Source organism: Oryza sativa, chromosome 3, assembly GCF_034140825.1.
Source record: "Oryza sativa Japonica Group chromosome 3, ASM3414082v1".
Taxonomy (NCBI): Eukaryota; Viridiplantae; Streptophyta; class Magnoliopsida; order Poales; family Poaceae; genus Oryza; species Oryza sativa.
The window spans coordinates 15440698-15505284 of NC_089037.1; the positions used below are offsets into that span (position 1 = coordinate 15440698).

Here is a 64587-nt window from a genome sequence, read left to right on the forward strand (position 1 = left end):
CAGCGTAAATTAATGGGACAGATCTAGAGATTACCTTTTGATGAACCACTCAGCTCGAAGTTTGAATCCTGGAGCTGAGCAATTCGGTCCCTTAATTCCTTCTCTGTCTTTTTGGCGAGCTCCTTGGCCTCGTGTAGCTGGTCCCTAACTACTTCAAGAGTTCCCAAATGAGGAACCAGCTTTTCTAAAGTTGCGGTCTTGGCCTCATTGCGAAGATGGATTCTCTGCATGATGGTTCATGGTTTAGTTTTGCTGAAGAGAAAACAAAGTCATCAAAGGCAGTCACCCGGAAGATTTACATTCACAATGCGAGTGGCTTCTCCAAGTGCCTTCTTCAGCTGGCACACTTCCTCATCTTCTTTTTGACGATTTATGACGATGCCGGCAGCTTGTGAGTTCTCGTCCCACCATTTGAGCAAGATAGGAGGACGAGAGTCATCAGCTGCCTTTATGCGAGGAATTTCTTCTTCGTCATCGCCTGGTGGTCCTGATGTATTTCCAAGATATTAGACGAATAAATTGAAGTTATTTAAATCGGCATCACTTGAGAAGATGAGTTACTTGAGGATGTTCCTAGCTGAGCGTGGGGTGATCCTTGTTCTTTATCTGGAGACCCAATTATCGAGTCGTTACCAGCCTCTGGTCCTTGAGAAGTTGTCGTCTGCGCTTCAACTTCGGGAGTTTCTTGATCTGGACCTACATCCGACTGGTTTCCAGTCGGGGGCTCTTGGGTTGTTGTAGTTTCAGTTGCTGCCGACTGGTTTCCAGTCGGAGGCTGGTCACTCGGGTTGGCCTTATCACCTGAAGTATGGGCGCCAGTCGGCTGGCTTTCGGCAGTCGGCTCAGAATCCTTGGATGAACTTGGTTCTGTCACAGTCGGATCAGGATCTTTTCCAGTTGGATCTATGTCGGATGGTTTCCTGCAAAGTGTTCTTTCAATATTCAGTATTATTTCCATGAGAGAAGCATGTCGAAGTGAAATGGTACCAAGAGGTTTATACCTGGAAGATGTTCTAATCTTTGGCCTTGGACGACTAGCCAGTTTTTTCCTGGGAGTGGTATGCTTTGGGAGTTTATTGGGCGAGCCTTCGTCCCCAGATTTGTTGCCGTCGTCGCCTTCGTTGTCATTAAGCACCAGCTTTCTCTTGCGAGAACCTGTCTGCCCAGTCGGATTGGAGGTTTGAGGTTGCGGATCTGATCTGATTGTCGGCCCTCCACCTCCCTGAACGGTGTGCTGGCGAGGAGACCGGCGCTGAGTGATTGGGGGGTCAGACTTCATCAATACATATTCCTGAATGAGATGCCTCCACGGTTAGTTAACTCAACATGAAGACAAGATTATGTTTTGGTCATGGGTTGAAGATTTCGGATACGTACCTGCGGAGGCGGATTGAATGCGTTATATGGCACAACTGGCAGCTGATGTGAGTAGCTGACGACAATAGCATTTGAGAAGATTTTACACATTCTCTCCTTCATGATTTTAAAATCCAGAGAATCTGGTTCTTCACGATTAGGATCATGCTTGCCGTCAAACTCGAATGCCGTACGGGATCTTTCTTTAATTGGTGCCAATCGGCATTTGATGAAGTGCCGAGTAATCTGCTCTCCTTGTAAGCCTTGTTCTTTGAGTTTTAGCATGCGATCCATCAGCTCCAAGGCTTGGGCTGCTTCATCCCCAATCGGAAGAGAGTTCCAGGTATCTTGGTACACCGGAGGAAGACAAGAGTACTCGGGAAGAGCAGGCTCAGGATTCTGAATATAAAACCAGTTTGCATGCCACCCTTTGTTTGAGGTCTTGAAGGGCATAGAGAAGTACTTCTGGCTCAGAGTCCCCCTCAGCTGAAATCCGGCCCCTCCGACTACACATGGCTTACTCTTGTTTGGTTGGGGCTTGAGAAAGAAGATTCAGCGAAACAGAGCGAAGTGGGGCTTAATTCCCAAGAAGGCTTCACAAACATGGACGAAATTGGCGATGTGAACTATGGAATTTGGGTTTAGGTGATGCAAGCTGATTCCATAGAAGCTTAATATCCCGCGGAAAAATTTTGAGGTCGGAAGAGCGAAGCCGCCATAGAAGAAATGGGAGAAGACCACAGCCTCGTGTGTATCGGGGGTTGGAAAAGCCTCACCGCACGCTGGCCGCCACCCGATGATTTCCTTGGCAGGGAGAACGCCGTGCGCCACCATCTCCTTCAGGTTCTCCTCCGTCACGTCGGATGGTGCCCATTGGCCTTCAAAGCTTTCCTTCTCTTCCGCCATTGATTTTTTCCGAATGCGCTGATTTGATTCGAGGGATGGCTAGGGAGAGGTGAGGAATTGAGGCGGTGGATCACGGGAAGGATTTTGATGAACTTTTCGAAGGTGGATTCGAGTGGAATGGTGAACCCTAGTTTGCCGGCGCAGCTCTGTACTGTAGCAGGGAGTGGGGAAAATGGCGAGAGTTCCGGCGGGGAAGATGAAGTGTCGCTTGGATCTCGGGATTTCTTGTTAAGGGTATCGGAGGTGCGAATGGGCTTAGGCCTGAACAGTACCTCAGCCCAGTACTTTTAACAGCGTGGCCCATTGTGCTCCTTAGGGACTTAGGCATTTTTTGCTTTGGCAATTTATGCGCACAATAGTGTTGCCCAATGCTGATAAAATCCTTTTTACGCGGTCATATAATTCTTTGGAATTATTGCAATGCAAATTAAAAGGTGCCCGACAGAAAGGTGTTATGCTGTTTTTGTAAGCTTTTTTAGGCTACAAAAGCTGTCTGGGTTAACTTGGAATGACTTGTTTTTACCATAGTCATTTCCTTGGTATGTTATATGCCTGTTTTCATTATGGTAAATAGTCATAGCCTAGGCTATTAGACTTATTCATTACCATAATTTTTATAATATTTGGTGGGTAATCTTTAGAGTTTTCTATTCGGATGCCTGTCAAGTGTGTTCATTCGTGAACCTTTTAGAGTGTTAACCACTCGGATTCCTTTTAATTATGGCTAAAAAGCAGTCGGCTAAGAATGCCTCTTTAGGCGCCGTGTATGCTTTTGTCATATGATGCACGATTGTGCTATTATTTTGTTCTCAACTATATGTTTAGTTTGTTAACTAATCATATAGTTGGGGGCTACACCTAATTAGGTGCATCTATTCGATGCACCATATTCTTTATCTTTTCGCCCTTTACATTCTTCGTCTTCGCTACTCGGCAGGCCTCGGCATGAAAAGTTTGAAGCACTCGGATTATTATCTTTGAGAAGGCTATGATGGTTGACTGCAAAGGTCTCGGGGGCTACTGTGGAGATTATGGATATCCCATATCTACACGGCGATGATATTTGGGCTGAATATAGGATACCGAATATAGATAGAATATCTTATTTGTATCTCGGGTTTGTTTCTCAACTTGTACATCAAGGAAATACCTTGAGACTTAGTCGGTTACGACTGTATTTTATCTGTATCTGCATATTCCGTTAGGGATATAGATTATCTTTTGTAACACGGACTCCTTCCCATATATAAGGGGGGTCCGGGTGCCTCTAGGGGTATGTGTTGATTTTCTCCAAATCATACAATCAATAAGATACTCGGCGGATTCATCCCCGGACAGGAGTAGGGTATTACTTCTTGAATAAGAAGGCCTGAACCTGTATAAATCTTTTGTCTCCAAACCCATTCACTTCTCCAGCTTGATAGCTACCCCCTTTTATTATTGCCGAAATCTAGTTTCGACACAACTCAAGCACTAAATCTAGTAGCATGAGGAGTAATTAGACAAAATAATGATAACAGTATGACGATTAGAGCGTGCACTACTAGCAAGTATACGATTGTTTCAATTTTGTTACATAAGTTAAAACAAAAGTTAGCGACCCATCAGTGCCGTTTTTCGAAAATTGTTGTTAAAAATCATTGAATCCTCCTACGCCAAGACTAAACTTGATTCAATGTTGATCTTATGATGAACAGAAGTGAATTCACTGGTGCACTGAGAAAATTTACCCCAATTAATACCTTTAAGATATTACTACAAGCTTAATTCTACGAATATTAAAGCAGTCAATTATTAGAAGCGTTTGTGGTTTGCGCTCATCTGCTCGTATCTTTACTCTTTAGATGTCCTAACTCTGTCAACTGCGGCCGATGTTACGCATGCCTAGATGGCCCACAAAAGAATGTTTCCGTGGTTTTACTTGCGGCTCTGCTTTCGGAGCTTAGTAGTAAGACCTACTTGTCGGTAATCAGTTCTCATAAGTTCATGAGAATCTGAAAATATTGAAACACTATCATAGTATGCACTATAACTTTTTCATAGTCTACATGAAAGAGCTTTTACTTATCGGAGAATTTGTAGTAGCTATAAGCTCTCTTAAATAGCCCCTTAGTTTTCTATACAGTGGTTGAGCTGTAACGTGTGTCTGTGTCAACTGCCAAGCACATAATATTTCAATCGATATAGTTGCCACTACAACACGACTTAGATTGTGTTTAGATTCAGGGGTGAAATTTTTTGGCGTGTTACATCGGATATACGGACACACATTTGAAACATTTGAAGTATTAAACGTAGTCTAATAATAAAACAAATTACAGAATCCGCATGTAAACTGCGAGACGAATTTATTAAGCCTAATTAATCCATCATTAATAAATATTTACTGTAGCACCACATTGTTAAATCATGGAGCAATTAGGTTTAAAAGATTCGTCTCGCAATTTATACGCAATTTATGTAATTAGTTTTTTTCGTTTATATTTATTACTCTATACATGTGTCCGAACATTCAATGTGACATGGTGAAAAATTTTTGGCTGGGGACTAAACAGGCCCTTAGTTGCTAGCTAGGGCGATTCTACAGAGTTCATATATAAAACGAGCATGGAAGTTCTATTGGTGAAAGTTCTTGGGTCATCGTTTGGAGGAGGCTACTTCTGTGTCGCCTCTAGGTGACCTGGGATGCGAAGGCCGCTGCCCCAGCCTCCACAGCGTGTCTCACCTACCTCGTCGCCGGTGGCAATGCCGCCACCTGCGGTGGTGGCCAGCAGCGGCGGCGCCTCCTCCCTCCCTCCCTTTTCCTCCCATCTCCTTTTCCCCTTCTTCCTTCCCTCCCCTTTTCTCCAGATCTGAGGCGATCCGGGAGGCGTCGGCCCCGAACCTGGCTCCCCCCATGTATAGCACCGGCAGCCACCTCCATCCCTTCCCGAGGCAGGCAACAGCTATGAAGGCAGCGAGGGGATGGTCGGATCTGGCCACCCAAGGTCCAAATCTGGCGTATCTTCAGCGAGGTATGGGCATCTCTCCAGCGCGAGAGGCTGGATCCCCTATTGCGGTGGTGGCGACGGCTGGCTGTGGTGGCGAAGGCACCGAGATGGATGACCGGATTTGGCCCCACAAGGTCTAGATCCGGCGCATCCACAAGGGGATCGGGCGAGACCGGCTCCCTTGTGGCGCCGACAGCGAAGAGGCTGCTCGGGGGAGCTTGGGCGGCCTGCGCGGGTGTCAAGGTCACTGGTAGGTTGAACTATTAGCTGGTAGCTGTCCAGCGGTTTCGACGGGCTTGCTCCGCAGCTCAGCGCGGGGACTCGTGCGGCACAGGTGGTGATACATGTCGTCTTTGGCAAGTAGTGTCGAAGCTTTGGCTGCTCTCTGCTCGGCCCACTTCTCTTTGTGGAGCTCCTCCCCGTGTGGAGCTCCATGCATGGTGGTGATGTGGTGGAAGGCGACCAGTGCAACGGACGGATGCCTCCGACGGCTTGGTATTCAAAGTTAGTTTGAGCAAAGATGGTCGAAAACAGATATTTATGACCAAGGTTCCCAATCCGCTACATTCATGCCCTCCCGCTACTCCCATCTCATTCCCATGATCACGTATGGCGGAAAAAAAATGATTACGCGAGAGGAGGAATAAACTTATTCCTGCTAGCTGATACTTTCAAATGGAACCTACTTTTTTTTCTTTGTATTAGGGAGTCAATTTTATCCAATCTCTTTGAGGGATAACTATTTTCACACGCCAAATTATGTTTAGGATTCCCATACAAATTTTCGGGATGGAATTTAACCAATATCTTGGTGATGCTGTTAGTTCTTTCATTTGCACCCCTTGTAAAACATGGTTGTAAAATATACAGACGTGACTCCTCGTCGAGCGCCCGATGCGAGCAGAGTTACGTGCAAAATTATTTTAAACTGATTTTTCTCTTAGATTACTTATCTAAATCATGATCCGATTGCACCATTAAATTTGTTGCAGTTAAATCTTCAAAACAAGACCACACATGGATATATTCCGATGAAAAAAAATTTAGCTTATTATTGAATTATTTTTAAATGTTCCACCAGATATATCGGAATTGTTTCACTAAGTAGATCGAAAATGTTTGACTCGTTTAAATCGGGTGTTGTTTTACCTTATATAAAAACAATGTTTCAGCAAATAGCGAAAAAATATTTCACTTCACTGCAACATTAGATCTATACAAATTGAAACATTGTGAGTACACTAGGTAAAACATTTTTCGATGGAACAAAAAATAAACCAAATTCCCTTAATAGGGGTGTCGACGGTGGATACCCGTAGACCGGATATAGAGGGTATTGGGGTACGCTGGTACAAGGATCTACGTAGTACGACATCAAACAAGCAGAAGACAAAGATTATACTGGTTCAGGTCCCTTGATAGGTAATAGCCCTAACCCAGTTGATATGGGATTATATGATGGAAACCACCGATTACAAAGGGAATAGCGGAACTCAATGATACCGACAAGACCGTAGTTGAGTTGGTTCGACTAGATCACCCGACGACTTGGCTTCTATAGGCTCCGACTTCGTAGGCTGAGATGGATGTGTTGGCAGTGAGATTCGATGCCTTAGGTCCTCTCAGGGGGTCCCTTTTATATCGCGGGTCAGCTGATCTCCAAGTAGAACTCGGAGATATTGGACCCCTCATGATACAGTGACGACCCAGTCTTGTCCGAGTAGGATTTCTCTCATGTGTAGATTCTGTTTCTATTACGTGATTGATTTCCTTAACATGTACAGGAAACATCCGTATACGCGCAGGTATACCGTATCGGTATACAATATATATTCAAGGGTAGAGGGTATACCTTATCTGTAACCCTGACAAGGGGGTTTCCAAAATATGTGAGTTTTTTTGTTGCAATGGAATGTTTCGTTCACTGCAACATTAGATCTATACATAGTGAAACATTGTGAGTACACTAGGTGAAACATTTTTGGTGGAACAAAAAAATAAACTAAATTCCCTTAATAGAGAGTTTCCAAAATATATGGGTTTTGTTGCAACGGCACGTTCCATAATGTCAAAATCCACTGCAACATTTGATCCGTACATAGTGAAATATCGCGAGTATACTAGCTGAAACATCGTAAAACTACTGGTTGAAACATCAAAAGAGATCCTATGCAACATTCAAAAAATATCAATAAAAAAGCTAAAATATTTTTTTGTCGAAACATAATTATATAATTATGTGTGGTCTTGTTGTAAAGATTTAATTGCAATAAATACAACGGTGTGATCGGATTATAAATTAGATAATTAGTTTAGAAAAAAAAAATTTAAATATATTTGAAGGAAAAGCGGCCAGAGGCGGGGGCGCCCGAGCGCCTGATTTTTTCTTCTGACGTCGTGCGCTCGGCGCGCAGCATTATCCAGATATACTCCAATCTACCATGTTTAAAGAAAGGAAAACGGGAAAACGTAGTGCTCAGTTCCTGATCACTAGAACCCGAGTCGCATTGTCGGAAACATGGTCGAATCCGTGTCCGAATGAATGATCCCAACATCATTCTCCATCACTAAAATCCGATCGATCGCGAACATTCTTTCCGAATTCCGACTGGGTGAAGTCACGGGGAACAGCTAGCGCCATTCCGACTCCGATAGCTTCTCCGCGTTCACGAACCCTACCTCCCTCCGCGCGCGGCCGCTTCATATATATAGGCCTCCACACCCTAGCGGGATCATATGCATTGGAGATCGATCGCTTGATTATTAGCTTTCCACTCACACGGTCGTCGGCGACCGATCGACTTGCTTCCTCCACCGTACGACGTACGTGCTCCTTCCCGGCCGGCCGGCAACAGCGACGGCGACGAGCACCACCGGCGCCGCTACGCCACTACGCCAGCAGCCAGCCATGGACGACGACGGCGGCGCGGGCCGCGACGGCATCCTAGCGTTCGCGCACCAGCTGGCCAGGCAAGCCGCGTTCCTACTTCAAGCCTCCAACGACCTACTCGCATCGCTTCTTCAGTCCACCTCGCGCGGCGGCGGCGGCGCCGACATCCTATCGTTCGCGAATCAGCTGGCCAGGCAAGCCGGCGCGTTCCTCCAAGACTCCAACGACATACTGGCATCGCTTCTGCAGTCCACCTCGCGCGGCGCTTCCGCTGGCGCCGCCGCCGCCTCGGACGAGGCGATCCAGGCGCTCAAGGACGTGGGCGGCGGCGACGTCGACGGCGGCGGGCAGAAGCTGGACTGCGCGATCTGCCTCAACCACGACGATCCGTCAGCGTCGGCGGCGGCGGGGTGGAAGGAGATGCCGTGCGGGCACCGGTTCCACGGCGGGTGCCTGGAGAAGTGGCTGCGCATGCACGGCACGTGCCCCATGTGCCGCCACCAGATGCCGGCGGCGGAGGTGGTGGAGGGGGCGGCTTCGGAGGTGACCACGTCGGAGCCGCTCCTGCTGATAGCGCGCGTACGCCGCTCCGGCGACGGCGGCAATGAAGAGGAGCATTACCATTACTATCTTTACGAAATACGAGTACAGTACTCCACCAATGTCGAAATTAACCCTTAATTAGTTTTCGGTTTTCCTTTTTGGCCGTTGTTTCTTCCGGGAAACTATTCTAATCCCTCGAGGGGATGTTATCTCGTTTGCTTAAAAACCATTTAAACGGTTATGAAAAATTATGGAAAAAATTGACAACATTCATACAACACATATATACAACTCCACAAAATCTTAAATCCAAACTCAACTCACACGTCGAGATATAAAAAAAGACAAAATTCACATATGAATAGTAGCGTACTGTTTATATCTAAATTTGTCTTTTTTGTTTCTCGATGTGTAGATCGAATTTGAACTTGAATTTTTTGGACTAGTAGGTATCATTATACTCTACATTGTCAATTTTTTTTTTGCATCGAATTTGAAAGAATAAGGTATACGAGGGGATATCCCTCAAGGGATTAAAATCCACTCCCGTTTCTTCAGCATGCCTTGACCATGAAATCTATTGTACCGTAATTAGTATGGCACGTCAAATGTAATCCTTTCATTTTTAAATATTTAGCACCGTTGATTTTTTTAAATATGTTTGACCATTTATCTTATTTAAAAAATAAGTAATTATTAATTCTTTTCCTATCATTTGATTTATTGTTAAATATATATATATGCATACATATAGTTTAAGTATTTCACAAAAGTTTTTAAATAAGATGAACGGTCAAACATATGCTAAAATATTAACGGTATCAAATATTTAGAAATGGAGGGAGTATATTGCTACTGTTGCCTTATAAGGAAATTTCCTATAATGAAATCTCATATGTATCGAATCTCTGTTGCTTGCTCGTTCGCTCTCGATCGTGAATTTTGATCAGGGCTAAAACAAACTACTACGTGACGTATATGAACGCCCAAACTGCTGCTCCCTCCGTTTCAAAATATTTGACACCGTTGACATTTTAGTACGTGTTTAACCATTCGTCTTATTCAAAAAATTTAAGTAATTATTTATTCTTTTTATATTATTTGATTCATTGTTAAATATACTTTCATGTACACATATAGTTTTACATATTTGACAAAATTTTTTAAATAAGACAAACGATCAAACATGTGCTAAAAAGTCAACGGTGTTGAACATTTCGAAACGGAGGGAGTATTTTGGCGCTTCTCCAAAGCATTTTTTTTTGAAGAAAAAAATAATATGCGATACTAAACATGGCTTAGGGGTGGAAGGAGGCGCTTCTATTTTTTTCAAGCGGAAAATATATTTCTAACCACCGGCCTGCCTGGCGCCTGCAAAATGGGGCAGGAGGAGCGAGATGGTTATCCGCCTACCAAGATAAATCTTCCCAAGCGGATGACATGATGCGCCATTTCCATATCTTTAAGGTTGAGGTTTCTCTCTAACTTTCCAACTTCTATTCCATTTTTTCTCTCGCACGCTTCCTAAACGGCGAAACGGTGTGTTTTTGCCACAGTTTTATATATGAAATTACTTTAAGAAATCGTATTAATCTATTTTTCCTTTTTTTCTAATACTTAATTAGTCACATGCTAATTAATAATATTATTTTTCATGCAGAAGTTCAGCCTAAATGTGTGTTACAGGACATGGGGTCGCACCAAAGCCTTTGTTAACTGACCCCACCACGTGGAATTCATCAGCAACTTAGTTAGGATCTCAACGCTAAAGCTACCAGCGTTGAGATGTTATATCGTCTTAACGCCAATATCGATAGCACTAACCCGACGGTTCATTTCTACAATTAATTTTTAATATGGATCAATTTAAAATAAGTTCTCTAAAAGTTTCAATTTGTTAGTGGTTGATGGCACACAAAACGTCTGCTTGTGACATGCGGCCCTTCCCTATGGGACCCACATGGTCAGATAGGTGCGGGGGGCAGGTATGTCACCACGCCCGCGCGCATACTCTGCTTACTTTTCGACTTCGGCTAGAACTAGCTCAGAGTAAGGATAATAGTATAGCTCACTTTCTACTATTAGCCTATTTTAAAACCAACATATATAATATATTAGCTATATGGTTAGCTATAATTTTTTTCTCCTCTCTCTATCTCTTGTATAAGAGCCAACACCCTTAATTTTTCACTACCTCTCTCCTCCATCTAAGCTTATGGTAGGCTTATAGCTCACTATTATACTTGCTCTTAGAGTAATTTTAATAGTATAGCCCACTACTAACTCCAATTCATCTAGCTAATCTAATAGTTAATTTATACAATAGTTACTTGCTATACTATTAATTGGAGTCCGTGCTGCAGCTGGCTACAGAGCCTGTTGTTCTTCTCTCTCATTTTTTATCTCATTAAAATATATTTATAATTGGCTAACAGTAACTGCTCTTAGCGTGATCAGCGCAGCGCCAGCCTAATCGGAAGTTCACCGGCGACCAGCCGATTGACTCCGACTCGGAAATCACGTCCCTCCACCCCCGTTTTATCAAACTACACGTATCCGGCGCGAACCATTGACCGCACACTGGTGATGCCGATTGTTGTGGGTGCACTGGTGACGTTGGCCCCGCCGGCGGCGACCTCACGGACTCGTCTTCCTCCTCCGACGCCGCAGGAGGCGCACGACGACGTGATCGGTGACGGCGGCACAGAGTGCACGATCTGCCTTGACCAGCCGGCGGCGAGCAGGTGGAAGGAGATCCCGGCGTGCGCGGCACCTGATCCGTTTGCAGCCACCGGGTGCCACCGGCGATGCGCGCCGCGCGCGATCACGACACTAGCACGTACAGTGAGCTCGACGCCGGCGCACAGTGCAGCTCGTCCCCCTTTGTGTTGCACATGACATATGTTCGTCCTTGTACACAGCGCACATGTGCTGCTCTCTTTTGCGAATTATTTGGCACGTTAATCATCATCTAAAATCACGTAAGCTTCATACCGATCACCTAAGTGTACTACTAGCATAATCTAAGATACATAATCGCTCACAAAAACCATGTAGGCTAATAATTATCTTGAATTCTTGATTTGATTACGACGAACGTCTTAATAATCTACTTCTTGGCGAGAGAGAACTTGTAGAGCATGTAGTGCTTGTACTCCTGGCCCTTGCGGTAGATCTCGGTGGGGAACTTGGCGTTGTGGACGGCGTCCGGGTAGTCCTGCGTCTCGAGGCAGAGTCCGCCGTGCTTCACGTAGCGCGCGCCGCCCTTGCCCTCGTCGCCCTTGAGGAAGTTGCCCGTGTAGAACTGCAGCCCGGGCTGGTCGGACCACAGCTCCAGCACGCGCCCCGAGGTGGGCTCGCTCACCACCGCCGCCTTGCGCACGCCCTGCCCGTCGGCCTCGCCGTCGAGCACGTAGTTGATGTCGTACCCGCCGCCGGGGACGTCGGCGATGCGCGCGCCGGGCGGCGCGGGGGCGCGGAAGTCGAACGGCGTGCCGGAGACGGGCGAGACGGCTCCCGTGGGGATGAGGCCGGCGCCGACGGGGGTGACCGCCGACGCGAAGATCTGGACGGAGTGGTCGAGGATGGTGCCGTTGCCGTGGCCGCGGAGGTTCCAGTAGGTGTGCTGGGCGAGGTTGACCGGCGTGGGCTTGCCGTCGTCGACGGGGCGGGCGTACATGGTGACGCTGAAGGAGTAGTCGCCGTCGATCTTGTAGGTGACGAGCACGTCGAGGGCGCCCGGGAAGCCCTGCTCGCCGTCGTAGCTCCGGTAGTAGAAGGTGATGTAGGGGAAGTGGCCGGTGGCCCTCTCCCGGACCGACCAGAACACCTGGTTGAACCCGCGGTGGCCGCCGTGGAGCGTGTTCTTGCCGTCGTTCTTGTACGTGTGGAACGCATGCCCCTTCACCGTGAACCTCCCGCCGGCGATCCGGTTCGCCACCCGCCCCACCAGCGCCCCGAAGTAGGTCGTGTCATTCTTCAAACCAAAAACATACGCATAAAACGTACGAAAAACAAAATTAGATCATCGATCGATATGCCATTTCATGTAGATTAATATAGTTTTCTTAATTTGCCATTTCATGTAGATTAATATAGTTTTCTTAATTTGCCATTTCATGTAGATTAATATAGTTTTCTTAATTTGCCATGGGATCTAGCTAGCTCACCACGTAAGATCCAATATCTTTGTAGCCAAGAACGACGTCATCAATGTGCCCTGCAAAACATATTCTGCATGATTAATCTCAAGAACTCGAGTGAACATGATGAGGGTTCGACATTTTGAACTGTTGGTTTCCGAAATTTCGTTTATTTCATATCCCTCCGATACGATATTATTTCGGCCGAAATTTTTAATTTTTTTAAGTTTTCGTGAATTTGATAATATTTCTTCATATTTGACTAAATTTTGTTTAAAATTTCGAAAATTTATCTTTATCAACACTTCCTGATATAAACACCGAAAACGAAAAATTAAACCCTTAACATGATACTGAGAAATTAACAAGACTGGATCAATTACCGTTCTTGTCGGGGAGGTTGACGGTGAGGATGGTGGCGCCCCAGTTGGTGACGACGACGGAGAACTCGCCCCGACGCAGCTCGTAGAAACCGATGGACTCCTTCCCTCCCCTCCTCGCCTCCGCCGGCGTGCCGCCGATCAGAGACGCCGCCGCCACCGCCGCCGCCACGGCCAACCATTGCCACGCCACGCTCCTGGCGCTCGTCGCCGCCATTACTGCCTAATCCCGACTACTAATACTACTAATCTTCCTCTAATCCGTGCAACTAATGCTGTGTAAATCTCGGTTGCCTATTTATAGGTGGAGGTCTCGAGAATGATGAGTTGATGACTATCGTTCTAGTCAACAGGATCTACTAGCGCGGGTTTCTCACCCACTGACATGTGGGGCCGTTGCGCCGTAAAGTTGCCACGTAGGCTTCCTGCTTACAGGATGAGCATCATGTTGTTCAGATTAGTTAACAGAACACCTTAACCGTAAGAGTTAAATCTAAACCACCTCATTTGACCGGTCAAAGCACCTGCCAAGTGCCAAGCCACACCTCCGTACCCGTTTGGCCCATTGGGCCATTGCACCGGAGGCCTGCACGCGGCGTTCCTGGGTACCCGGTAACCCAGCGGGGGACCGGAAAAGTTAACCCGAACCTGAATCTCTCTCGCGCCGTCGCTCGAGGGGGAAGGGAATCCCCGTGAACCGTGATGTATCCGCTGCCATCCAAGACATAGACTTTTCAAACAAAAATTAAAGTATTAAATATAGACTAGTAACGAAAAAAAATTATAGATTCTATCTGTAAACTGTGAGACGAACCTATTAAGCCTAATTAATCCGGCATTAGTAAATGTTTACTGTAGCACCACATTGTTAAATCATAGCGTACTTAAGCTCAAAAGATTCGTTTCGTAATTTACATGCAAACTATGCAATTGGTTTTTTTTCGTCCACATTTAATGCCATTTATATGTCAAACATTTGATGTGACGAAATTTTTAGAAGTTTAAAGGGAACTAAACACACAGCCTAAGGCTATGTTCTTAGGTTGGAACCCTCACCTCCCACATGGAAAACGGGTGATGGATTAATGCACGATTAATTAAGTATTAGCTAAAAGAACTTTAAAAATACGGGAATGCTTAGCGCCAGGCATCTGCTGTCGCCGGGGCCCACCACGCCGCCTGCTGTGCTGCCCACGTCTCTCCCACGCGCCTTCGTGCTGCCACGTGTCCCCACCACATATTCTGTTGCAACAAATCACCCATATATTTTGGTAACCCTCTATTAAGGAAATCCGTTTCATTTTTTTGTTCCACTAAAAATGTTTCACATAGTGCACTCATAATGTTTCACTATGTATAGATCTAATGTTGCAGTGAATTAAAACATTTTTTGCAATAAATCACTCACATATTATGGAAACCCTCTATCAAGAGAATTCGTTTCATTTATTGTTTTACCAAAAATATTTCACCTAGTATACATATAGGGTTGGTTTGGTTTGTGGCCTAAATAGGCCTTACCAAATTTTGTCAGTGCTAAATTTTGGTAAGTTTTGGCATGACTAATTTTGGTAAGGCAATGTTGTATTTGGATTGAAGACAAAATAGCCTAAGTTCACTATTGAAATGGCCTATTTTCTTAGGCATGCAAAAATTTGGCTTCAAACCAACTAGACACTAAACACTATTGAAAATGCCAAATATTGGTAAGCCTAATTTAGGTCTCAAACCAAACCAGCCTATAATGTTTCACTTTGTATGGATCAAATGTTGCAGTGACTTGAAACATTCTTTCGCTATTTGCTGAAACATTGTTTTATATAATGTGAAACATCATCCGATTTAAACGATTGAAATATTTTCGATCTACCTATTGAAACAATTCTGATATACTTGGTGGAACAGCGTGCAACATTTAAAAATAATTCAATAATAAGCTAATTTTTTTCATCGGAATATATCCATGTGTGGTCTTGTTTTAAAGATTTAATTGCAACGAATTTAATGGTGCAATCGGATCATAATTTGGATAAATAATTTAAGAGAAAAATAGTTTAAAATAGTTTTGAATGCATGCATGCTTGATGATGTCATGCAGACGTGGTTGTCTGATCTTTTGCAATAGATCGGACGTCCAATTTATATCGGCCTCCTTAAAAATGGGTTAGTATGATTTTTAAAGCAACTTTCCTATAGAAAAATTTTGCAAAAAATATATCGTTTAGCAGTTTGGGAAACGTGCGCAGAAAAAAAGAGGGAGGAGAGATTGGGAACTAGAAGAGCCGAACGTAGCCTAAGATATAAGATATAAGGTTGTCATTATCCCGATCCGTATCCTAGTACCTTATAATACTATGATACTACCAAGTCGAAATGATACCGATCCCACATAGTATCCTAATTTTCATAGTATCTCGATGCTACTATTCATTACCACACTATCTGCATAATCTTATGTAGTATCTCGATTCTATGATCCCTACGATATTACAAAATATTATTTAAAATAAGATGATTTAAAAATAATGTAAATAAATATGCTTAAGTTTATATAAAAATCGGTTAAATATATCAAAACCAATGTGGTTTCTCTTAATAAATGTATTTATTTGCATGGCTATATAGAATGGCTATATGTAATTAATTTAAATATTAATTAAACTTAAAAAAAGGAAAATCTCATAGTTTCCCGGTCATACGATACGATACTATTTTGAGCAAAACGATGCTACCTAGGATCCCGATCCTGACAAGCTTATTGCCATCCCAGGCTAAGCAATATCATGGTATAGACTTATAGAGGGAGTAGATCGTCTGGGGTCACGCTCTCAACGTCATAGGGAAGTCGCGCGTCACTCCTTCGTATGTTTCGTATTGCATGGTGCTGCTACTTCTTTTGTTCCACGTCGTAGCGAGGATAGCCCATTTACAATAGAGTGTAGCGGGAGACGAACAGAGATGCTGGTCGTCAAGTCAATCCGTCCACCAAAGAATAAAAGAAAAGAAAAACCAATGTGACATCCGCTGGCCAACCAGCACGAGTGTGGGAGGAGCATATCGCCGAGGAAGACTCCTTTGACACAGCCCTCCTCTCCATTCCTCGTCCATGCAAGAATATAATTGTTATCTCTCCTTAAGATATAAAAGGAGGAGTCTGATGACTTAGGATTAGACATTTGAAAGAAATGATCTGGAGCAGAACTCTAGTTTCTCTCGTTGTAAGAACTCTGTAACACATACATCGGGCTTGTTCGGCTGCAAGGTGCAGCCGCTACAACACAGTGATGCTGCCGCAGTTGCTTACTTGCTTACACGAAGCACTGTTTCTGCTGCGATGCAGCCAACATGAGTGCAGCCGAACAGGCCCATCCCACATAGTCTAAAACACAAGAGTACATAGGGTATTACGCTCCCGAGCGACCTAAATCTGTATACTTGGTTGTGTTTGGTGTTCATCGTACGAACGAAGCTTGATCTCAACTCGCCCCTTAGCCGAATCTCAAAGGGGAGGGGGGGGGGGAGTTCTTACTTCCCTGCTAGAGGAGATTCACTCTTCGACAATAGTGAACAGTGAACATTAGAATGTGATTCTTGCTACATTGGACATCTGGTGCCTTAGTATTTGTCTTAAAAAATTTTCTTCTAAAATAGCAAAAGAAAGCTAGATATATACATCATTGAGTACTATCGTGTCAAGATGTTTCGTAGTGCTTCAGCTCCAACTCTACCTCTCTTGAAGCTAGATCCCAGTCAAATAGTTTTAGCTCCACTTAAAAATGGCACGGAGTGATACTCTCACAAAATAAACTAAAGAAGCAAAACTAGGTTTAGATAGCTCTATAAATCCAGTACAAATCTAATTACTATAGTTAAATTTAAAACTTAGAGCCTTACCAAACGGACTCCAAGAACATAACTTCGACAGATTTCCCCAAAACAAAAGTGTTTCACCAGGATCTAGACAAAACAAAATTAACCATACACACAAAATATGCCCTTTTTTTTTTTTTGCCCAACTCTATCATACTTGTACTAAACTTGGGTTATTCTGTAGAACATGACTTCACTACTAAAATGCATATGAGAGAATACTTGATTCTCCGTTATTCCCTCGAGATAGATGTTTTGTTAGTTGTTCGCTGACCATCTCGTCGCTGTTAGAACTTAAAAAAATCAGCTCAAAGGTCTTCTTTCCGCCCTTCCCCCTTTCTCCGAGCAGCGAACGGCGGCGCACGGCAGCCATGGTGGAGCGCGAGGATGTTGGTGGGCCGATTTCACTGGCATGGGCCGAGCGCGAGCCTGTTCGTCGTCGGCCTTGCTCGCTCGATTGGAGCGGCCGCGAAACGAAGGGTAGCAGCAGCAGCGCCGTGCGATTCGGAACGGACGGACCAAGGAGCGACGCCCGACGTCCCTCTGACGTTGCGCTTCTGGGTGGGTTCAGTTCGGTTCTAGGGCTCCGATAGGAACGTTGCCATGGCGGCGGCGGCGGCGGGAGGCGATGGTGAGGCGGCGGTGATGCGGGCGGAGGTCGCCGCGCTCCGGCTCCGCGTACAGGTTCGCGGACCAGCGTTCGTTTTTTCCTTTTTCTCTTCTTGCGCGGCTGTTTCGGTGGATTTAGTGAAGTTGTTTCTTCTCTTTTTTTTTCTCTACTGGTGAATTATAATTGGGTGTGATTAGGAGTTGGAGAGGGAGAACCAGAGGCTGGGTAAGATTGCTTCGAGATGCACCTGCGGCAGCTCCAAGGTGAGATTTCTTTTATCCTTAGTACTGCCATTTTCATTCATCTAATCGGAGCCATTTCGAGCTGTCCTGAATGGTGATTGATAGTTTGACGATTCCATCTAGTCGTTGGTGCACCATTGCTTCCAAAAAAACTAGCTTGTTCTTTGTAGTTTAGTACATATATAGTGAGGTAACCTTGTAATAAGAGAGGATAACGGTAGCTAGAAATCCTTGTCCGGAGAACTGCACATTTTCGAGGTGAACTCATGCAAGAGTATTGCCTGTAATTCTTTTTTATCCTAACACATCGATTTTCTGGTCACGAAAAGATGATAGAATAGTAATGCTTTGGTTGCTGTCATGGATTGGATGGATCACACTTACTACCAGAAAGTTCCCTTTTCTATCTTCCCACTAGGATTATATTCCTGATTGTTCAAATACATGCTGAAGTTTGGTTTGAAATAAAAATTGATAAATCTAGATTACAGTACCCCAAAAGTGTCACTCAGCAAGTTTTATGGCATTAGTCAAGCATGACCCCACCATATGCTAACAAAAACCTGCATCTGTGGCTATACCTTTATAGCTAGATATCTTGGAGTTTTGATGATGTTATCATGTTGATATCATTTCTAGAAGAATGCTTATGTACTGCATCCCTCACCTGTTATCATTTGTCATGAGGTTCTTCTCTGTTAACATTTTTCCTGATTTTCTTCTGTAGGACGACAGTGCTGCTTCCTCTCCAGTAGTTAGTGAAAGTTTGTCCAGCAGTAAACAAGAACCACAGAAGAACGTAAAGTCACATGTAAGTGTAACTTCAGACCATAATGTCATATTTTAATTTGATCAGATGGTTCCACAATAACATCTACCATAATCACATAATGGAGTTTTGCTTTCTTATCTTATCTGAGTCATATGCATACAATCGAATTATAGTGCAATGGTATTGTGGAATACAATAGTTCATGCACATATGCAACTTAAGATACACTAAGTTTCTATAGGTAAGGATAGTCATTTGTTTACTAGAAGGAACTCTGTTTGTTGTCATTTTTGCATGTAAATATATTAGATGTGTATGTCTCCATTGAGATTAATGGAGCATATTTTTCACCTATACTAAAACATTAATTTTCTAAGAAAACTTCTGTCTAATATTACCTGTTTTTTTTCTTGTGTTTAGTGTAGAGGTTGCCAAGTGGGGGTTGTAAGTCACTGCCCAAAGCGATTAATTGCTCTGAAAATCATGTACTTTGGTCAGAGGTATGATTTTATTTCCAATACAAAAATCATGTGTTTCCTTCATCTGTGATGCTTTCTTGCTTAAACTCCGATACAATCCCAATATTGTGCTAGCTTCTATGTGATGAAGATAAGAAGATTGCATTAAAATCCTGCTACTATGTGATCAAATATAGGCGTACTATATGTGTATATGCAACAGCTTTAAGTTAGGAACCTCTTCACTGGTCACAGATCAAACTTTGAGTCAATAATATTAACACATGTTTCTTCTGCAAAATTGCAATATGTTCTCCTGGCACCTGCAAAATTGAGTCAATAATATCAAACTTTCCAATCCAAGAACTTCTGCTGGCACCTGCATCCGTTCTCTTTACTTTGTTAGTTCTTATTGCTCGTGGCCTCGTGCCTTGTCTCTTTTCTCATTTTTTTCTGCAAATATGCTTGTTCTCATGCAGATTTTATGGCTTTGCTTCAGAAGCCCACACAGAGCCTACAGTTGAGGTATATTTTTTTTCCTACGAACTACATATCAGCTTATTTTTGTTTCTCTAAGGGCGTCTAAGGTTTTCCATTAATACTCCTACCTTTTCTGTTCCAGTCTGAGATATTTAAAGCACTTGAAAGGGCGAAGCTTCTGGTTGGAAGTAGGAAAGAATCATGTTATTCTAGGTGTGGAAGAACTGATAAGGGGGTTTCTGCTACTGGACAGGTACTTGAATGTGTATGGTTTGTTCAATGCTAGATGATTATATTATGTTTTCTTCTTGTATATAATATAAGCTTATATTACTCATAGTAGTCTCAGATGTGATCACGAATTATTTTTGTTTCTGGTTTTATTTTTAAGAAGCACTCTTCTGGTCTTTCTCATCAGAAAGTCATATTTTTCATGTGCTACTTTCTTGCTACTGACTAGTGATTAATACAATTATGTACTGTGATTAATACAAGTTCACTTTTCTCTGTCATGGAAAATACCGCATAAAAAAGTTCATAACCCAAAATCCCTTTTTATACATAACCATCAACCTTTTACATTCCACAATGCAACGGTTGACCTCAAATTTTAAATAATAGCCTGTAATGGAAGAAAGAAATCTATGTAGAAGTATCTTCACAACCAATCAGTATGTCATTTTGATGTGCTCGATGTTAAATTTCTGAAGACATACGTCAAAGATATTTAAGTGCTACTGCTTGCATGCAATAGGTACACTATTTTTTAGGAATCTAGATAGTAATTTTGTATTGCAATAGTGTTTGATGATTTTTGCATGGTGCAGAAATGAGTGCAATATGGAAAATGTGAGATATGTCTATGCACTAAATAAAATTTGTTTCCTCATCCTGCACCTGCAACATGCAGGTAATTTCCTTATTTCTGCGATCCAACATAAAAGATGCCAAATTGGATGTACTAGACAACAAATCTGGTATGTTTCTGCCTTCTATTCTTTGCAGCTCTCTAGCAGTGAAAACAGCATGTAATTCAGATTTAATTTGCTGCTTAACTATACTGTGACCCTGCTAGTGGGAAATTTCCCTGACCTTCTCCCAACAAGAGCATGTCTTGTGTTGTTTTCCTATTTCTACCTGTCATTTCATTTCAAATGTCAAACATCTTGGATCCTGCCTATGCTTGCAGTGGTTTCGGCAAACTAAGAGTTGTGCTTTGTTTTCAGAAATTGATTATGTAAAAGTATTGAATAGAATCCTTCCACACGATATACGTGTAATTGGCTGGTGTCCCGTTGCAGGAGATTTTCTTGCAAGGTTAGTTTCAGCTCTATGTATACTTTGTTTTTGTTGGAAATATTAAAGGCACTCTCACTCAAGTCTCATCCCATTGATAAATATAAGTTCTAAGAAAAGAGATTGCGTGTTTATTTGTTGATTTATTCCCTTCTTTTGAAGATAAAGCATTTAATTTTTTCTTCTATTCTACTGTATCATCTTGCACTTTATGTTCCTATGTCTGATAGAATCTTATCTTCCCTTACTGCTATTTTGTAGATTCTCTTGTTTGGGCAGGGAATATAAGTACCTGTTTTGGAAGGGCGACTTGAATATATCGGTAAATATGCCATTCCTTGATTTCTATAATTGTTAACTTGTCCATGTTGAGTTCTTGACAAGCTGACTTCAAACTGTCAACAGGAAATGCAGAAGGCTGCATTAAAATTCATTGGCGAACATGACTACAGGAATTTCTGTAAGATGGATGCAGCAAACGTGAGTAACTACAGGCGACATATTACAGATTTTAATATTTCAGCCTATGACCAAAGGTTAAATTTGCATTTTAATCAAAACTCTTTTATCCATAAATGTGTGAGATGCTTGCCATACCTGAATTAAATCATGGAAGTGCTTTATATCTTCAAGGTCTAACTATGATGAGCTGTGGGCCATCACAATCAAGGGGAGTGCCTTCCTGTGGCATCAAGTTCGCTGCATGGTAGCTGTGCTATTTCTTATTGGTCAAGGTCTTGAGACACCATGTGTAAGTAAAATCGCTCCTAAGCTTTTTTTTTTCTCTTAATAGGTTATTGTATGGTATATTGGTATATGCCGTTAAAGTTGGCACAGACTTTCCCTTTGGGCCTTAGGTATGTAAGCTACATATCTTTAGGCCCATATAGGTTCCTATACTTGCATTGCATGGATGATTTCACTTGGCACTGATTGGTGCAATTTTAGGTCTCTTATTATCTTAGCCAATGCAAGTTCATGGATGCACATTGAGTTAACGAGTTCATGGCCAACCGCCAAATTGGAATACACATGCAAGTTTAAAGACCTGATGTAAAAGTATTCTTTATTACTTGGCTGGAATTTTTAGGGTTAATCCCCTTTAGATATTTCTTATTGCTTAACCCATAATACAATATAGGCTACCTTTATATACTGAGGTGTGTCTAGATAGGGGAAACGGAAACAAACTAGTAACCTGATACTACTAGGACTCTGTTGGACTCTTATAACAGAACTAGGAAACTCTAATAGAGAGCTTATTTGGATTCTCCAAATGCTACAGCACTTGCCAATCCGACTTATCTCTATTATGACACTGCTGATATACTATACCATAACATCCAGCCACAACAACAAAGAAATCTTTCAGACTTGCACACGTTTTTTTTCTTTCGATTATTACATTTGCTGTTTTTCCTTTTCTTTTTATTTTTGCAACAGATAGTTGATTCATTATTGGATATTACCAAAACTCCTAGAAAACCTCAATACAAGATGGCATCAGAGATTCCATTGATTCTGCGATCCTGTCTGTTTGATGAGGTCAACTTTATGTGTTCATCAGGTATTCATACTTTGGCCATGTCTGTCTGAAGTTGTATTGAAATATCATCAGTTCATTTTCTGTCAATAATTAATTGCATTGTATATTTTTGCCTGAGTTATTTCAGACTGAATGTAAACAGCAGCAGTGAAATATGGTTCTTTCAGAGATAATATAATAGACAGCCATGAATAGTTGTTTCATAGAACTTGTGTATGCAAAGCAATTTAAGTTTTTCATTTGTAAAGAAAATATCTTTTGGGTTCAAAATCCACCCTCTACAGTTTTTGCTGCCTGTTCGCATATATTTCTAGCTTTTTCATGGTGTAATTAATTGTGATGCAACATTGTTCCATTTTAGAGGCCAGTCAAGCTTTGATTGAGCACTTGAAAGATGAATATCATCAGTATATGCTCCAGGCTGCAATATTTTGTGAGGCATTGTCCTGTTTATGTTCTCCAGGTACATTCATGTAAACCTTTTCCATTTTTCCAGAAGGCTAAGATCCTTTCTCAGTTTTATGCCATTTTTAGTGAACTAAAAGTGAGATGTCATTGCAGAGCCTGATCCATTTGAACCTCGTCACAAGAAGAGGAATCATATTCCTCTAATGTCACGACAAACAGAACGTAAGTAATTGTTATATAGTTCTTTACTTCCAACACATTTTTGTTAATATGTTTTCCTAAGGACAAGCAAATGTTTTATTTGGTTATGCCAGCCTCTTGGTTTACTCTTCGACATTCTGACAGTCCTACCGTTAGTTTTCTGTCATTAGTTTATTGTGCTGCAACTGTTAATAGCCTTGCCTATAAAATGCCATCAGTTGTGCACATATGATATGTTGGTGCGGTGCTTAGTTTTGATTCTTTCCTTGTTTATCTGCTTCCAAGTGAAACTGAGTCGCCTTCTTGTTTCAGCTTCGTATGAGGAACGGATAGCAAAGGTCAAAACAAAGTCAGCTTGTAGTGTGTAGTTACGTGGCTAGCTTCAGTATCGCATCAAGAGTTTCAAACGATGGGTGAATCCTTCAAGGATCAGTGCTGCATAGTGTCATAGTCATCCAACTCCAAGGTAAATTTCCCAAGAGATCTCTTTGTGTGTGTTCAATCACGAGAAGTATGTTTGATGATCACTTACCTGAAGTTTTCAAGCTGATGCCTATGCATTCTCAGTGGTTTACTTATTCAGGGGCAATGTCTAAATCCATAAAGTTTGGGTTCTCGATATGTGGCGATTTAAACTGACAAAGGACAATTGGTGGCATTTTATCAGTTCATACAGCAATATGCACCATCCTCTGCTGGCTATTCTAGCCTTCTGGGTACAGGACATAATGCTAGGGAAGGCCATGTTGTGCATTGCATTTTGAGTATGTTGTAAAATACTTCCAAGTCATGTAGAACAACACATATCAGATCCTTAGTTCCTTACATACATCTGTAGCAGAATTGTGCTACCTCCGTTTCAAATTATAGCAATCTAGAATTGAATTAGATGCATACTAGTACTATGAATCTGCGTAGTGGGTGTGTTCAGATTTTAATTCTTTCTTTGTTATATTTTGGGTGGAGGGAGTATCAACATTCAATTTTCCCTCCACTTTAATGCTAAGAGCCCCTTTGAATCGCAGGGTAAAAAAAACAGATGAATAGGAAAAACACAGGATCTTGACAGGAATTGAAGTGTAAAACAGAGGATTGCAAAACACAGGAAAAACACAGGAATGGTCGTTTGATTGGAGTACAGGAAAACGCAGGAATCGGATGAGAGAGATGGACTCAAAGGAAATTTTTCAAGAGGTTGGAGCTCTTGCTAAATTTCCTCCAAAATCCACATGCAATGTGCCATTCCATAGGAATTTCATAGGATTTGGAAAGCTTCAATCCTTTGAATCAAAGGGCCAAATATGAAAATTTCCTATAAGATTTGAATCATATAAAATTCCTACATAAATCCTTTGATTCAAAGGGGCCCTAATATGAATCAGATGAATATCGGTTTGTCTAGTTCATATTATATTTCCCCTGGAGGGACAGAATGTTTCGGTAACATGGTCGCTAACGTAATGCAGTTATGATGGATACTTGCAGTTGCATCTAAGCAATGTTCGATTGTTAAGGGGCAAAAAGTACTTAGCTCTCCATGCCGTTGCTTGTACAGTGATTACTAGCTGCAAGATGGCGACCATTTATTTACTCTTGCTAAATTCAGTGTCATGTGGTGGTTGGCTCGTGCTACTACTTACCCCATACCGTCTTCTGAAATGCTAGTACATATGCTCTATTGGGTCTTGATTTTTTTTTCTTTTCTCCTGCCTAAGATAAGCAAGTGAAAAATACAACGAAGTATTACCAAGCAATGAAAAATAGGCCAACGATACACAAGGCTTTGTTGCCCACGTTGAGTTTAGGGGGTGTTTAGATAGGAATGTAAAGTTTTGGCGTGTCACATTGGATATTATATAGGGTGTCGCATGGGGTGTTTGGGCACTAATAAAAAAACTAATTATAGAATCCACCAGTAAACCGCGAGACGAATTTATTAAGCATATTTAATCTGTCATTAGTAGATGTTTACTGTAACACCACATTGTCAAATCGTGGAGCAATTATACTTAAAATATTCGTCTTGCAAATTAGTCGCAATCTGTGCAATTAGTTATTTTTTTAGCCTATATTTAATACTTCATGCAGATGTTTGAGTGTTCGATGTGATAGGGTGTAAAATTTTAGGGTGGAATCTAAACAGGCCCTTAGTGTGGTATGCAATACCTGAAATGACTCCCAACACAGCTATCACAGTGGCAATTGTCACTCTCGTACTCCCTCTGAGGCCTGGTTTAGTTCCCAAAATTTTTTTTCCTAAAAATATCACATTGAATGTTCGGACACATGCATGGAGCATTAAATGTAGACAAAAGAAAAAACTACTCCGTAATTGCACAGTTTGCATAGAAATCACGAGACGAATCTTTTAAGCCTAATTGCGTCATGATTTGACAATGTAGTGCTACAGTAAACATTTACTAATGACGGATTAATTAGGCTTAATAAATTCGTCTCGTGGTTTCCAGGCAGAATCTGTAATTTGTTTTATTATTAGACAACGTTTAATACTTTAAATGTGTATCTGTATATCCGATGTGACTCCCCAAAACAAAAATTTTTACCTACTAAACCGGCCATGAGATTTGATTCTTTTTGATTCATATATTACTGACATGTCTCGTTGTTTCGCCTACGTCAGGAACTTCCGTCATGACATGTGAGCCCAATGTGTCAGCAACATTAGCAACGATAGAGATGGGACTAAGCGAAAGTAAGTGTATTCCAATGTTAGGGTGATCTCGAAGTTGCAGTTTCGTGATAATTTTGTGTGCAATCACAACAATTTGAAATACTAGTTAGCTAATGTTGTAGTCACTAAATTTACTAAATTTACAGTTTTCTAAAAAAAATATCCTTTATTCTCTCCCTTTTCTTTTAAGTCTAGATAAGCTCTCTCTTTACATGAAAGTTTGGATGCATGTCTACAGAAAATTTAGATCGTGAAGGATCAGGAGCAATCACTGGCACACTGCTCTCTAACACACACACACAAAAATTCAGAACAACATAACAGAGTTTAAATAAAAGAAGAAGAAAAAAAAGAAAAGAGGAGAAAAGCGACAGGAGGAGAGTAACCACAAAGAGGAGAGCAACAGCGGCAGGGCCGGCACGCAGCCGAAAAGCCAGAAAGGGGGGAGATATCAGACAGAGGAAGGAGGAGGGCGGACATGGAGGCGGCGATGGATCTGATGCGGCGGATGCCGCCGGGGAGGGCGGAGACGGCGCTGAACGCGCTGCTCTCCCTCATCCCCGACCACTCCCTCGACCTCCTCTCCCAGGTCGACCTCCCGCTCCAGGTGCCTATATCTTCCTCTTATCGCATCGCGTCACAACTACCTACCTCCAGTTTCTTGGTTATGGGATGTTCTTCTTGTTACTCGAAAAGATTCACAGATAGAGAGATGGAAGTAGGTGTCTTAATCATTGCTCGCGAGAATGGCCCGGTGTGTTTCTACAAGAAACGGGCGTTTCTTTGCCTTTGTGTGGAGAGCCGGTCCAGCCGAATTGAATTGAATCGCTCTGCTCCAATGTACCCTTTAGGTGCTCGAACCAGAATCCGCGCGACCCGATCGCAAATTTTGTAGCTATGGATGCCTTTCGTCTCATTTTGTGTGCGTCTCTCTCTTTCCTCTTTGCGCTGCCACGTTCTTTTCCTAATAGAAATGGTGCAAGAATTGCAGGTTTGCATGGACAAGGAGAGCGTGAAGGAATACATCCTATGCGAGTACAACCGTGACGCTGACTCCTACAGGTCAGCGATCCGTCGATACGCTCACGGTTTCTGTTATAGTTATCTCTTCTTTGTGAGTGTTGCGAAAAGCATCCACCTTATGAATACCGAAAGCTTCAAGCAGTATCAAAGAACGCGGAGGCAGGCACACAGGATAATCAATTGTTCAGGAATGCAGCTTAGTGATAGTTGCAGCTATACCTGTACTCGCTCTACAAATTGACTAACAAGCAAATGCATCAATCGAGAAAACCAATGCAAAGACCTGCAAACGCTTTCATTTAATTATGATTCTCATCACCACGGACACTTAAGTTGGGGGGGGGGGGGATGTTAACTGTTGGGCAGTCTGTATTGTAGCTCCCGATTTGTTGATTGTGGGGATGGCTTGCAGGTCTCCTTGGTCAAACAAATACGATCCTCCTTTGGAAGATGGAACAGTTCCCTCCGAAGAGATGAGGAATCTTGAAGTTGAGGCAAATGATGTTTTCTCTGTCTACCGTGACCAGTAAGATTCATACTCTCTTTGATTCAGTAATGCTAAGCACCAGCATGGAATAATGTTATTGCTTGCACTTGCGTTATTTCTCAATTTAGCATACAGGTGATTATATCTGCTATGTGCATGTAAAGTAAGTAGTACAATTTCCTATTGACAAATAGGTATTACGAAGGTGGCATCTCTTCTGTGTATATTTGGGAGGATGAAGATGAGAGTTTTATTGCATGCTTCTTAATAAAGAAAGGTCTGTAGGAACACTCGATGAGATCTCGTTTATTTGACCAGATAATCTGAAATTCTTTAACTAGTATTCCTGTTATGTGGCTGCAGATGGAGAAGGAAAAAGAGGGCACATGCAGATTGGTTCATGGGATGCTATTCATGTCATTCAGGTGGCTTAAGACAAAACTGTTCATGCAGTCGCTGATTATTTTACTGGTAGTTTCTGGCTATGTTGTTTTGTAGTACTCATTGAAAATTTATGTAACTTTAACAGGTTGGTCCTGAAGAAGAAGGAGCAGCGCATTACTGCTTGAACAGCACTGTGATGCTATCATTGACAACAGATAACAAGCAATCTGGAACTTTCAACTTGTCGGGATCAATCAGGCGGCAGGTAACATCTCCCTTCCTGTCTTATCCGCCTTTTTGTCATATTAAGTTGCCCTTAGTTCAAGGGCATCTTTCATCCCTGTTTTCCACAGTTATTGATGTGTATTACTACCTCAGTACTTTGTAGAACCCAGACTTTGTGCATAAATAAAACAATTTGAACCATCAATATAGCTTTACACATGTACCTCTATAGTGTATCAGTAGTCTTAAGACATGTCGTTCTGGATGTAAAGCAACTTTGCTCTCACAATTTTAGACCCTTGCATGGTCACAAGGCTACAATTCGGCCACAAATTTCTATCATAATATCAAAAATCACAGAAGATACTTTTTTTTTTAGATACAGAAGATACATATTATGAATGAGTACTTGACAATAAAGCTAGCGATAACAATTTAATTTTATGGGGCCAAACTGAAGTGTAAACACCTTTCCGTGCAATGGTGATCAAACATAAAAATGTTTGATTGGCTCACATTTTGGGATCACCTACGCAAGGAGTAAGAAATAGATGAATTCTTCAAAAGTGTTCTGGAGAATTAAACTTACAAGTTAATTGCAAACTTAGAAAGCCTAGAAAGACAAGCAACACTTATTTTTTGAAAGACAAGCAACACTTATAAAGACATAACTTATCAATTTGCAGATTTCTTGTGGCACAATCATTGAATCAGTAACATAATAAAAAAATTCGTTCTTAAGACACTTCTTTTTATTAGGAGACTCTGCTAAGCTGTGGAAAATCCAAGCAACCTAATCCTGAACCACCTGTTCTCTTTTCAGATGAGTATGACTCTTGCTGTGGCAGATGGGCACCTGGTTAATATGGGAAAAATGATAGAAGAAATGGAGGGCAAGCTCAGAAATTCGTTGGACCAGGTAACAGTTTCACATCACACGTCAAAGAAAGAACAGTTTCACATTTAAGTTGTTTCTTTAGTGTGAGATTAATTGCGTAGATGTATTTTTCTTAATGCTTTGTATCTCTATGATGGCAGGTTTATTTTGGGAAGACCAGAGAGATGGTTTGCACGCTTCGGCCACCACCCGAAGTATTAAACAGGAGGCTACCTGACAGCTGAGAAAACGCAGAGATGTGAATTTTTAACACAAGAACTATATATTAGTCTTGCAATCATCTCCTTAGCGACCTAGAGTCTCTTTTCGTAATTGATCTGTATTTAATAGTAGCAGTCTCTAAAATGGACACCACTTTGAGCCATCATAGGAGTGTCTTCTCCATTGAATTGTGAGGAAACTGGGCAAAGCTTCTTCATGGCAGCTGTAACAGAGAGTTTAAGCAAAAGGGAGCAGGAGTTTGCATTTGCCGAACTCGTTGTCACTGCCCCTGAGAGCAATATTCTGTCATCTTTGTGAAGATCTACATCTTCTTGTGACCTTACAATTTGTTAAATCAATGCAAGAATATGGTTATCTGCTTACATGATCATCAATAGTTTTGAGATTTTTGAATTCCCTAGAAAACAAATTGTCAGTGATCTCCATGATTAGTTGTATAACATGTAGATCAGGCAGTAACAATATGGATTGAGCAAGCTGGATACTTCAGTTTATTTTTACAGTCACGAACAATTATGCAAGTTCCAAAGTACAAGGCAAATGGAACATGCCACCAAACCGCTATGAGTAAAAGTATGAAACACAGAATGGCTGGATAGCTTTGCAATGGTTGATGCAAATATGGCGATTCACATAACAGAACAGTGTGCAATGCACAAAGTTTTTTAACAAAATGGAGCTACTAAACCATAACTACTACTTTACTTTAGTGGCAGTGATCCACTCTCCAGAGTTTACACCAAAAAAATCTTAAGACCTGGCAGCGTCACAAACAAGTCAAGCATAGCGTTCTAAAACTCTCAGGTATTTCACGGCTTCGCTTCACCAGCAGCTTCCTGTTCCCCGCTCCCCTCTGCCTTAATGTCTTCATCATCTGCAGATTGCAGAAGCATAAAGTTAGTTCGGTAATTGCCTCTCGGCGAATTCACTAAGTTGAATATACAGAGTTCTTGTTATGAGAAATTAAGATCCCTGGAAAGTTCAGTTTACTATGCTCATGTTGGCTAAATCAGATCAGATGTTTCACAAGAGTTTTACATAACATTGGTTAACTAGTCTAGTTTGAAATGGTATTGCATAGACAAAATGGTACGTTGACTGACCCAGACTATAACAACAATTCATTGAATCAACTGCTAAGACTGGCAATTCATTGAATCAACTGCTAAGACTGGCAGTCCTGCATTAGAATCAACATGCTGCATCCAACATGATGTGGAATGTCAAAAGGAATGCCATTGGAAAAGTTGTTGCCCATAAACATACAGATTACATGCAAAAAGTCAGAGTTACAGCATTTATTCAATAAAGAAAGTGACATGCAGGATACAGACAGGTCAAACTTACTATTGTTGCTCAAAGAAAACCATATTGGTAATCTATGCTTTCTATATAAGTGAGACCACAAACAGGCACCACGTTTAGCCACGTCATCAAAATAGTTTCAACCGTTGGATTGACAAGTCTTTCCAGTATTAGCCGTTAGATAAAAGTCCCCTCCACTTCCTCACCAATTAAACAACGCCATTAATCACCACCCTATCTAAATGCTATATATTAATCAGGTAGTCAATTGGACAATAATACAATCAAGATATCATATCATATTTACTATTTCCAACCATCATTCAATCAATTTTATATACATATACTAATAGAAATATATGTATATACAAGAAAGTAGATATTTTCTTGAGAATTGCTTAGTAATTTCCGCAGCAAAGCACGGGGAATCACCAAGTTGTAATAATGACCATGGACATGAAATCATGACAAATTAAAAACAAATGATGATGTAAAGGCTACTCTGAGGAACCTCATGAATCAGCAAAGTTTCAGGGGACTGAGCCAAAGGGATAAGCAGTTCAAGGAGTTGAGAAAGATCTAGCATTCGAACTGGCCCAAACAGCTAATACCAGAAGAATGTTCAGTTATGAAATAAGTGCTAATAACATACTTGGAGCATGAAGCAAGTAGTACCAGTCTTTCTCTCCAAGTTAACTATACAGGTGACAAGGAGAATATACCTTTGTTAGCACTGTCAGCCGTGTCATCTTCGTCATCGTCCTCAAGATCATCATCAGGACCTCCCATGCCCAGCTTCTGCAACACAAAGAAAAACATGAGAATCCTTACTACCATTTTCCTTTACCACCAGCTGAAATTGCGGTAGACTCATACCGAGAAGTCCATATCACCGAAGTCACCAACTGCAACAAGAAGGAAGTGCACTGTCAATTCGCGCCAAACTAGATAATACAAAGCCAAACACAGAACACAAGGGATGCAGAAAAGGACTAACGCCCAATGTCTTCATCATCCTCATCTTGCCACTTATCCCAATCAACCTTGAGGAACACAGGTGGCTTGCCTTCCTTCTTCAGCAGCCTAGGCCACCACTTGCTCTCTGCTTTCTTGATAAGATAGCATATGGACCTTGCCGCAACAGCTGCCTTGCTCTCCTGCGAAAAACCGACAAAAAATACTATTAGAATGCAAAAGATTATAACGAAACAGAGGAGATATGCCATCAATTGCGCTAACCTCAACATTCACAGCATCAAAGAGCTCAAGATCAAGCTCATAAGGGGTGTCGTCGGCAGGGCCCTTCGCCGAGAAGATGAACTGGCCCTCAGGCTTCAGGTTGAGCTTCACATCCCTGGCATCGGGCAGCTCGATCGTCAAGAACACCTTGTCGGACCTCTGCGCCCACTTAGTGCTCGGGTGGCGACTGCAAGCACACAAAACCAATCCCCCATAAAATTTTGCTCAGAATCGCACTCCACATCACAATTTCAGGTTTGCAATCATGAACACATTTCAGGTTTGCAATCATGAACACACGCAGTAAAACAGCCAGAAAGCGCACCATAGGATTGCCCCAAATCACAGCAACAGAGACAAGTTAACCAATAGGACAACAGCACAATCGTTTCATCAATTACTCAAAAGGATAAGAAATCGCATCCGCATCCGAGAACAGGGCAAAAGCATTCGGGAGGACCTAGCGTCCCAACAAAACCGCAACAACTCTAATGTTTCTTGCTCCACCAAAGAAAATTGACCACCGCTGATAGCAAGTCAACAGCCAAAGTTCTTCCAGAAGATTTCATATATCCTACGATCTAACCAAACTAACACAAGCATACCAGCAATCGCAAGAACATGTAAGAACAAACTAAAACATCACCACCCCACAGCCACCCAGGCACAATCAGCCGCACCTCCACATGACACCACCACCATCACCAGCAGTAACAAGCTAAAGTGCAGCACGGAGTATTTACCTCATGTTCTTCTCCTCGGGGAAGCAGCTGCGACGATTTGGGCGCGCGCGGTGGCTGGTGGTCCTTTCCTCCCTTCCTGCGTGGCGATTTGGAGTGGATGGATTAGGGTTTTTTTTAGAAGACCTCGGGGACGACGCCGGAGGAGGAGGAAGGGTATAAGAAGCGGCGCCGCGAGGGGGAGGGAGAAGGTGGAGGGCAAATCCGTAAATTCGTCCCCGGTGGGATACTTGGGTTAGCGGCTTCCGAAATGCTCTAGATGATTCCATTTCCTTCCGGTTCCCCCGCCCACTTGGATGATATAGGATCAGTACGAGCCGTACGATGAATATTGGGGTAAATCTTTCGTCGTCCTTTAACTTATCATAGCTAAAATTTCAATTTTAAAGTTTAATTTCAGTTTTAAGTTGATTCTAGAATTATTTTAGACTATGTTTCAATATTTTCTTTTATAGACTAATAATAATAATAATACATATATAATTATTTTGTTACTTGGTTCATTTTTCAACTCCTTATCAGTCATAACTCAAATGATCATAGCTATAAAAAATAGTGGGGTTACCTTAACTCAAGTGAATGTGCTTGGGCACTCGCACGATGGTTGATCGATGGTGGGGCGTCGGTACAGGCGGCGGTTATGCGCCAATGGCGGTTTGTTGGTTGTGGGGTGTTAGAGCTATGAGCAAAGGGGGTAGGAAGGTGGCAGGCGAAAGCCTAATATGGCAGCACACCAGATCAATAGCAGCAACCTTTTGGATACCATATTCTATCTAGGAGGCGCCATTGTCGAGATACATTCCTTTTTTTTCTAGTAGATCCCCTATTGAAAACCATGTCTAAGTTCTTTTGGATGTGCAGTGATACTGCTTTAAATATCGCATCTTCCTTAGAGGCGTTGTCTAGAAGGTCTGCAATCAGTTGGATGGTGAAGGGTGTGACCCCCGAGGTTCTTGGAGTTTGGGTTCAGCTGGTTCGAGTTGGTGCTCGACAATATGGTTGTGGCTCATTCTTAGGATTGACGGTGACCGATCATGTTCAGCGTTGATCGGATTAGTGCTTTTTCCTTCCTTAGTTTGTGTATATGTGCTATCGGTGTGGGAGGTGGTGTGTTTTTTACCTTTTTCTGATTAACCTCTGAAAGTTGTGGTTTTGCAATTTTTTTCTGCTATGTCAATATGAAACTTGGTATCGTTTGATTCGGTTCGTTTGAAAAACAAAATAGTCATTGAGAAAACTCTTGAAAAAATGTTGCATTTAGTTGAATTTAGATTTTTTTTTTACTTTGAAGAGAGGGCCATGAAAATTGATTATAAGAACTTCTGTCGAAATAAATACATCCTCTATTTTCAAATATAAGCATTTCTAAATTATTTAACAAATATTAAGATTTAAGAAAAAATACTTAAATTTTTTGGGGCTTGGATTCCCCCCAAACATCTGATTAGCTAGAATTTGAATATTTTGAATTCCCCCATTCATCTTATTGACTTAAATTAACAAGATTCCATTGATTTGGATTTTGTGTCCAAAAAATGCTTATATTTGTGTATAAAGTGTGTGCTTATATTTCGAAACGGAGGGATCACAAAATATTTGACATTTGGATAATATGCATTAATTGAAATTTTAAGACTTCGATTATCAATGACTCTAAACTACAATCTGAAAATATGAAAAATGATGTTGTGTTCTTCTTTTTAATATGCTTTTACAACACCATAAATTTTCTCAATCTATAAACTTATTTTAATAAAAAAAATATGACCAAAATCGTACTGTAAAATACTAAAAAAAGACTGAACGTCATTTTTTTACCAAGCGGAGTAGAAGTAACATTCAATATATATAAAAAAAAACAGCACTGCAGGGATCTATTATACCTGTGATAAATTCATTGTTATATGTAGCCTAAGCATGTAGCGTTGTGATTAGTTTGTTACCAAAATAAATAGGTAATATTCAAAAATCGGTCAAAATAGTCCAATAATAATATTTTTGATAATCCTATAAGGAAATTGCTATGCATACAATCAAACTATCCAACTCACTTAGTACAACTGAATTTGATCAACGGTTCTAAACCGCCGCAATGCATATGTGCTCTTCTTTGATTGGTATATGGTTGCATGTTTTTTGTTACACATGAATTGTACAACTGGGCCGTATATATAGCAAGCAGTACTCATCCTAGAAACTTCCTCTCACAAAACATTAGCAATGGCAACAAACCAGACACACTTTAAATATCTCTACCCCTATCAAATACTGGCAACATCTCTTCCCAACAAAATATTGACAATTTCAATAGGGTTGATTTGGGCATCAAACCAAACAGCCTTATCATTTATAACAAACAATTTTCAAACTTTTCTATGTTTCAGAGGATGATGATCAACAGTTTCAAGGACTGCTAAGACAAAGCTAAAGTTAATCTATATGTGGGCCCCCATGACAAGCCCATGAAGGTATTCTGGGCCGAAGAAGGAAAGCCCAGCCGTTCGAGCGTGTTTGTCCCCCTCCCAGGCCCGCACCTCCAAATTTCAAACGGGAAGCAAGCCGTGGTGAGCAAACCGACGTGCCGCCGCGTACTTAACCCCGTCTCCGCCCACCTCCACCTCCTCCACCGCCTCCCCCTTCCTTCGCTTCCTCCTCTTCTCTCCTCTTCCCGCTCCGCTTCCATTCCACGCCCAGCCGCACGCACGCTTCTCGAACCTTCTGGAATTTTCGCCGGCTGGAGTACTGGAGGTAGGGCGATCCGATCGCAAGTTTCCCGTTGCGGTGTGGTCGGAATCGATTGTTTTCTGCGATTTTGCTCTGGTTCGTTTGATTCGTCATGGGTTTTTTCCCCCTCGGTGGCTGATGCTGTTCTGTTCGAATATTTTGGTGGATCGAACTTGGGATTTCCCGTGATTTTTTCCGTGAAATCGGGGGCAGTGGTGCGGTTTCGAGCCCCCTAATCCCGTAGGATTTTTTTTTTCTGCTAGATTTGCTCGCGCATGATCAGATTCTAATTTCCGAGCTATGCAGTTTTTCGTGTGCTCGCAATTTCAGTTTCGCGTTTCTCCAGCTTTGGGTTCAGTTTTATTTTTCAAAAATCATCTCCTACAAGCCTCGATTTACTAATCCGCATCTCCGATCCCGGTTGTGATGCGCAGCGATGGATCCCCGCCACAGCAGCGTCACCCCCGGCAACGACAGCGGCAGCGGCAGGCGCGGCAGAGGGAGCGGGAGCGGCAGCGGCAGCGGAAGACGGAGCAGAGGCAGCGATAGAAGTGGAGATGGGTCGGAGGACTCCTCCAGCAGGACGCGGCGGAGCCGCTTGTCGGCTCAGTCGACGGGCACCCGCCTCATGCCGGCGTTCGATGATGCTGCAGGGGACGGCGACGGGAGGATCCTCGGGTCGTCGTCGTCGTCGCCGTCAGGAGGGTTGGACCTCGGTCTCGAGGAATTCCGCCGCGTCCAACACGAGGCCTCTCGGAATCCGAATCTGCAGCGCCTCCTCTTCCACAGCTCCCCCGTGAGGCAGCCCACGCAGGACGACGAGGTGATCGTCATGGACGGCGTGCTCGTCGATACCACCTCTGGTTCTGGTGCCAGCGGCCGCTACGGCCTCAATCGCCAGGTAATTTGTTCCCTCTGCTCTCAATTCTCGTTCTCCTCCCGTTGCATTGATGCTTCACGCTGTTGGGGAATTCATGATGTGTTCAGACATAGGGGGCTAACTTAACTTGCATTGACTCTATCATGCTTGCTTCTGGTTACATGATCTGGAGAACTGAATGGTGTTAACGAAACAAGACAGTAATTGATGGAAAAGATAGAACCGTGACTGCATTATTTAGTGACTTTGATGGCCATGTTCACCACTCACCAGATAGTAGATTTATATTTTTGATATTTTGTGAAATTAAGTTCCTACTAATAAGAGCTAGTCATGATAGGTTCACTCCATCTTGTTCGATGCTTTTGTCCTGAAAATTACACTATGCAGTTCTCCTGATCACGAAAAATCCGTTTCCAGGTTTTCTTTCCCTGATGATTTGTTCCCCTTACCGTGACCTTTATTCTGCAGTTTTTCGATGGGAAGGGCGACCCTCGTGTGGTGCGACCCATCAAACGAACATCTTATGAGGTAAAATTGCTATTGTTTTATGCAGTAAATATCTAACAATTAAGGTCAGATATGATCCATGATATTCACTGTTTAACCCTGAAAAATGCATCGTATTTCTATCATTCTGAACTTATCAGAAGACATATGTATGCAGCACTCTCTTTGCATAATTCAAATTGACTAGATCAAACAAGGTTTCTTATTACTTCCTTTCACAAAGTTTCTGTTCCAGAAGACTGTTTTAACCTTTGTTTAGAATCGTTTCATGTTTCTTTAGCTTGGGTTGTTTACACAATCCCCCCTGAAAACAGTTCACAAGCACTCGACAATTCGTGTAGATGTACAGTACTACACTTTCTGTAGTGAACCAGTGAATTGTTTCCAGCCCTTTTTTTGGGTTTGACAAATCCCTGCTCTCTAATCCTTCTTGTGGATGATGAACAGCTTATCTTATTTGTTTGTTTGCTCGTATGGCATTACGAATTGCATAAAAATCTTGATACTGTATAGTAGTTTCTTAAGTATGTCTTAACCTGATTCCACTGGGATTTGTCATCTCAATCATTATTCCTACTTGAGTTGAAAGAAATTTTATTGTATAGAATACACCATAGAGCGTTATTCTCTGGTAACGATTCTAATTCCTGCAAATGAGGGAAGTTCGGAAACTGGAAGACTACCAGACTGACGAAAGTGGTAAACTGGTAATCTAACTAACGACCTGGGCAGCACACGTTTTTGATGTTTACTGCAGTGCATTCCCTGCATCAAGAACATTTTCATGTTGAATTCCTTTGCCTGCTGCATCATATGTTCATATCTTGTCTCCGCTAAAGTTTTCACAGGGTCACAATTCCATTCCTGGGTTATCAAACTGAAGAGCAAATCTCTGACATGCTGCTGTCTTGTCATACAGATGGAGCCGCAGATCAGACGACCAGCGCAGGGCCCCGGATTCTACATGCAGCGGCCCCCGACGCCGCCGCCGACACCGAGAGGATTTCCGCCACCACTGCCATCCCCAGGAGCCGGTGCACCGCGAGGCGGCAGCGCCACCCCCGCCATGATCCCAGGTCATCCGGGAGCCTTTTATCCCTTCCCGCCGCCGTCACTTCCAGGAGTCGGTCCACCTCGAGGCGGCGGCGCGATCCCAGGTCTTCCGGCAGGCTTTCCTTTCCTCCTCCGGCCGCCGCCGCCACTTCCAGTTCCAGGAGTCATTTGTCGACCTCCTCCAAGCCCTCCTTACTTCGCGCCGCCGCCGAGAGCCACCCCGACCGTCTCCTTAGCCGGACCGCCGCCCGGTTTCAACCCGAAGAGGGGACTCATCGGGAGAGGCGAAGCCATCACCCTCCCAGAGTCAGAGCGACCAACGCCACCGCCGCCGCCGCCGCCGCTGCCACCAACACCAGTGGCACAGCACAAGCGGACGGAGTTCTCGTGGCCGCCGAAGACCACCGCCCCCGCCGTCACCCTCCTGACGAGAGCGCCGCCTCTGTCCTCTGCACCGAAGCAGCATCCCGAATCAGAGGCACCGCCGCTGGCGCCGTCGTCTGCTCCGAGCCCCCGGGAGGAGTTCGCGTGGCCGCTGACCGACGAGGAGGACGAGTTGATCATCAACGTGCTCTACGGTCCGACCAACCGCCGGAGGCTGCCCGTGTTCAGGAGAATCTGCCCCGACTGAACAAGACCAAACCCCCCCGTGGACTACTCTGCTCTGTATATACAGAGACTCGGCTGGTCAGAGATACAGAGACTCGGCTGGTTAAAAGTAAGCACACCTGCATTGGTTCATTTGGCTGTCATTTGGTTAAAAGTAGGTCAGTAGCAGCAACAGTTTTGATCCAGAACACAGGCCTGACGGCGGCAACTGCAACTCTGCCTGAACATTTTTTATTTCCGTCGATTCTAACAGGACGGATCACACTACTGTATATAGTACAGTGGAAATATGTACATCAGATTCACAGGATACAAATATTCAGTTCAATCCATACATCATAGAACAGAGGCTAGTTAATTAACACTGGCAGAATTTCTTCGAGGAAAAAAAAACAGTGGGCGAAGAAGGCTGAGCCGATGAGGGTGTTTTGCGCAACGTGTCCTCCTGTGTGCTCAGAGCTCCGCGTCGGAGGGTGCCCGTTTCGCCGGCGAGGCAGCTCCCTTCACCTTGTCGCTGGCCTTCCCCACGGCGTTCCCCGCCGCTCTCGCCGCGGACGCCGCCGCCTGCTCCACCGTCTCTTTGGTCATCTCCAGGCTCCTCTTGGCCGCGTCCGCCGCCGAGCCGGAGCTCCCCGCGTCGTCATCATACCTCCTTTGGCACAAACAAACCAAATCTTAGAACCACCAGTACAAGTTTAACATGACAAAGATCAATCGACTGTTCGGCGATATATGGCTGTATGCGTACCGGGGCTCGCCGGAGTGTGGCCGCCGGAGCTTCATCCAGGTGAGCTTGGCCCACGCGCGGAACGCGTCGAGCCGGCTGTTGAATCCGGGGATGGCGGCGGCGCCGGGGCCCACCGCCTGCTCGACCGGCTCGGCGCCCTTGACACCCTCTAAGCCGCCGCCGCCGCCGCGGGTGCCGTCGCTGTCGCCGCCGCCGCTTACTCCCTCCACCGGTGGCTTGCCGCCGCCCGGCTGCGGCGACATCAGGAACGCCGCGACGGAGGCCACCAGCAGCACGAGGAGGACGACGGTGACGGATATGGTGGCGCTCCCCTTCCCCGCAGCCTCCGGTGGCGCCGCTGATGCTGCTGCGCCGCCGCCGCCGTTAGCTGCAGCGGTGCTGTCGCCGACGGAGCTGGCCATGGGAGCAGAGGTGGTCGTGGTCTAGTACTAGAGCTCGAGCTCAACGGCGGCGGAGATTGGTCGCGTTCGTGGGCTCGCGGCGAGGCGGACACAAGTACGAAGTACTACTACTCCGGTTGCCGCGCGCGCACGAGTAAGCACGTGACGCGCGTACGCCACGTAGCACCGGACCGCGGGTTGCTCGTGACTCGAGAGGGACACGTCGCCTACACGTGGCGGGCCTAGGACGAGGCCGTGGAGAGTGAAGGGGGCTTTACATTGAACCATCATCGAGGCCCATGAGGCCCATGAGGGCTTGCTTCATAACATTAGTTCACCTATCGTCGCTCAACTTTACGTCGAGTCTTGTATGACATACCTAATCCCCAAGACAAGAAGTATCAACTTCTTAATTGCTCAAACCATGCAAAGTAAGTCTCCTGGCAGTATGGATGCGTGGTTTCGCTGACGTAGCAAATCATCAGCAAAACAAATAAAAAAACATATGTCGAGCACATGTAAGTGAAAAGAAAATGTAGGGCCCACGTGTCAGCCTCATCATCATCTTCTTTCTTCCCCAGCATGGGAGAGAGGGGGAGGTAGTTGGCGGGAGAAGAGGTGGTCGAGGCGGCCAGTGGGAGACAGAGGAGAGGTGGCCGGCCGCGCCAGCGGGACAGGGAGGAGAGGGGGCTGCCTCTTCGGCAGGAGAGAGGCGACTAGCAGTGTCGGCGGGAGCCCGACGTGCCGATGAGAGAGGGAGGAGCAGCCGCTAGTGAGCCTGGGAGGGAAGGGAGGCGCCGGGGGAGGCGTCTGGCGAGTCCAAGCTCGCTAGTGGAACTTGATGTCGTAGGTAGGACGACGGCTGTGTGGGACACCAAGCGTGTACGCCCGCGCCTTGAGCTTGCCGCACTCTACGCGGAAGCACCGTACCAGGCATCCCGCCTCCTTGCCGCCATGGCAGCGACGGCAGCCACCACCACCGTTCACCTTGCTTAGCTGCTACCGTCCCCATCCCGCCTCCTCTCCGCCATGGCAGCGGCGGCGCCCACCACCATCACTCACTTTGCTGCCCTTGCCCCCATCCAGCCATCTCATGGCCGCCTCTCTCCCCCTCTCTCGCCGGCGCGGCCGGCCCCCTCTCCTCCCTCTCCCGCCGGCCGCGCCAGCCACCTCTTCTCCTGCTGGCGTCGGGCTGCCTCCCCCGCTCTCCCATGCTGGGGAAGAAAGGAGAAGAAGATGATGGGGATGACAGATGGGCTCCACATTTTCTTCTTACTTACATGTGGTCTCTACATATGTTTTTTTATCTGTTTTGCTAACTAGAATACCACGTCAGCGAAACCACGCATCCATACTGCCAAGGAACTTACCTTGCATGGTTTTGAACAGTTGAGGAGTTGATATTTCTGATATTGGGGATTATGGACGTCATATAGACTTAATGTAAAGTTGAGGGACAGCAAGTGAACTTAGAGGCTGTTTGGTTGCTGCCTTGAGGTGAACCTGCTTCGGCCGAGACATGCCGGAGAAAAAATATTGGTTGTTTGGTTGCTACCTGACTACTTCAACTCCTTCCTGACCTGATGTCCAGGGAGCGGCTCCAGGACATGATTAGCAAGTAGTATATGTTATTTCCTGCAAGAGTTAAATCTTCTCAGAGTTTATTTAGTGTAGCATTATGGGATCTATTTTGCTCAGGCTCAGGCTTCAACCAAACAACGAAACTCATACGTCTGACCAGGCAACATCATCATAATTTTTCTTCCTACACAGATGCACATTTTTCTCAGGCATGTTACTGAGGTATCCAACCAAACATGCTCTTATTCCTTAGTTGGGCTCTCACCACATGATAGACGAGAAGAAAAGCCCATGAGAAGCTAGTTCTGCCTGGCGCTATCATAGCACACTTGAAGCGAAAAGGAATAAGTCCATATGTCGTCTCTCATCTTTACCGTGTGTTTGGTTCACGGTCACGTATGGATGGGATATAGCCATTCATATTTTGTTGGATATGGCGATCCAATTTTTTTGTTTGGTTTATATGGATATGGCAATCCAATTTCTTGTTTGGTTGGAGGGATATAGTATGGATGGGAGAAGCCATAAGTTAGTGGGATCTATTTGTCATATATATATATTTATCGTAATATAATCATCCGAGATCTTGTTTTAAAGATTTAATTGTAACAAATATAATGGTGTAATCAAACCATAAATTAGATAAACGGTTTAGAAAAAAAAATCATTTAAAGCTTGCTTAACAGAAAATCAAACCAACCACAGCCAATCAGAATAGGACACATCACCCAGACCAAAACTGGATGGCTTCATCCAACCAAATCGGCCGGATGCACTCATCCAGCATATTGAGAGAATATTCCCTATTCTGGCCCGCCCCATCCACCCTGCCCTCCAACCAAACACCACAAAAATTCGGACGGCCATCTCCCATCCAGGCTCATCCACCCAACCAAACAGACTCTAAGCCATCGCTCGGCAAGGCCACAACTGCATGCGAGGCTGCCCCTTACCCAGGCCATCATCGTCTCGCCCTTCAGCCTCTCGATCTGTAAAAGTTAGTTGCAACGGGTATGGTATGGGTACCCATCACCCGTTCAGGTATGGGTACGGGAAAATAATTTCACTAGTGATCGGGTGTAGGTGTTGGAGCGGACGTATTTAGTTTGGGTGTGGGTATGAGAATATGTACCTGTTACTATCTCTAGCCATCATATCATATACACTTTTTATACATACTACAGTGCAAGTTCATGAGATATATGTGCATGTGCATTTCGCTAGTTTTGCTAAAATGAAGTTTTTTTTCCTTTGTGTGCATACTCTGATGCTGTGTTGCATCCTTATTAGATGTATTATTATAAGTTTAATGTTGATATTACTAACCTTAAGTGATATTATGATTATCAGTGTCCACTATGCGTTTTGAAGCGTCTAATTAGAATTGTGTTCACTGTTTTGCTGGACATTCGCCTTTTTATTTTGTGAAAAATCAGTTGGAGTGTTTGAACATGTACTATCAGTTATGCTTTAATCAACTAGCCATACTAGAAACTCATAATTTTTGCTTTTATCTCTTATCCGTTGCAAGAAAAAATCAGTTGCTTTTATCCGTTGCAACGCACGGGGCTTTTAACTTTAAAAAAAATTGAACGCATGGGATTGATTCGAAACAAAATTACTGCATGATTTAAGAACTGAATTAAATTGGCAATTCTGCATCTAGTTTCCAATAGCTAGATGTTAACCATGCGTAAAGCCAGCATGAAGCAACCATTCTCATTAAAGTCTTTCCTATGACGATGGCTTCAGCAAACAAGAGATGCCGTGGTGGCGGCAGCGGCAGACGAGAAAGGCAGAGAGGCAACTGCGAAATCTGCATGCGCCCGCCCTCTGCTCGACCCTTCCCATTTTTGTGAGGACAGGATGGCCGGCACAGGAGCCCACTCCCAGCGTCGCGCAAGACCGTAGGAGCACCCGCGAGACGAAGCTGCTGGGGCACCAGATCCTCTCCTCCTCTACCACCGCAAATAGCCGCGACCCCATCCTCTTCGACCGCCCACTGGCCACTGCTACCGCCGCCTTCCCGTGGCTGGTCGGCAAGCTCAAGCTCACAGCCTCCCTCACCTCCCTCCTCTTCCCCTCCACCGTCACGGAAGACCGGAGCCCCCTCATTGACAACCCCCCATCGCTGCTGCCGCCTCTCATGGACGGGTGACCCCTCTCCTAGCCAATGAGCTCCTAAGGTAGAGAGAGAGAGGGGAGATGAGGAAGAGAGGGGATAGGTGGGGGAGAGAGGTGAAAGTCCACTTACATGTAGCCCCATATTGTTCTTAGTTTTATTTTTGCTGACTAAAACGACACGTTAGTGAAACCAACACTACTACAAAACTGGTTTTTACATACGGACGAAACTGATTGTCGCATGCGGTTGCTCCAGCCGGAAGCGTGACAAGGTCTGTGAAAATCGGAGTTTTTCCGTGCGGCCAGCACAACCGCATGCGAAAATCCGCTTAAGCCGATTGCATGCAAAAAAGAAAAAGCGCGAAAAAAAATAAAATTCCACAAGAAAAAACTCTAGCCCCGCCGCCGTCGCCATCGCTTCCGTCATCGCCATCGCCAGCCGGCCGGATCCACGGCTGACGGATCCGCCACCCAGCGACCTCTGGCCGTCGGGATCGAAGAAGATGAGGGAGAGGGAGGAGAGGCGGCGGGATCCACGAGCTTGCCGCAGCCGCCGACGTCACAATCGCCGTAGTCACGCCACACCATCGCCTCAGCTGCAGCCGCTCCTGAGGGCGGCGCCACCGAATCCGCCGCCCGCCGTCGCTGCTCACTCCCACCGCCATTGCTGTTCCCGAGGTCGGGGGCGGTGGATCTGCGCGTCTCCGTCGCCCGTGAGGGCGTTGGTAGCGGATCTGCCCGCTGCCGCCGCCACTGCCCGCCGCCGCCACTCCTAAGGTCAAGGGCGGTGGATCCGCGCGTCGCCGTCACCCCCAAGGGCGGGGGTGGCGGATCCGCTTGCCCGCCGCCCACTCCCGCCACCACCGCCCACTGTCACCTGCCACTTGCTGAGCCGCGCCCGCTGCTGTGAGAGAGAGGAGAGGAGAGAAAGTGAGAGAGAGGATGAGGTGAGAAAGTAAGGTAAGGATGAGGAGGTGCGAGAGAGAGAGGGGATAAGGATGAAAATTTTGAAGTGGTGAGGAGGGAAAGAAAGAGGAGGGGAGAAAAAAGAGTGAGCATTTCTATATGCAAACCACCTAAATGTCTGCATGCAAAAATAGAGTTTTACATGCAGCTCTTTAAGAGGACCGCATGTGAAAATAGTCATTAAAAATTAATTTGAAAAAATGATAACTTCAAATCGAATATTCGAATTTTATGATACTAAATGAACTTATGTGAAAAGTTATCAAAAACAAAGTTGTAGAACTCATTAAGATCTACCAATTTTGAAAATTGCTCATTTCTCCATCCGAGTTTGATTAAACTAGTTAAAATTTGAATTTAAAATATAAGAAATTCAAATAATTTTTCAGGTAGTAAATAATTTTAAATGTAAAAATTATCAATAACAAAGTTGTATAACACATCAAGATCTACAACTTTTGTTTTGGTCATTTTTTCTATATGACTTTGTTTGAACAATTTGAATTTTAATTTCAAAATATGACAACTTCAAACAACATTTTCAAATATTAAATGATTTCAACTGAAAAAGTCATCAACAACAAAGTTGTATAACTCATCAAGATCTATAACTTTTATTTTGGCCATTTCTTCATCCGACAAAGTGATAGTAAAATTTTCACAAATTTTACATATCTCTCGTATGATTTTATAATCTATAAGAGAGATATGCAAATTTTATAAACAATGTTACTGTCATTTTGTTGGATGAACAAATGACCAAAATAAAAGTTGTATATCTTGATGAGTTCTACAACTTTTATGTTCATGACTTTTTCAACTGAAATTATTTACTAATTCAAAATATTATTTGAAGTTTCCATTTTTTTTGAAATTCAAATTTTTAATTGATAAAACAAATTCACAATAGAAGACGGCCAAAATAATAGCAACAAGAATACAATAACATGATAGAACATGATTTTAGAAATATTTAGGAAAAAGAATCAACACATTTTAAGTTAGTATGAGGGAGAAAGACTAGTTACAAGTTTTAGTCAAAGATTAAAATGAGAAACCTTTGTTGTGTAAAAATCGATTTTCACATACGGCTCGTTAAGAGGCCCATACGTTAAGAGGCTCATATGGAAAGATTGATTTTCCCATACGGACCTCTTAAGTTGTCTGCACGTAAAAAATGAGTTTATTTTTGCATGCAACCCCTTAAAAGGTCCGCATGTGAAAATCGCTTTTTTTTTAATTGCATATGATCCTCTTAAGAAGATGTATGCAAAAATGCCTGCTCGATTTTTGCAGATACGGGTAGTTATGGTCCATCTACAACCTAACAAGGTCTCGTCTAAATTATTTTTTAAGTAGTGAAATCATCTGACTTCAACGGTTTTGTCCAGACGAGGAACGAAGATATTACGGTGTGAGAGATGCCAATTAAACTCGACCAAATGAGGATGACAAATGGACTTATTACAAGCCAAAAAGACTAGTCTGTCTGCCCGTGCAAAGTTTCCTATTTTTGCAATTATTTTCCTCATTTCCCTATTTAGGCCCCCTTTGATTCAAAGGAAATTCATAGAAATTTTAGAGGATTTTATTCCTATAGGAATTTTTTCTACATAGCCCTTTGAATCAAAGGAATGGATCTTATGGAATCCTATGAAATTCCTATGGATTGCCTAATGCCATGCAAGTTTTGGAGGAATTCTAACATGGGGTAAAACCTCTTGGAAACTTTCCTTTGAGTCTTTATCTCTCCTCTAATTCCTACGTTTTTCCTGCGGCCCAATCAAACGACCATTCCTGTGTTTTTCCTGTGTTTTGCAATCCTCTATTTTACACTTACATTCCTATCAAAATCCTGCGTTTTTCCTATTCCTATGTTTTCTCATTCCTATCAAAATCTTGTTTGCACGTGGGCTGAATGAATAGAGTTGAGTTAGAAGGCTTGGCCTATTTTCCTTTGGAATAAGTCCATCTGAGGTCTATTAACTTATCGAAGAATCCAATTTTCATATTTTAATTGGAAAACAAGATATAACAGGTCTCTCAACTGTTAAAATCGGTGCAAAATAAGTCCCAAAGTAGTTTGGACGGCGGTCTCAGCTGACATGGCGCCTACATAGCTAAGTTCGGTTTTCATCTAACGTGGCATATAAAGCAAAATTTAACAATTTAAAAAATAAAACAAAATATATGGGCCCACATGTCAGTTAAATAATAAGATTAAAAAATAGTGGGACCCACATGACAGTGGGCCCCGCTTCCTCCACCTCATCCCCTCTCTTCTCTATCTCCTCCCCTCTCTTCCGGTTTTTTTCCATACATTTTTTGCCGCCATATTTATGTTTTTTGCCGCCATCTTTTTCCTTTGTCGGGCCGAACCCTAGCGCCGCCACCATGTCGATCTTGTCTTCCCATAAGTTTACTCCTCTAATTGATTACAAAATGTGATTCCCCACTCATCCTTCATCTTTTTCTCTATGATTTCCTATTTCAATTCGGTTTTAATTCGCTGGATTTAATCTCCATTCAACCCTCACCGATGATAGCCGGCCGGTGAGCTTCCCAACCATTTTTATCCCTTTCAATTCGGTTTTAATTCGTCGGATTTAATCTCCATTCAACCCTCACCGATGATGGCCGGCCGGTGAGCTTCCCAACCGCTTTTATCCCGAGTTTTGTTCGGTCCGATTTTGGAAAAAAAAAGGAAAGAAGAGATTGAGTGGATCAAAAGTCCTAAACCAATTTTAGTAGATCGATAAAGATACGGCCGGATTTGATGGGATGATGGCTGGTCGATCGGTGAGCTTCCCAACGTTTTTATCCCGAGTTTTGTTAGCTCCGATTTTGGAAGAAATGGAAAGATGAGATTGAGTGGATTAAAAACCCTAAACCAATACTAGGAGATATTCGGCGGATTTGATTGGGGAGAATTGACTCTGGCATCGTAGGGGCACGACACCAACTTATATATGGAGGTTGAAGACGTGCCAGCAAGACACATGGCTTTACTTGTGAGCTGGGCCGAAGAGAGACAGACTGTGTGGAGGGAGGTAGCAGATTGGGCTATAACGGGAAAAGGAATAAAGGAATGGGCTTTCGACCCAAAACTAAAAAAGGAATATATAATATACTGATTAAAAACGTCTTACTCGTTGCAACGCTGCTATTTTTTACATGCAGTATACACGCACCAAATGAGGCGATCTCAAACTGATGATCCCTGTCTCACGGTTGGGCAGCACGTACGGCAAAAGAAATCGAAAGGAAATTCCTTCGTCCTGTCCACCTCGTACGTACTGTGCACATATCTCTCAATCCTTAATTCCCTCTACTATTGTACTTCATTTTCTCATGGAGTCTCGGTTCAGTAGCCAAATCACTTTCCTCGTGCTGGACCTGCTAAACTTAATGAAGAATATTAGTCCTTTCACAATGCATCTAAGATGACATTCAGCCCCAACACGCTAACTAGCTAGAAGATTTCCATTCACGTCTGTACGTATCTGCCGTGCTCCAAGTAAGCTCCTCGCTACCCAAACGAAGAATGGAGGAACGGGTGACCATGTTAGACAAGAAGTAAAAGCAGGAGAGAGTGAGCCGGATCAAGGAGAGAGGAGGTCCCGCCACTCGTGCGGCTCCCATCGACGGCGACCTCCGCGAGAAAGACGAGGGTCATTGTCTGAGCGTCGCTACGGCGGCGAACGGAGAAGGGGCAGAAGATGCAGAGAGGGCTCCGACGGCTAGAGCGAGTGCAGAGGGCCGGATTCGGCGGCAGGAGCCCACGCCTTCCGGCAACCGAGACGCCATCGAGGGAGGATTTGGAGGCGATGGCTCGCCAAAGGATGGCAGCGGAGGCGATGGCTTGATCTGCCCTGCCCGTGTCAGTGTGTCACCCTGGCGACGAGGAAGGGGATGACGACAATGGTTGTCACTCGGTCACTACTCGCTAGTCTTCCCATGGCTAGATCCGCTCCGCCGGGCGGCTGTCGTGTTGAGCTCAGGCAGAGCCGCCACTAGATCCACACCAGCCGTCGGTGGTGGTCGCTCGCCCAGCTCGCCGCCCTTTTATTTTTCCCAATATCTTGGAAGAATTTTTTAGCTGAGCTTGGGAGAGTAGAGATAGCTAGTAAGAACAAGTACAATATAGCAGACTACATGTCAGCTATAAGCACGTATGGAAGAGATAAGAGAGACGAAAAATGGGTTACAGATTTATAGCCAGCTGCAACACGGACTCTAAAATATTGTTTATGCATAAGAGGTGAGACTATATATTTTTGGTGCAATATATGTTTATAAGTAATGAATAAGTTATTAGATTGAATATATAATTTGGACCTATTGGTTAGCTATACTATTGAACTTGCTCTAAAACAGTTGATCTAGCTCTATTGTGAATTTGTGATCAGAGCATGTATTCACTGATCCACAAAATTGTAAGTATTCATCGTAAGGACGTATTAGCTAAATATATATTAATTATCTTATTTTTAATAATGATATAAACTACAGATCCAACCACTCATTACATCTGTCTAAAACCAAACAGATCTTTATCTAAATAAGACACATTAAAGAGCCACCAACCATTAAAAAGAGATACTAGAGTACAACTTACTCAAAGGCTTAATGGTCTATTTTGGCATATGTCGATGTCATAAATATAAACTGGATAGTATCCCATTGCCAACATAAACCAAAAATACAAGTATATATGCTCTGTCTGTTTGCATTTAACTTGCATTTTTACCAAGGCGCGCATATTTAGGCAATCAACTTTGACAAGAGAATGACTAAAATATCCTTGCTAACAAACCACGTATGGAGAAGTAGAGTCCCATACTCCCATTAGCCTAATAAGCCAAAGCAAAAGTTAAATTTGAATTTTTAAATTTAATTTTTAATTTGATTTTAAGATATTTTCAACGTAATTTTTATTAACATTGGCTTATGAGTTGTTATGGATTAATATATAAAATTTTTACCTATAAATTAATTTTTATTCTCTAATAAGTCGTTTTGGCTTATTAGAAAATATGAGCAACCAATAAAGCTCATAGTATTATGATATTATAATAAGTGGAATAACAGTATAGCACTAGTCCAAATTTTAAATAGAGACAACATTTAGCTCCCCGGATAGTTCTAGATCATTCTTCTCTATGCAATGGCAAAATGAAAAAGTTTGCACTGGAATTTGCATCTTGTCAAATACTACATACTTCTTAGAATAAAATTATTTCCTCCTTTTTATCTATCATAAATTTATTTTTTAATAATCATTACATCAAAGTTTATCAAAATCTAGGATAAATGCATTAGGGTAGATAAAGAGACAAGTAAAAAGGGACTATCCTGATTTTTTTATCAGTACGTATGTGTGGAGTGGGTGAAGACGAGCTTAATTATTTTAGGACGGAGGAAGTATTTGCGAAAAGAAGTTATCAAAAGTGCCAAGTAAATGCAAACAGATGAAGTATATATTAGTATATATATACTCCCTCCGAACTGATAGTACTTATCGTTTTAGACAAGGGTAAAATCAAACTTTAGAATCTTTGATTATAAATCATTTTTAAAATATTTGTATTTCAAATATGATGACTACACGTATAGATTAGTTTTAAGAAATACTTTAATAAAATCATATATTTGTTAATGCTTTTATGCATATTATAATAAAAAATAATTGTTAAAGTTGTTTTTTTTTAAGACTGCACTTGTCCAAAACGACGAGTATTATCAATTCGGAGGAAGTAACATGAATACGTACTTGTCCGGAACACAGGAAGTTATAGTACTATCACACTTACTAAAGTTCATACGTTTATTTCGGACTGGAGGTCAAAAGTCAACACCAGCTACTTTCCAGCTGCATGGGTGACTCGGTCTTAGAATCGTAGGGTATAGGTCAAAGCAGGCATGCTTCTTCTTCTTCTTCTTCTTCTTCTTCTTCTTCTTCTTCTTCTTCTTCTTCTTCTTCTTTGAAGGCATAAAGTTGGTCGTGTCCTGATTTCAGGAGGTCCCTAGACAATGCATGTGCATCATGCAACGCCTGCATGCCGAATATATAATTAGGTATACCCCTGCTGCATATATGGCTCCATGCATGGCTGCTATGCTTGGACTTGGATGAATGATATTAATTAGTCTCGATCAAATAAAGAATATGATTTATTTAATTAATTACATCCTGCTGCCAAGAAGACATGGGGACTAGACATGCATACAACTTATGTAAATGTACTGTACTACTATGTACTCCCTCCGTTTCACAATGTAAGTCATTTTAGCATTTCTCATATTTATATTGATGTTAACATCAATATAAATATGAGAAATGCTAAAATGACTTATATTGTGAAACGGAGGAAGTATATATACAAATGGGTAACTTTTGTTCCTCTTCGCCCCCGCCAGCTAATCTCTTACCGAAATGGAGGAATCAATTTAGACCGTTGGAAGATTTTTTTTTTCCCTTGTCCGCTTGATCGATCTCAGTTGACAAGATGCTGAATTCGATGCATATTATACTTATTGATTAAGCACTAGTGCCCGAGATATGGAAGGTTTGTCAATACAGTGGTAATAATATCAGTGGCGGTCAGCGCCCTGAAAGATTGATCGATAGAGCTGACCGGGAAGTGGACGTCGGTCAGACAGGAGGTGACCAAGCGGTCTAACTGTGTAGCCCGATGGTCAGATAGACGGACTCCGGAGGGAGTTAGTTTCAGGTAGTTTTTTTGAAATAATCTAGATTGATTGATTCATGTTTATAACGTCTAGATGGTTTCTATACATATGTGATATTATTTGTGTGCTGATGTGAGTTAAGTTGGTGTGAACTTATACTCGCATATGGAGTTTCTTTCTTGTTCATATGCAGGTGTTGCTTGAGACCATATGGGAGTATAGCCAGTATTGGATCGGGACTAGGCTTAGGAGAAGTTGAGGTCCAGACGGTAAAGGATATCACGCGGGATGCTCAGGCTCGAGAACAATGCACGTGAAGGTAAAGGCTTCCATATGGCATACACGTGGTGTTGTGCGCGTATGAAAAGAGAAGTCAAATTTGGATTGGAACCCAAGTTTGAAAAAAATTGAGTGTGGAGTTGTATGGGGATGTTGTGGTTTGGCAGGTTTTCTATGTGATTAGAAGTTCTAGTTCTAGTCCGATTCATGGCTAGAGGCAGCCACGTTGTAGGTATAAATAGTGGAGGGATTAAGGCTAGAAGATGTCTACTTTTTGGGAGCGAAAAGTTAGGTCTGCTTCAAGGTTTCGGTTCTAGTTTATGAGTTGAGAGAGGAGTGTTTTAGATGCACTTTGTAAATATATATTGCTGCAATAAAGTTGATCTACTTTCAAAAGTTTCGTCGATACATGTTTTTCTAGGTCCTGATGATTTGAGCGGAGTTCATTGAGTGGTCTAACCAGGGTGGTCACACCGATGGCAGGGAGGTAGTCCAATTGGCGGCAAGACGGTGGTTGAACCGGTGGCAAGCAAGCACTCAGACCGACGGGAGTACTGTGGTCAAACCTGCAACAATCTAGCGGTGTGACCGGTGCAATTTCGTCAAATTTAAGGTTAACTTTTATTTCCGCTAAAAGCTTTTAGGTTTTTTAGTGTTTCTACCATTCACCCTCATCTGATAGACTTGTTTTTTTTATTTGATCCTACAGAGCTGAGCTAACAGTGGAGGATTCAACAGAAATCCACCATTGCTTGTTGTCAAATGAATGTTAGCAATTCCGTTGTTGCATGTTAAGATGTTAGAGCGACCAGAGAAGACTCTAGTGTCTCCCATTAAATAAGAGATGGATAGAGTAAGTGCAGATGGATAGAGTAAGACGAGAACTTTAGGTCCCCTTTATTTTATAGGAAGAACATAGTTAATTTGAGAGAATTTTAATTCTATGAAAACGGATGATTGAATTTTGTCGCACTGGTGGAGAAACCATCTTTGGTCGGTCGACCAAATTCCACAATAGTCCCGGTTGCAATAAAAACCGGGACTAAAGATTATCTTTAGTCTCGGTTGAAAAGGTTAGAGCTACTTTTTGATCTTTAGTCCCGGTTGGTGTGATCAATTTTAGTCCCGGTTCAAAAAAGGATAGGTGATGTCAGACCCCTCTAATATACTAACCGGGACTAGGTTGGTAACACCAACCGGGAAAAAAGATCGGCATGCGCAGAGAAATCGAGGCGTACGCGTGACTCAGATCGAGATAAATATCTCCTCCTCTCCTCACACCCTATCTATTATTCTCCTCTCCTCCGATCCCCTTCTCCTCGCCATCTTACGCGCCGAGGATCCTCTCCTTCTCTCCTCTCCCCCACTCATCCTCTCCTCCTCCCCTCTCCTCCCCTCCAGCGGGCGGCAACGGAAGCAGCGGTGGGATGGAGGCCGGCCGGTGGCGGCCCGGCGCGAGGTGGCGGGATGAGAGGCCGGCCGGCACCAGCCGGGCACGGGGCGGCGGAATGGAGTCCGGCCGACGGCGGCCCGGCGTGGGGCGGCGGGATGGGAGGCCGGCCGGGCAAGGGGCGGTAGGATGGAGGCCGGCCTCGCACTCCCCTCCCGGGCCCAGATTTGTGGATGATTTTTTTTTCTTTTTTGATGATTTGTGGATGTTGATTTCTGAATGTTGATTTGTGAATGTGTTTGCGAATGTTTATGTGAATGGTTTTGTGAATGTATATGTTGTGAATGAATATGTGTGAATGTATTTGTGATGTTGTGAATGAATATGTTTACTGTGAATGAATCGATATGAACGAAGGAAAAAAATGAAAAAAAAAATAAAAGAGAAAGAACCGAAGGAGGAAAAAAAAGTCTTTAGTCCCGGTTGGTAAGATCAACCGGGACTAAAGATGTCTGCGTCAGTCACGTGGCTCAACCATCTTTACACCAACCAGGACTAAAGATGGATCTTTAGTCCCGGTTATTTCACCCGGGACTAAAGATGTGTATTTTTAGTCCCGGATTCGTAGTACTGGTTGTATAACCGGGACTATAGAGGGGTTTCCAACCGGGAGTAAAGCCTCTTTCTCCACCAGTGTCGTTTCCTTTGAAATTCATATAGAATGAACAATTCAATTGAGATTTTAGAGAAAAGTTGACAAAAGCTTTACAGTTTTGCTAAAATTCTATCAACATTTTTCTTTGCCTAGTTTGAGTCGATTTTTAGGCCACTCTATCATCTTCGAGATTTATACAGGAGTAACGTGGGATACAGACTGCTTAATGAACATATCCAGCAGTATACAGACCGATTATTGGGCCACTTGATCCCTCAGATTTTAGGCCTACTAGCAATTAGCAAAGGATAGTCGTTTCTCTCTGCCCAATGCAGTGAACCCCCAGTTGATTCATTTTGTTTAACATGAAGTGGGGGGAAACAGACAAATTATATATACTACTAGTTTATATGCCATAGTTACATCCTACTTAGGCGAGTTCTTTTTTCGATCAACCCCAAACTATAATTTCCCCGTTTTTCATTAGCATGCTTTTTAAATTGTTAGATGGTGAATTTTTTGCAAAAGAAATTATACAAAAGTTTCTTTAAAAATCAAATAAACCCATTTTAAAATTTTGTAATTATTAATATTCAATTATTCAAGTGTTAATGGCTCAACTCGTTGTACATGCCGCAGAAGAACTAAATCAAGTTCGAGATTCAATCAGATCCTTACGTGCACTGTAACTAAGATGAAATTATAATCTATAGTCTATACTAATGTATAAGATAATAGTAATGTTGCTGGTTCTGTCACCAGCTCACTATTACTACAATTTTCACAATTTTCAAATTAGCACCTGATATTTTCTGATATTATATAATAGTCTAATATTTTTTAAATCAAATGTATAACATATATTCAAATAATTAGTATGAACATTTTACAGTAACAAAGCAGGGGTACTTTGTTAGTATAACTATAATGGAATTATAATGACTATAGTTACATCATATATATTTACATACTCCCTTAGTCCAATAGTTTTAAGTACATTTTATTTTTTGTTTTTCTAAATGAGATGGTCATATTTGTTGTGTCCATGTACTAAATTAAATTTTTGATCGAAATCTAATCAATCATCTTAATAATGCATGTATACATATAGTTTCTTGGTTTTGTTATATAGAGATGAGTTAATTTTTCTGTGTCTTAATGTAAAAAACTGCCTTAGATTTTGAGGGGGAGTACACTACAATCGCGTTATAACTATAATTATTATAGTGCAACTAAATTATAAATAAGCATGCATAAAATGAGTAAACACTGCTGGAGAAAGGGTTTTTACCCACGGTTCACAACCCCCTTTAGTCCCGGTTAGATACCCGTCTTTAGTCCCGGGTGAAATAATCGGGACTAAAAATCCATCTTAGTGATGGTAGCAGCAGACTCAGTTGGTCACTATTTTTTTTCCTATTTTTTTCTTTTTTTTCATTGTTCCTTTGCTCACTACATTTTGATTTTCCAAATCGAGTTGCTCCTTAGATATCCTCAATTATATACCCAAATCAAATTGGCATCACAAATTCTAAAAAAAAAACATCACAAATTCTAAACGAAATACATCACAAATCAATCCAATGAATTACAAATTCTAAAAAAAAAAATCCGGTGCTACCGGCCTGCCGCAGCTGCCTCCTCTCCGGTAGAGGGGAGAGCGCCGCCGGCCGCCGGCAGCCGTCTCCCGCCACCCGCCGCCCTCCCGGTCTCCTCCTCCATGCACGCAGGCCGCCTGCCCTCCCGGCATCCACCTCCGCACACGCGGGCCCACGCCACCGCGCCGCACTGGCCCCGCTACCGCGCGCAGGCCGCCGCCATGCCCCGCCTGCTCCTCGCCGGCGCTGCTCCTAGAGAAACAACAAGAGAGGATAAGACGTACTGTGAGAGAGAGAGAGAGGAGGAGGAATAGGAATATAAGGAGAGGATAAGAGTGTGAGAGAGAGGAGGAGGAATAGGAATATAAGGAGAGGATAAGAGTGTGAGAGAGAGGAGGAATAGGAGATAGAAATTTTTGAGGATAAGTGTAAGGGATTATATACGGTATATTGATTTTTAGCCTCGGTTGGTAACACTAATCGGGATTAAAGATCTACATAAACTTTAGTCCCGTTGGGAACAACAACCAAGACTAAAGTTAGGATCTTTAGTCTTGGTTGGTAATACCACCAACCGGGACTAAAGATCTCTGGGGATCTGACAGCCTCTGATATGAGTTGTTCTTTAGTCCCGATTGGTGTTATCAACTGGGACTAAAGATCACATAGTCCCTTTTCACTTATAAACCGAGACTAAAAATACTTTTTAGTCCCCTTTTTTTAATGAACCGGGACTATTGTGGATTTTGGGCAACCGACCAAAGATGGTTTCTTCAGTAGTGAAACAACAAGTGATGTGCACGTTAATGAACCACCAAGGTTGATTAATACTCCCTCCGTCCCAAAATATATCAATTTTTTGTTAGATGGGATGTATGCTAGTACTACATATCTGGACCGTCTATGTAAAAGTTGCTATATTTTGGGACGGATGGAGTAATAATCATCACTACATTCCTTCTCTATTATAGTAGTGGAAAACGTCGACTCATTTTTACTTAAAAATGTATCAACAAATGATCTAGTCCCCTTTTTTTTAATAAACCGGGAGTATTGTGGATTTTGGGCAACCGATCAAAAATGGTTTCTTCAGTAGTGAAACAACAAGTGATGTGCACGTTAATGAACCACCAAGGTTGATTAATACTCCCTCCGTCCCAAAATATATCAATTTTTTGTTAGATGGGATGTATGCTAATACTACAGATCTGGATCATCTAAGTAAAAGTTGCTATATTTTGGGACAGATGGAGTAATAATCATCACTACATTCCTTCTCTATTATAGTAGTGGAAAACATCGACTCATTTTTACTTAAAAATGTATCGACATATGATCTACATACTCTCAAAGCTTTAACCTTTTGGAAACTTTTCTTCAAGTCTATTATTTATTCGTTCTTTCTGCTATCTACCTAAATTATTATTCCAATTTTTTTTCTTTTATAATCATATATCTTTGCAGTTGTAAACCATCAAAATCATGTGTAGATATACGTCCTAATTAATACGGCAGTTAATCCTCGCAATTCTGCTATGCATCTCAAATTAAGGCACGCTCACAGATTTTTAAAGTCGGCTAACAATTCAACATACGCTTCAAACTTGTCCATGAATTATTTGCGCCGCTCAAGTGGCATGCAAAACATATGCATGCATATGCTTTATATCCACCACCCGCTTGATAGACCCAAACGCTGAGAAGCACCGACGAACAGAAAATTAGAGTCAAAATCACGTCGAAATCGATCACTTTGTCCCGCGGGCGCCGTCGTCTTGGCAGTATATGCACTCTGTTAATTAACTAGTAATTTATGTGTAGATCGAGGACGGACATGTTCTTAATTAAGATCGAGCTTAAAATAGTTTTACAAACAAGAGGTGAACCGTATACATTTTTGAAACTTTTTTTTTGTGCAAGGGTATATATTTTTGGGGTGATTTTTTTTTTTTGCGAGGGTTTTGGGGTGATTATTTGCTGTTCTTGATATAGGCTTAGTAGTAGCTATAGTGGTGGATTTTCTACAATTCTCGTACGGTGTCCCTCCAATTAATTAAGTGACTTCCAAATAAAGGCAACGAGGTTCAAGTGGTAGGTACAAGTAGTGAGGAACTAGTTGAACAATCGCCGAGTGATCACTAATTAATATTATGATAGTGGTGTCAAAAGAGACATGGCAAGTTGTGCCCCATATATGTATCTTTCTTTGCAATAACTTCTATCATCGAGCATTTGCCCAACCAAAAGATAATGATAGGAAATAATCGAAGTTTGACATTTTAGACCAAGGTTGGCTAGGGGTTTTTAGCGGCAAAATTAAATTAAATTAAATTAAGACCCGTTTCAACTTTTTTGCGTTAAATTAAATTAATGATGACACGCATCCACCCTTTTAACATGCTTAATTACCGTAGCAATAGGATAGCATTCGTTTCATTGCAGTTGGGCAACTGTTGGTTGATCATCACTACACTGCCGATCAGTAATTAACAGCCAAACTATAGCATGCACAGTACTAATTGACATTCCAGATCACTTAATTAGCTAGGTTGGAGGATCATCTAATATTTGTTTTGACTTCTACCTTAAATGAGATGTCGGCCACTTTTTCATGCACCCTAATCGGTGCTTATGGATTTTACTGTAGAGTGAAGGGGCCCGAAAGAGCTCGGAACATGGAAAATAGTAAAAAAGAATAATGGGAAATATATACTCGCTCCATTCCAAGATAAATGATGTTGTTTTTTCTCAAAAAAAAAAGATGTTGTTTACTTTTCACGTAACATTTAACGATCTGTCTTATTAAAAAAATTAGTTAAAAATAAAGATTATAGAAAAAATTAGTATACATATAAAGATTGTATTTTCTTTTATGATAAAACCAGTCGTAACAAAATAAATAATATTTATTTATTTATTTTTAATAAAATAAATGGTTAAATGTTATGCGAAAAATTAATTAACAGCATCATATAATTTTGAATGAAGGGAGTATATAATCGTCGTCTTGAGACATTCCAGACGAAGGATGTCAGCCACCTTTTGACATGCAGTAGGATAAGATTAGTCTCAATAGTCAATATTGCAGTTTGAAGTTTGCAATCGTTGGTCACTTCAGTAATTAACAATCACAACACATATAGCTTCTATAAACTACAGTATCATAGTATTTTTCATGCCAGCCAAACTAGTATATTACGGACCACGGCCTGCCTCGCTCTCCAAATCTAGGAACATCTCACCCGGTTTTACTCCAATCTTCTCCTTCACCCCTACTCTGTATCCTAATTCATCGTCCGCACAAAGATAAGCTGAATAAGAAGGGAGAAACACTACTAGAAAAATGCCTTTTTTTAGGCGGTCAAAAGCGGCCCAGTCCCCCGCCTGTGAAAATCATCTCGACGAAAAAAAAATCGGTGCCACCCCACCCACACCCGTACCCACCTCTAGCCGATCTAGGGTTAGGGGAACTGCGTAGGGGTGCCGCCGCCGTCGGGGGTGGGGGGCGCCGCCGCCGCCACCGCCTGCCGCCACCTCCAGGGGCAGCCGCCGCCACCTCTCCTTCCTCTCCTCCCCTTTGGCCGGATCTGGGAGGGAGGGGAGGGGAGCCGCGCTGGGTGTGGATGCTGCCGTCCTCGAGCATTGTCGTCGCCGTCCCCGGGCCTCGTCGTTGTCGCCGCCGACCCCGCGCCTCGCCGTTGCCACTGCCGACCCCGCCACCTCGCCGCTGCTGCCACTGACCCCGCGCCTTGCCGTTGCCACCGCCGACCCCGCTGCCTCGCCGTTCCCGCCGCTGACCCCGCCCTCGCCGGCGCTGACCCCGCCGCCTCTGCGTGTCGCCGTTGCTGGTTCCCGCCGCAGGTTGTTGAGGGAGCTGACGAAGAGAGGGTTGAGGGAGAGGAGAGCTGAGACTTAGAAAAAATCTTGCTGCCATGTCATATCTATTTATATCCACGCCAATTTTCGTAGGTGGATCACATAAGAGGTCCACCTGTAAAAATAAAGGGTATTTTTATAGGCGAACCGCTTAAGTGGTAGGCCTGCGAAAATATATTTTCCCAGGTGAACAGCGAGTTTCAACCCGATTTACCAAATGAAAACGATTTTAATATATGCTGATGTTTTTTTAGGGGGAAACAGCCGCTTTCATAATACGATAATTACCGTCCATATCATCCATATATAGTTTAGAGGCCTCGACTCCTCAAATAAATCTATAACTTCAGTGCATGGCTAAAAGAGAGACATTTTGTAATTTTATCTACAGTAAGCTTGAATTTGTTTGGTTTTCTCAGTTTTCCAATACTCTCGGTCTTCTGATCGTTTTTATTCCTAGGGGGATACCGAGCTCGCTCAACCTGTCAAGGCTCGGTTCGTTTGACTGTTATCATTTTAACCAGGTAGCTAGGCTTCGGCCGTTAACCTTAACTGAGATAAAAGCTTAACTCAGCTTGGCTCACGAGCTAGCTCGTTAACACATTTATACCATCTTTTATAATTTCAACTTTACCATTATATCATAAATAATAATAAACACTAACTAATTATAATGAAAACTAAACACAAGGAGTTTAAGTAACTAAAAAAACTAAGCATTACACTCAAGAAGCATAATACTCCCTCAGTCTCCAAATATAAGAAATTTTGGTGGGACGTGATACATTCTAGTTCTATCCAGATTCGTGTTGTAGGATATATCACATCAAACCAAAATCGAGACAGAGGGAGTATATATGAAGAGATGTGGTGATCTGTAGTACTCTCTCCGTCCCTAGATATAAGGGATTTTGGTTGGAAGTGACACATTTTAATTTAACAAGTCTGGACAGAACTGTCCAGATTCGTTGGATTAGAAGTCCATATTCGTTGAATTAGAATGTGTCACTTCCAACCAAAATCCCTTATATTTAAGGACGGAGGGAGTACTAATGTGAGCTAAAAGTCTAATAGGGCTCGACTTATTATGACTATGAGTTCAAGTTGGTCTGAGCCACGAGCTAGTTTCGAGTTTTTGATCTACCTCTACGCAAACACAATCATTAATATTTGATTAGGATATGATTTGATCACTCTTTTAAAACTTTGACCATCAATTTTATATTAAGATAATTCTATAATATCATTTATTCTTTTAGAATAAGCATATGTGATCAAAATTTTGAAAGTTTTACCAAATCTTATACTCCCTCCATCACAAATAATCATCATATAATTTTTTTTGTGTTATTCAGAAGTGATCACCATATTTGGTACTCTCTCCTACGTGACCTTTTGTTTTTCTTGCAGTACTAAATGATCATTTGCATGCATTATTCTATCTACCATTCAACTAATTGTAATTATGATGCATGTATACATCAAGCAATATCATTGGCCGGCACACTACCCTTGATGCATGCGCCGGACACAATGTTGATCCATGCCAATTTAATTAAGTGGCATGCGGGGATATACTGGTATCGCTATACATACCATATATGATGATTATTTGTGAATGGAGCACTACTAGAGCGAATCTTTTGACGTGGTATCCAATATCACAAATATCTCGGTTAGATTAAAAACTGATACTAAAGATGATTTAGTATCGGTTCTAAAAGTTTAAGTCCATAGAAACATGTATATTTAGTCTGGATTGGTGTTACTAATTGATACTAAAAATGTATTTTTAAGTACCGATTGGTGTACCAACCGGTGCTAAAGATGTCTTCAGGGTTAGTTCAAAAGAAAAGCATTTTTATTCTAGTTAGATGTGTGTAGTAGGTGGAATGGTTAGATGCAATGGTTAGACGCATGAGGGCTAAGGTGAGAGATTTTGAGTTAAAATCCCACATCCCACATATTTTTTTCACTTGCTATGCATCTTTAGGTCGAGATCTTTCGTTCCGATTCTTTTTTTTTCATTTGCTATGCATCTTCATATTTTTTTCACTTGCTATGCATCTTTAAGTCGAGATCTTTAGTCCCGATTCATTCATCTCGGTTGCTACAACCGATAGAAAGGGAGTTGTTAACCGGGACTAATCGTTTCCCCTTAGTGGAGGGAGTACTAATCATTACTTCTTCTATAGACTTGCAAGTATTTGGAAAAATAAATATTAGTAATTTATAACTTTTGACTAAATGATTACTTATGAAAGTTATATACTAAAGACCATGTCAAAAAACTTATATGCTAATTTTGGAAAGATGCTAATTTTGGGAGTATGACTGCAGGATACAGCAAATAGCGCTGCACGAGTTTATTACCCAAAACAACGACAAGGGTACAAACAGGGCACGGCAAGTTGCACACATGACGTGTCATTTTCCAAATTGCGAAAGGAAACATCTACAGTAATCCATATTTCTATTTAGGGTAAATTTAGTTTTTTGACCAAAATTAATTAATACTATCCGCCACCTTCTCTCAACTCTGACCGCTTTAATTTGCGTGCAAACCAAACCGGCCTATATAAACACACACACACTCTCTCCGCACCAAAACCACTAAAACCAAAACACCACCACTGATCATCACTAGCTTTCTACTTGTAGAAGGAGAGAGAGATCAGCAATGGAGCTGCTTGCCTTGGTCACCGTGCTCCTCCTGGCGCACGCCGTGGCGTACCTCGCGTGGACGGCGGCGGCGCGGCGGCGGCAGTCGCGGTGCTACCTCCTCGACTACGTGTGCCACAAGCCGTCCGACGACCGCAAGGTGAGCACGGAGGCGGCCGGCGCGGTGATCGAGCGGAGCAAGCGGCTCAGCCTGCCGGAGTACAGGTTCCTCCTCCGCGTCATCGTCCGCTCCGGCATCGGCGAGGAGACGTACGCGCCGCGGAACGTGCTCGACGGCCGGGAGGGCGAGCCCACGCACGGGGACTCGCTCGGCGAGATGGAGGACTTCTTCGGCGACTCCATCGCCGAGCTCTTCGCCAGGACGGGGTTCGGCCCGCGCGACGTCGACGTGCTCGTCGTCAACGCCTCCATGTTCTCGCCGGACCCGTCGCTGGCGTCCATGATCGTGCACCGCTACGGCATGCGCGAGGACGTCGCCGCCTACAGCCTCGCCGGGATGGGGTGCAGCGCGGGGCTGATCTCGCTGGACCTGGCGCGGAACACGCTGGCGACGCGGCCGCGCGCGCTGGCGCTCGTCGTGTCCACGGAGTCCATCGCGCCCAACTGGTACACCGGCACCGACAAGTCCATGATGCTGGCTAACTGCCTGTTCCGCTGCGGCGGCGCCTCCGTGCTGGTCACCAACGACCCGGTGCTCCGCGGGCGCGCCAAGATGGAGCTCGGCTGCCTCGTGCGCGCCAACATCGCCGCCAACGACGACGCCCACGCCTGCGCGCTGCAGCGGGAGGACGACGACGGCACCGTCGGGATCAGCCTCAGCAAGGCGCTCCCCAAGGCCGCCGTCCGCGCCTTCGCCGCCAACCTCCGCCGCCTCGCCCCGCGCATCCTCCCCATCACCGAGCTCGCCCGCTTCGCCGCCCAGCTGCTCATCACCAAGAAGCTCCTCCGCCGCCGCGCCACCGCCGCCACCGCCACCAAGCACACCGGCGGCGACGGGCCCAGGATCAACTTCAAGACGGGCGTGGACCACTTCTGCCTCCACCCCGGCGGCACGGCCGTGATCGAGGCCGTGAAGCGCAGCCTGGGCCTCGACGACGACGACGTGGAGCCGGCGAGGATGACGCTGCACCGGTGGGGGAACACGTCGGCGAGCAGCCTGTGGTACGTGCTGTCGTACATGGAGGCGAAGGGGAGGCTGAGGCGGGGCGACAAGGTGCTGATGGTGACGTTCGGGTCGGGGTTCAAGTGCAACAGCTGCGTGTGGGAGGTGACCGGCGACATGGCCGACAAGGGCGCGTGGGCCGACTGCATCGACGCCTACCCGCCGGAGAACACGGCCAACCCCTACATGGAGAAGTATTCGTGGATCAACGACGTCGACGGAGACAGCCTCATCATCTAAGTAAATTAAAACGGATTAATTCATTTCCCACCCATCTCCACAAATTAAAAGTTTACACCTCTCTATTCCCTTCTTTAATATATAACGTTAATTATTTCAAAAATGAATTAACCAACGTCGTACATAAAAGAACAGAGAGGGAGTACATATGTGTACATGCATGGAGATATACACACACACACACATATCACAGATTCACAATATTATATATGTTGAAATTTGGTAATAAGGATATTGATCTGTGCTAGCCAACTAGTTCATCTCTGAATTGGAACTGAAATAGAAAGGATCGAGTACGTAGGTGCAGACCAAATCAGTCTTACTAGCGTGTGTGTGTCATTAAGTGTCATGCATGCATAATTGCATCTATGTAATAAAGTCAAATTAGTAGCCATATTTACGGGTTTCAACGATTGTTAATTAGGAAAAACATGTGTGTGTTTTGTTGATTAGCTCTTAATTAGACTTCTCGGATGCCGGCCATGTGTTGTTTCAGTGGTCCATATATATGCAAAGAATAATGAAGTTCTTTCCGACTATATATATATATATATATATATACGCTGATCATGTTCTGAGATATTAAAGTTTCGAGGTAATTACCGGAACCTTTCTATATATAAAAACTAATTAAACAATTGACGTTAACATATTATATTTAAGCTCAAAATTTGATCGCTCTTGTTTATTTTCATAAGATTTTAAAATACCTCAAAATATGTTATATATTATCAAAAGTATATGTAGCGTAGTAAGTATAACTATACAACTTACATTAAATCATAATATAATCACTTAGAGATATTTTATGATCATTAAAGTAAGACGGAGAGAATGGAGAGTGAAGTAGATCGCAGCTACATAAAAGGTAATTAGCAGCTGGCCTTCGTGTTCCTAGCTCGATCGCTCGCCGGCGAAGATCGATCCGGACAGCTAGCTAGCAGACAAATGCATGGCGGCGGTCGTCGCTTAACAGAAAGAAACTGATTGGATTCATGGTATATGTACGGAGCATATGCATGTGCAAACACGCTATCTAGCTAGATATATAGTACAAGCAAGCTTAAGCTTAGCTACTCCTACATTAATTTCCAATAATGACCGAAAAGGGACAAGCGTGTTGGTTGGTGGGTGGGTTTCAGTGTCATCTCGCAGCTACTTTGTGTGCTTTGGGGTAAATAATTCCCCCGTCTCAAATTAAAATCAGATAATCTTTACTAGTATTTACTACTCACTCTGTTCCGTTTTTACATTGGTAAAATCAAACTACTCTAAGTTTGATTAAACTTGTAGATAAATATTGTAATATTTATAATACCAAATTAATTTTATTACATGTATAATTGTATATATTTTAATATATTTGTATTGGATTGAAAATATTACTACTTTTTTCAATAAACTTAGTTAGACTTGGAGCATTTTGACTTTAAGCAAAGTTAAAACGTCTTATAATCTGAAACTGAGAGAGTAATTCCTAAAATGAATGATCTTTAAATAATCATTAAAGTATATAAAAATAAGAAGCAAATATATTAGTACCAGGTAAAGTGTGAGAGAATTAATTATATTAGAATTTAATAAAGTGTAAGGTATTCTATTTTTTATATTGATAAGTGTGACATGCATTAATAATAAAGTTGTTTAATTTGGAATGGAGGTTGTACTAGTTAGTACTATGTCACTTTATATTTATACACATGAATTTGTAAGGAGATAGTTCAAATTAAATGATCGATAGATTTTGCTATCATTAATTCATTTACTTATATAGTGGAAAATATCAGCTACTCCTGCAGTAAATTTTATTTAACGTCGGGAGAGTGTTGAGTACAGTTTTTCAATTTTATTTGTCGTAATTATAGCGTATAGAACTTACTCTTATGTTTTAAAACATAAGCATTTTTAACCGTTTTAGTAGAAATTAAAATTGAGCTACACAAAATTAAATGAAAACTGGTTGCGGTTGAATGGTTAAGGTGAATTGAATAGGTTGTGAAATTGCTATAAATTTAAAATCCTTATATTTTGAAAACTTGACATAAATATATAGTATGAAAGAAAAGATTAAAATAAGCTACATATACAGTCATCGAATCGAATCTCTACTATTATAAAAATTAAAAATATTT

General features: G+C 42.8%; 8 protein-coding genes across 11 annotated transcripts; 5 read left to right on the plus strand and 3 right to left on the minus strand.

Annotated features, from left to right (window-relative positions):
* Positions 1-7986: 7986 nt before the first annotated feature.
* Positions 7987-8823, plus strand: LOC107275511 (E3 ubiquitin-protein ligase Os06g0535400). The gene has a single exon (XM_015774043.2). The coding sequence runs from the start codon at positions 8161-8163 to the stop codon at positions 8821-8823; it is 663 nt and encodes a 220-aa protein (XP_015629529.1). The 5' UTR covers positions 7987-8160.
* Positions 8824-11652: 2829 nt separating this feature from the next.
* Positions 11653-13507, minus strand: LOC4332976 (uncharacterized). Its single transcript, XM_015774692.3, has 3 exons — positions 13211-13507; positions 12855-12904; positions 11653-12661 (listed from the first exon to the last, which is right to left on the minus strand). Exons 1-3 carry the CDS (start codon positions 13422-13424, stop codon positions 11795-11797), a joined length of 1131 nt encoding a protein of 376 aa, XP_015630178.1. The 5' UTR covers positions 13425-13507; the 3' UTR covers positions 11653-11794.
* A 4121-nt stretch (positions 13508-17628) lies between these two features.
* Positions 17629-24090, plus strand: LOC4332977 (uncharacterized). 2 transcript variants are annotated; one of them, XM_066308209.1, is made up of 16 exons: positions 17629-17761; positions 17885-17950; positions 18657-18740; positions 19122-19201; positions 19639-19684; positions 19782-19892; positions 20550-20616; positions 20866-20956; positions 21197-21257; positions 21341-21471; positions 21569-21686; positions 22379-22502; positions 22843-22944; positions 23043-23111; positions 23403-23556; positions 23658-24090. In XM_066308209.1, the coding sequence occupies exons 1-15, from the start codon at positions 17681-17683 to the stop codon at positions 23456-23458; spliced, it is 1287 nt and encodes a 428-aa protein (XP_066164306.1). In that variant the 5' UTR covers positions 17629-17680; the 3' UTR covers positions 23459-23556; positions 23658-24090. The 2 variants fall into 2 exon arrangements, with proteins under 2 accessions (XP_066164306.1, XP_066164307.1); XM_066308210.1 differs by having other exon boundaries at positions 23674-23984.
* Positions 24091-26201: 2111 nt separating this feature from the next.
* On the plus strand, positions 26202-29383 carry LOC4332978 (probable F-actin-capping protein subunit beta). 2 transcript variants are annotated; one of them, XM_015775969.3, is made up of 8 exons: positions 26202-26389; positions 26774-26844; positions 27218-27331; positions 27487-27569; positions 27656-27717; positions 27822-27941; positions 28725-28820; positions 28940-29383. In XM_015775969.3, exons 1-8 carry the CDS (start codon positions 26261-26263, stop codon positions 29021-29023), a joined length of 759 nt encoding a protein of 252 aa, XP_015631455.1. In that variant the 5' UTR covers positions 26202-26260; the 3' UTR covers positions 29024-29383. The 2 variants fall into 2 exon arrangements, with proteins under 2 accessions (XP_015631455.1, XP_015631456.1); XM_015775970.3 differs by having other exon boundaries at positions 26202-26371.
* Positions 29384-29609: 226 nt separating this feature from the next.
* LOC4332979 (co-chaperone protein p23-1) lies at positions 29610-32434 on the minus strand. Of its 2 annotated transcripts, none has more exons than XM_015775971.3 (6): positions 32309-32434; positions 31566-31752; positions 31324-31483; positions 31203-31231; positions 31049-31124; positions 29610-29895 (listed from the first exon to the last, which is right to left on the minus strand). In XM_015775971.3, exons 1-6 carry the CDS (start codon positions 32311-32313, stop codon positions 29831-29833), a joined length of 522 nt encoding a protein of 173 aa, XP_015631457.1. In that variant the 5' UTR covers positions 32314-32434; the 3' UTR covers positions 29610-29830. The 2 variants fall into 2 exon arrangements, with proteins under 2 accessions (XP_015631457.1, XP_066164664.1); XM_066308567.1 differs by lacking the exon at positions 29610-29895 and adding an exon at positions 30130-30220.
* A 3031-nt stretch (positions 32435-35465) lies between these two features.
* On the plus strand, positions 35466-38103 carry LOC107276015 (extensin). The gene is made up of 3 exons (XM_015774044.3): positions 35466-35930; positions 36381-36440; positions 37339-38103. The coding sequence occupies exons 1-3, from the start codon at positions 35466-35468 to the stop codon at positions 38101-38103; spliced, it is 1290 nt and encodes a 429-aa protein (XP_015629530.2).
* Positions 38104-38277: 174 nt separating this feature from the next.
* On the minus strand, positions 38278-39306 carry LOC4332980 (uncharacterized). The gene is made up of 2 exons (XM_015775972.3): positions 38830-39306; positions 38278-38733 (listed from the first exon to the last, which is right to left on the minus strand). Exons 1-2 carry the CDS (start codon positions 39228-39230, stop codon positions 38535-38537), a joined length of 600 nt encoding a protein of 199 aa, XP_015631458.1. The 5' UTR covers positions 39231-39306; the 3' UTR covers positions 38278-38534.
* A 21526-nt stretch (positions 39307-60832) lies between these two features.
* Positions 60833-62994, plus strand: LOC4332981 (3-ketoacyl-CoA synthase 12). The gene has a single exon (XM_015773819.3). The coding sequence runs from the start codon at positions 61052-61054 to the stop codon at positions 62453-62455; it is 1404 nt and encodes a 467-aa protein (XP_015629305.1). The 5' UTR covers positions 60833-61051; the 3' UTR covers positions 62456-62994.
* The last annotated feature ends 1593 nt before the right edge of the window (positions 62995-64587 follow it).

Bases quoted from the DNA above. Each gene is read 5' to 3' on its own strand.
- LOC107276015 (XM_015774044.3), top strand. From the start codon at position 35,466: ATGGATCCCCGCCACAGCAGCGTCACCCCCGGCAACGACAGCGGCAGC. The intron at 35,931-36,380 runs GTAATTTGTTCC...TTTATTCTGCAG, and splicing joins GCTACGGCCTCAATCGCCAG to TTTTTCGATGGGAAGGGCGA. The intron at 36,441-37,338 runs GTAAAATTGCTA...CTTGTCATACAG, and splicing joins TCAAACGAACATCTTATGAG to ATGGAGCCGCAGATCAGACG.
- LOC4332979 (XM_015775971.3), bottom strand. The intron at 31,484-31,565 runs GTTAGCGCAATT...GGTTTTTCGCAG, and splicing joins TTGATGCTGTGAATGTTGAG to GAGAGCAAGGCAGCTGTTGC. The intron at 31,125-31,202 runs GTATGAGTCTAC...TTTGTGTTGCAG, and splicing joins TCGGTGATATGGACTTCTCG to AAGCTGGGCATGGGAGGTCC.
- LOC107275511 (XM_015774043.2), top strand. From the start codon at position 8,161: ATGGACGACGACGGCGGCGCGGGCCGCGACGGCATCCTAGCGTTCGCG.
- LOC4332978 (XM_015775969.3), top strand. From the start codon at position 26,261: ATGGAGGCGGCGATGGATCTGATGCGGCGGATGCCGCCGGGGAGGGCG. The intron at 27,718-27,821 runs GTGGCTTAAGAC...TAACTTTAACAG, and splicing joins ATGCTATTCATGTCATTCAG to GTTGGTCCTGAAGAAGAAGG. The intron at 27,942-28,724 runs GTAACATCTCCC...TTCTCTTTTCAG, and splicing joins CGGGATCAATCAGGCGGCAG to ATGAGTATGACTCTTGCTGT.
- LOC4332980 (XM_015775972.3), bottom strand. From the start codon at position 39,230: ATGGCCAGCTCCGTCGGCGACAGCACCGCTGCAGCTAACGGCGGCGGC. The intron at 38,734-38,829 runs GTACGCATACAG...TTTGTGCCAAAG, and splicing joins CCACACTCCGGCGAGCCCCG to GAGGTATGATGACGACGCGG.
- LOC4332977 (XM_066308209.1), top strand. From the start codon at position 17,681: ATGGCGGCGGCGGCGGCGGGAGGCGATGGTGAGGCGGCGGTGATGCGG. The intron at 17,951-18,656 runs GTGAGATTTCTT...TTTCTTCTGTAG, and splicing joins GCACCTGCGGCAGCTCCAAG to GACGACAGTGCTGCTTCCTC. The intron at 21,687-22,378 runs GTAAGTAAAATC...TTTTTGCAACAG, and splicing joins AAGGTCTTGAGACACCATGT to ATAGTTGATTCATTATTGGA.
- LOC4332981 (XM_015773819.3), top strand. From the start codon at position 61,052: ATGGAGCTGCTTGCCTTGGTCACCGTGCTCCTCCTGGCGCACGCCGTG.
- LOC4332976 (XM_015774692.3), bottom strand. From the start codon at position 13,424: ATGGCGGCGACGAGCGCCAGGAGCGTGGCGTGGCAATGGTTGGCCGTG. The intron at 12,905-13,210 runs GTAATTGATCCA...TATGTTTTGCAG, and splicing joins CAACCTCCCCGACAAGAACG to GGCACATTGATGACGTCGTT. The intron at 12,662-12,854 runs GTGAGCTAGCTA...TTTGGTTTGAAG, and splicing joins AAGATATTGGATCTTACGTG to AATGACACGACCTACTTCGG.